At 36.4% G+C, this 72,089-nt stretch overlaps 1 protein-coding gene, 1 non-coding gene and 1 pseudogene across 5 annotated transcripts; 2 read left to right on the forward strand and 1 right to left on the reverse strand.

Moving 5' to 3' along the window:
- The first annotated feature begins 16,995 nt into the window (after window positions 1-16,995).
- LOC120277365 (ABC transporter G family member 28-like) lies at window positions 16,996-30,600 on the forward strand. 4 transcript variants are annotated; one of them, XM_039284182.1, is made up of 14 exons: window positions 16,996-17,331; window positions 17,415-17,491; window positions 18,005-18,262; window positions 18,518-18,581; window positions 18,673-18,819; window positions 18,962-18,996; window positions 20,137-20,210; window positions 20,803-21,662; window positions 22,857-23,153; window positions 23,327-23,809; window positions 23,920-24,068; window positions 24,392-24,681; window positions 24,759-24,883; window positions 30,252-30,600. In XM_039284182.1, the coding sequence occupies exons 1-14, from the start codon at window positions 17,135-17,137 to the stop codon at window positions 30,406-30,408; spliced, it is 3,213 nt and encodes a 1,070-aa protein (XP_039140116.1). In that variant the 5' UTR covers window positions 16,996-17,134; the 3' UTR covers window positions 30,409-30,600. The 4 variants fall into 4 exon arrangements, with proteins under 4 accessions (XP_039140116.1, XP_039140123.1, XP_039140131.1 ...); XM_039284189.1 differs by lacking the exon at window positions 20,137-20,210 and having other exon boundaries at window positions 18,673-18,815; XM_039284197.1 differs by lacking the exon at window positions 30,252-30,600 and having other exon boundaries at window positions 24,778-24,869.
- Window positions 30,601-41,658: 11,058 nt separating this feature from the next.
- Window positions 41,659-45,920, forward strand: LOC120272331 (annotated as a pseudogene).
- An 11,330-nt stretch (window positions 45,921-57,250) lies between these two features.
- Window positions 57,251-57,357, reverse strand: LOC120281908. Its single transcript, XR_005542835.1, has one exon. It is a non-coding gene; the product is annotated as a small nucleolar RNA R71 (small nucleolar RNA).
- Window positions 57,358-72,089: the final 14,732 nt, after the last annotated feature.

The following is a 72,089-nucleotide window of genomic DNA, read 5'->3' on the forward strand; positions in this document are numbered from 1 at the left end:
AATAACCCCCTCCCCACCCCAGAGTCTAGACAACGGCCTCCAATCATTCTCCAAAGAGAATGATGGAGTACTGAAGTTTGAATTCCTGGATACAATCAATGTTTGCTTTAGAAGAAACAAAAAAATCTTTAACCAAATGGCATTTAACTAGTCTACCCAGACCTCTAACATTCTTGGATATGATTTCCTTGTGTGAAGGAAAATTACTGGTTAGCGGACCTCAAAGGGGTATCCGCATTCAATTCAACACAAGAGGCTCTAGAAGTTTCAAGTTTATGGATCACTTCTAAACATTCAAGATTATGATTAGGTGACCCTACAAAATTAACTCCACAAGCTTTGCTATAATTTAAAATTTTAGCATCAGACTAAGAGCAAATGATAGAAGGGTTAAAAGGAATTGTACCTTCTCTCTAGTTTTCTGGTGTTTTCTTCTTAGCAAATCTTGGGGGATGAAGAAGAAACCCTGCCTCTTTGTTCTAGAGAGTGGAAGGTCTCTTGGGGTGGTTGTTGAGATAAATTTGAGTGTTATTGGGTTCTAAGGAGGGTTTAGCGGTAGAGGGTTGGCTTTGGAAACAACGAAGAAGGGCTTCCAATTTTCTTTCATTTTCCTTCGCAAGAGCTTCCAGCTCAGCATCATCGAAGGAATCAAAAATTGCTTCAGCTATTTTATTATGAAGAGAAGCCTAGAGAGCTTCTAAAAGCTTTTTATCACTTTCAGTATCTAACTCCTCATCAATATAATTATCATTGAAGGGGTCTTGTAAGTCATTATCTTCCCAGTCAACCAATTCATCATCCAGAGGATCATCAGGGTTGGATAAGGAAGAAGCCAAAGTAGGAATGGGAGTGATCTGTGAGATTAACTTATCTGAGTTAGTACTCAAGATAAGTGTCCAACTACCATGGAGAAATACCATTCGTATCCTTTAGGAATAACAATGTTAAGTTGTTAAGTGGAAGAGATCTCAATTGTACCCTTTTCAAGAGTTCCGTATTCTCTTGAAGAGTGAAAGGTTGTGGAGATGATGGGAGTGATGTCTAGAGACTTATGAAACAAAGGAGGAATAGGTGGGCCTTCGAAAGAAAAGGAAGTTGGACATTTAGATGGGCCCAAATTGGAATGGGCTTGAGCATTAATAATAGTTGTTGGATCTACACATAAGGATTTTTAAAAATTAGAATGAGCGGTTGATATTGAAACATCAGGTACAGCTTGATCTCGAAGGGCAAGAGTTCTGTTGGTTGAGAGTGAGATTGAGAAGCGACTGCAATATGATCTTATGGCAAAACTTGATCTTGAGAAGCTGAAAAGGTTTTTGTTTGAGTGAGAGCATGAGTTACACAAGGAACAACTGAGATTTTGATCTTGTGATAAATGCCAATCTCGAGGAGATTTCTAAATTAACAAGGAGGGAGCAACTTTTTCACATGCCTTGTACATGAAACTATTCACATCATGCATGTCTCCTTCCTTGGGGAGCTCGCCACCAGCCAAGGAATTCTCTTCAGAAAGAAGAGATGGCCGGGCATTAGCTCGCAGGACTATCTTAGCTTGGAATGCTAAAGAACCTTATATAAATAACTTTGAGGTCGACTTTGCTATCTCCTTGAATGGTTTGCAACGACTAGAGCCAAGCTCAACAACCTTGGTAAAAAATGCCAAGTCGAGGAGCATAAAAAAAAGATGTTTCAAGGAATATTTTACCTTTGTCGTTACTTGGGATCTGGTGGATTATTCTCGGTTGAGATCTGAGAGACTCTTTGGCGATAGGATTTTCTCCGGCATTAGAAGCTTCACCCGGTGGAAAAGAATTTGATGTTCTATCACAGGATTGGGATTCCAGAGTCCTTAAGGTGGACAACAAAGCGACAAACCCCGACACCCACAATAAGCTTCATCGGGAGTTTGATCTTTTTCTTCAAGAGAACAAGTGCTCGTAGGTGTTGTAGAGGGATACTTCTCTTTTTGACATAGACGAGTTCAACAAGTGGACGTAGAACGACAGGAATTGAGTCCCAATTCCAGCAGTGCAGAGGCATATTGGACATCTTAATCCATTGATAGTCGCTAGAGACCAAAGCGTGCTAGCGGTCAAAGGTATTTTTGTGATTTTATTTTATAGGCCAAGATTCTAGATGAATTCAGATTAGGTCAAGATACCCATGCCTCACCCCCTCTCCTTTTTCATAATATTTAGGTTTACCCGAATCAGTCCAATGGGTTTTCCCTGTCAAATTTGGATCCGGTCCGGTCGGCCCAAGTCAGGCTTGATTTGGGGATATTTACCATCTTTACTCACACCCAACAGAACCTACAAAGTTAAATTTCTGTACTAGTTCTTAAATGATGGTGGCCTCCAATGTCAAGTGACTCAAATCATTTTTAAGGGTGATGCTAGGAAAATAAACCTCTTTGTCTAGCTAGCATAGATGAATAAAATTCTCACTCTTGATATTCTCGCCAAATGTAAGTGCAATAGACTTCCAACAACTACTTCCATTCTTTACCACTTTGACCTTGAATTAGTTGAACACCTATTCTGTACATGTCCTTTTGCCACACAAATTTGGAACTACTTTGGACATCTTCCACCTCCCATCTTTACTAAGAAAAGTTAGATTTTTTGGAGATCTCAAATAATTCCCCTTGACAAGAAAATCTGAATCTCATCACATGTGCTATTATATGGTTTATTTTGCTTGAACGTCATGCATGAATTTTTAAAGCTATTATGCTACCACCTCATTCTATTATTTTGAAAAATTGATCATACTTTATTGATGTGGTGAAATGCAGCTCTAGTGACAAAATGGTTAAAGTTGGAAGGTTCGATTTTAACTATCAAGCATAGTCTAGAGTTCCTTAACTCTTGTGTGGAGGGACGACCTGGCCCTCCCAAATGCTAGCTAGATGTAGGAGATGTCCCTTGTCCCCTAGAGGGAGATCCCATGTTTTCTTATGCATTTCTATTTTTAGTTGTTCATTTGTACTTCCATTCCTAATAGAATTTATCATTTCTCACTTTGTTTTGTTTTGTGTTTTATCCCTTTTGCTATGTACCTTTTCATCTTCTAATGCTTTGTGATTTATCCACTTCTTCAAAATAAATAATATAAAATAAAATAAAAATATAATTCAAATAAAAATAAGAAAATGTGATAAAATTACTTTTATCATGTCTTTCTTATAAGCAAATGATACCTATGTATAAAATAGTAAATTATTTATAAAATATTTTGAGCATAAAATTACTTTAATTATTATAATTAAATATTTCACTTTAAATAATATTCCCTTTATTTATTACAATTTAATATCTTTACTTAAAATTAACAAATAATCTCAATGTTATTAGTCATTTTAATTATTATAAGTAAATATTTTCATAAAAAATCAAATTTAATTATTTTTGGGTTTAGATATTATAGTTAATTATTTAGAGTTAATTTTCTATAAATAATTCTTTTGAAGATTGATTTATTATTTAATTACTATTGCAATCCATTTGATACCAGTTCAACCAAGCAAAGGAAAGACCACATATATGTAAAGCATAAGTTTATCATAGGACAAAGAAATTCAAAGATAAGATGATATTATAAATTTTACAACCATATCAAAGTAACGTGTTACAAATGTTTATAACAATCTCAAGAAGATCAATATTCAAATTTAATTTTAAGACAATATTACGTACAACATTGACCACACCGCGAATGGTATAGGTCGTGAAACGCACATTACCTGATTTTGAAAAGTGTTGGACACAATTTTACTAAGAGTCACTTGTTATGGGTGCGGGCTTGCAGCTCAATTTCTATATTAGTCGAGCTAAGCAATGGTATGAACTAGAAACAAATTAAGGAGTGCTAAATTTAATTTTTAAAAATTTATAAATAATAACAAATTATATCAATTCAAACTTGGGGCTATAATAATCAATATTTCAATAATTCTTTTTTTGTGCTGCAGTACTTGCTTAAAAAATGTGTTATTCGTTCATAATTTTTTTGGTTTGAATAATAATATTTTTATAAGATAGGTTTTCCAAATAGCTTTCCTGAATCATGTGGATGCCAAGTTAGCATCTATGTCAACATCCATGTCATTCTCTCATTCTCTCTCTCTCTCTCTCTCTCTCTCTCTCTCTCTCTCTCTTAAAAAAAAACTAAAATTTCTCTTTACCAGCAAATTTTTAAATTTAAACCTTTAATTATTTAGTAAATTGAAATCCCCTCCCTAAATCCTAAGTTGTAAATTGTAGTTTACAGTTTAAGGTTTAGGGCATAGGATTTAGGGTTTAGGGTTTAGTACATAGGCTTGAGTGTTTTTTACAATTTTGGATATAGATTTTATAGTAGTTAGATTTAAGATTTTAGGGTTCTATAATATTTTATAATATTTAGAATTTAGAGATTTATAGGGTAATTTGAAGTTTATAGAAAAAAGAATGACGAAAAGAATGATATGTCGGAAAACCTATTAGGTAAACCTCGTATGAAAATATAGTATCGCTCTTTTGGTTTGGGTGTAAAAACCTCTCCATATCTAGATAATTAAAAATTAGCTCAACTAATAATTAAGAACTAAAGTAACAAATAATGCGATTAAAAAGCAACTTAACACAAATTCATAAACAATTATTCAATACGACAATTATTTAACAAATAATCTAATGAATAATCTAAAACTTTCACGATAATTAATCAAACAAATATCTAAAAAAAATTATAATTAAATTTTATAATAAAATTCCATAACAAATAATCAAACAAATATCTAACAATTATTCAACAAATATCAATTTTTTTCACAATAAATAATAAAATAGATAATTAAATAAATCAAATTAGGTATAAAACAAATAGAAAAAAACAAGATAAGGTCCTAAAATGAAAGATAAAAACACAAACTTGGAAGAGATTGAACAAACAAAGAAAACTCAACAATTGACACAATTTACAAACAATCTAAAGTTGAATTTCACCGTGGCCTACCCCTTGGCTAATAAGAGAGAGAGAGAGAGAGAAAGAAATTGTGTCTTTTATAGGGATTTTGAAAGAGGGGTTATGTTTTTTTAGGGATTGTGAGAGAGAGGTTGCATTTTTTTAGATTTTTAATTTTATTAATTAATACCTTTATTTTTTTATATTGATATTCTAAAAAATTGATAATTATTTGTTAATAAGTTCAATAAAAAATACATCAAAAATATAAAATTTAAAAACAAAAAAAATTATGAAGATCCATGTTTAGTTAGTCATATTATACATTGTTATCACTTAATATCAATTTTATATCATATCATAATTTTATTATTTTTCATTTAATTTATTTTAAATAAAATTGGTAGAATTAGAAAGATATAGTGTTTTACTCTCCATCTCTCTCGTGTGATCATGAGCGTCACTTTTTTTTAATTCCATATGTGAATTATAATTATTAGTATTTTTATTATATTTATATATATATATATATGTATATATATAGCACCTCCTTGCCCTCCCTCTTCACTTACGGGTGAAAATGCATGGGCGGGTTGTCATTGTCTCCTATGTGCACACCCTTGATACTACACACACTTGTCACGTACATCCCCCTTCACTTACGGGTAAAAATGCATGGGCGGGTTGTCAATGTCTTCTATGCGCACACTCTTGATACTACATGCACTTGTCACATACATTTAAAAAAAAACCACTTATTTAACTGAATTGCGCCAAGGTATTTTTATTTTTGAAATTTTTAAGAGGAATATGTGCTGACACTCTCATCTTATATTTGTGTATGATCTTTATAATAAATTTATTATCATGTGAGGAACTATATTTTCAATGGGAAGCAATCTTTTTCAACTTGAGTCCTTTGTGCATGAGTGAGGTCATAATGTTAACTCTCTATTGTTGCAAGGTGAAAATGTACAGTATAATTAAAAAACCCACTCATTTGCTTGATAAGTAGCCTATCCATATTTTCCCAAAATAATAATAATAATAATAATAATAATAATAATAATAATAACTTTTTCAAAGTTTCATTGTCATAAACAAAAAGCATAAGCATCATAATTAACCTTTGCAAAATCCTGAATGTCATGGAGATAAGTTTGAATGGCAAAAGATTTACCAGCTTCTAGCTTGTCAAATAAATCAAGAATCCTTGTCAGTTTAAACAATTTAATTTACATATCAAATGTGCAAAAGTATTGGTGTCAAAACTCTTGTTGCAAGTGTGCCTTAATTGAAGAAATTATGTAAATAATGAGTAGAGGTTGGAAAATATAACCTTTTTTTTAATAGAATGCACTAGTTAAAATTCAAGCTGCATCATAAAACATACACAAACAATCAATAACCTCTAAGTCTATTAACTCTCAATCTATTGTGTATGGTATTTTGTGTCCCGTTGAGGAGACGAGTCTGAACCTCAACTCACTTTAAATTAACACCAGCCCTACTATGTGTACAATGTTTGTGCCTCCCCTGAGAAGATGAGTCCAAACCTCAACTTACGTAAAGTAAAAGCCCAAATGTTTTAAGGGTAGCCCCTAACGTGGCTCGTCCACATTTGTAAAAGAAAATGTATAAACATACATTAATAAATTTTGTTATTGATTAAAACAAATACTATATTTCTTGTATAATCAAGAACACAAGCAAAAACCTAGTTTTTGATTTACTTATCAACACCGAACTTATAAATATGAAAATAATCAAAAACATATAAAAATTTATCTGGTGTCCAACATAATATCAATGATGTTAAATTGAATTCTTTGAAGTTTCAAAATTTTACCATGGTTAATAATTGTCCTAGGTTAATCAATATCAATTTTCCCATATATGCTCATGTTTTGAGATATATGACTAGATAAAAAAATGAAATTACAAAAATTCAAGAGCTTGATTAGGCCTCTAAATATAATTGAAATATTTGAAAGTTCTTTAGATTTTTGTTGTACAGGCCTTGTATGCTCCCACGGTTCACATTGTGAGTATATGGCTGTTGGCCACCACATATTGGGTCTGTCATGTTAGATTCCGAGTGGTATACTTCTTAGTATTTAACAAACTTTGACCAATTTGGTTATTTGAAAAATAAATTTGTTGGCTTAAGCCCATTTGTGGGCTAGAGAATAAAGTTGGGCTTAGCTAACCCCTAAATGAATTTGAAAAAAAAAAAAAACTATGTCAACAATAGAAGCTCTTTGAGGGTAAAACAGAAATGTTTAAGAAGTGATGAAAACCAAGTGAGAGAGAATGAATGAGTGAGGGAAGGTAGAAGGCAAGTGTTAAGTAATATCACAAAAATCAAATAGCATTAAAAGGGCATGCGGAAGCAATAATATATTTATGATATATATTCTAATTGTTTTAATGAGCATCTTAATTTAATTAAAAGGCCTAGAAAATTATCTCTTGATGATTTTCTTTTTTTTTGATGCGCCGAACTTATCTCTCGGATTATCGTAGATCTCCTAGCGCCGAACGAAAGTTTCACGCCTCTAGATCACACACCGGAATTATGAGACAATCTCCTCTTCTTCTCCAAATAGCGGCTAGGGTTAGAGAGGAAGAGAGAGCTAGGGGATTTTCTCACTAGAGAATTAATTGAGTTCCGTCTATAGTTGGAGAGGAGTCATATTTATAGAAACTTCATAAAACATGATAAACATTATTCAATTATGAGTTCTATTCGAAATATGAACCTTCATAATATGATAAACATCATTCAACTATGAAGTCTTATTCAAAATATGAACCTTCATAATATGATAAACATTACCATAGAAGTTCTATTAGAAATATGAGTCCTAATCTAACTAAAACCACTTTTATCTTTGAGTCCTCATAATTTTGATTATCTATTCGACTCCATCGAATTTAAATTAAAATTTAAACTTAAGACAAAAATCCTAGACCAATTTACAATTTCACTCATCCCATGAAGTAAAATTATAAATTGACAATTTTACCCCCGTACTCAAAACGAGACTGATTCTTTATCACTTTAAACGTGACTCCCTAGGTTCGTTCCGATTGGCAATGGGAGGATACCAAAGGACATGGGTGACACCTAGCTAGCCCGTGGCCCCACGTCGTAGCCTAATTGAACACGAATGAGTAGATCATTACGAACCTTTCCGATTATGATTGCCATATGTGTATAAACCTTTCGTTCTTGTATCCCAACCGAGTAAGAGTCATGGTAATTGTCAAACTCACTGAACTCGATCATATGCAAATAACTATAGTAGGGTGAGATTGCCAAACTACCCTTCGTGTTCCACACGATTAGTTTGACTGCCTTGGCCAAGGTCTTCTAATCTCACATACTTACAATCACATAGGATACTGACTCGTTTACTTCCGAGTGAACGAATTCATTCTTGGTGATCACTCACAATTGCTATTTGCCCGACATAGTCACACTTCAAGGTTGGCCCTACTAAAAGATAAATTGAGCCTAACAACTCTAGTAACAGACAAGACGTCACAAGTACATTGTGATCATGATACCTTAGGTCTAAGGTCCACTCATATAATCATAACCAACAATCCCAATCATTGACTGTCAAAGAGTAAAACCCATGTGATTGGATTGTTGCGAGTCATGTTCGAATACACTAATTCCCAATGATGTATTTATGACATATGCTCCCACTATTCTATAGTGTTCAACTATCGCTCTTTGTCAAAGTATATGTCATACAAATCCTTATGAACCTTTAATGCCCAATTAAAGATTCTCTGATTTGCGAACTATTTAAGTGTATAAGTACCAAACCCTTCTAGTGCTCTTATCTTTATCCCACAAAGAGTAGAAGGTTTAACTTAATACACATGGACTATGATATTCAAAACTAATTATAATGCCATCACAAGATTTATATGAACATCAAAATAAATGCCTATTTAATAAGAATAAGAATTTATAATACAAATGAAATACCCAAATATAAGTATCCTCGTTGGCATTCGAGGGCATAATCCTAACAGCAAGAACGAAAAGGAAACCAAGAAAAAGAGGAAGAAAGAAAGGGGATTAGGGCTTGAATTAAGCAAGACAATCGGGCCTGCAAACGGTGCCAAATTTCGTCCAAATTTTGAGTAGTGAATTCTTGTTGGTAGCTCTTATAATCTACTAGGTTAGATTTTTCTTTGATCTTTTCTTGATGTCATATGTTATCCATCCTTATATTGATAATGTGTGTGTTGTTGAGAGTATTCTCTTGACTTGTTGATGTCTTCACGTTGTGAACCTCTAGTTGTATCTAGAGAGAACCATCTTGTTATCCCATTATTAATGCAGTGAAAAGGTTTAAGAAGCTATAATGAGTCCGGTGGCTTTTTCCCTTTGATTTGAAGGAATTTTCAAGTTAAAATTATGTTGTTAGCTTGTCTTATTGATTTATATCCCATTCCAACACTCAAGAGGGGTTTGAAGTGTTTTTGGAGCTTTGTTTGAAGGCATATGGGCTCACACCCACATATGAAGTCGTATATCACGTCCAGAGACCGTAAGAGGAAATATGCACTCGCACAAGAGCCCGCACAGTACGTCTAGAGAATCATGCTGACAGGAATCGCCTGTATAGGTGACGGTATATGTGAACAATAATTTGTTCAATGTATAAGGTAAGTTTGAGCCGCACAACATGTCTAGAAAGCCGTGCGGACTTAGTATGCACTCGTATAGATAACCATATACATAAACAGTAATATGCTACAGTATACATGAACATTAACTGTGAACCATAACTCCACTGAAAATCTCAAGCATTGTACCATAATTCTCATTAGTAGAGTGATCGAATCCCCAACAAGATTCATATTTTATATTTTATTTAATAAATATAAGGATGATGTTGATTTATAATACTTGTGTGATGAATGGGGTTATAGAAAGAAAAATCTAAAGGCTACTGTGGAAGAGAGAAGCTATGGTTCAAGGGTAATGGGAGATCACAAGGGAAATTAAGAAAAATATATTTCATACAAAAAGAAGAGTAACAATAAAGTCGTTATTTTGTAAAAGAAAATTAGCATAAAAATCATAAAAAAGAAATGCAGTTAAGAGTCGATCTATACAGATCTCTTTTCTTTATTTTTATATTATAATACACATGTATGTTCATATTTATATTGAGCTATATATTTAATACAACAACCCAAGCTCGGAAAAAGTGTATATAATTGTATTATGAATATAAAAATTTATGAATTTGAATCAACTTTAATATAGAAAATTAGGAATCTATGTGTGTGTATATATGCAATAAAAACTTGATAAATGAATATGCGATAAATTAATAATCTCAAGTAAATAATATTTTTTTCCAGTCTCGACTAGGATTAATGTGCTAAATTAATAATTTTGCTAAATGCATAAAATAATAATTTTTTTAAAAAAACTCTCTAGGCCCAATGAAAAATATAAATTAATAATTTATTGAATATACAAAAAAAATATCATACAAAATTCATAATGTTGATTTTTTTAGATTACTACTATTTTTAATTTTATTCTTTTTTAATATATGTATCTAAGGGCATTTGTTTCTTTTTTGTCTTTGAACTAAATTAAATTTCATCCTTAACTTTTTACAAAGTAAATAAATCATACTTGGTATATTTTTCTCATGTTGCATGCAATAAGTAATATTTAAGGTTACTATTGCTAGAAAGCTTGTTTCATAAAAACTTTAGATAAAACACAACTATCATTTATATCTTCATCATCATCAACTGACTTATCCATTACCTCTTAAATAATATCTTCATCATCATTTTTATTAGAATAGTTTAAAAGCTACTCAATATCCATTGCTTGTAATTTTATATATTTATCTTTGTTTTCCTAATTATATAAATGCAAAAATCCATTTAAATTAATAAATTATTTATTTATTGATAAATAAATAACGTATATAAAATAATAGGGAAAATTGGTTATATACCCCTCAAACCCAACAAAATTACATATTTTTGGTCCCAAAACATCATAATTGAATGTACACCCCTGAAAAATAAGTTGAATTGCGGATATACCCATGTTGTTAAGTTTTGGGGACAGAAATTACTTATATTATCTTAACTATGGTTAAAACATGGAGTAAATTATGTAAAATGTCAAAAATACCCTTACATACCCTCACCCTCTCTCACCCATCCAACCCTAACTCTCACTCACCCTCCACACTGTCCAAGCTCTAGAGGATTAAACCATCTCCTTCCTCTCTGCCAACAGCCGCTCTTCCTCTTCGCCGACGACCGCACATCCCGGAAATCTCTCTCCGCCGACGGTCGCACATCATGGAAATCTCCATTATTATAAGTATTATAGGTTCTTAAAGTGGCTAAGGTTTGTTGTATAGCAATTTAGCATCCTGATTGTGGTATCTGGCTTCCCTAACATATATTCTATAATTTTCAATTTGTGTGTGTGTGTGTGTGTGTGTGTCCAGGAGGAGTTGATGGGAGTATAGTTAAAGGCAACATTCAGAGTCAAAAGAATTGACAGGGGTGAGAATATGCAACACAATTTCTTCCATTGATTCCATCCTTTTAACTTTTTCACAAGTAGTATGTAGCCTTAATAATTGACGAATGTGAGAGTATGAAACAAAATTTCTTCTATTCTTTGGACAATTCTAAAAATATTATGCACTTTCCAGAGTCTCCCATTTAGACTTCTATTATAAATCATTTTTCTAAAAATATTTTTTAAACTTTGGGCACCATTGCTTTGTGTCTATCACTTAAGGTTTAAAGCTTACCGAATTCAATGGGGGTTTAATTTTTGGATTATAATTTAATTTTCTTCTTGTCTTTTCTTTTTTGAAGGAGAGAAGGTTTTGGAAAGTATATATAAGTTAACATTCAAATATGATGGATACTTCCAGGAAATTAAAGATGGTACAAGAATGAAATATCATTTGGGAAAACAAAAAACAATTATAGTGGATACGAATCTATACAACAAAATGATTATGTCAGAGGATCTCTCGCAATTCTACAAATGGGGCATGAATGAAATACCTATATGTTGGAGTGTCACAAGAAAAAACAATCAGATGTTATTCAATGAAATTAGAAAAGAAGATCTCATGAGCATGTTCAATGAATACAAAGACTTAAAGAAGTGTCAGATTTATGTAACTTTGATGCAAATCATGAATTTAGAATCAAATGATATGAGAGAAACTCCACGAAGTGCTTCAAATGACAACCCTATTTCAACCCTTCCAAGTGTTGATGCAAATGAGGAAAACATCAATATGACAAAAGAAGATTGTGTTGAATATGTTGTCTTAGCTTTGCAAATTGAAAGCGAGACAAGTTATCATTCATTGTATAGTAGTGACTCAAATAACGAATCAGATGTTGATAAAGATGGCATTGACAATGATAGCGATAATCCGAGTATGAAGATTGGTTCCTTGTTTGTAGATTATTATCAATTTCGGAGAGCACATGAACAATATTTGATCAACATGGAGTTTTCTATTAAGTACATCAAAAGTAATAAATCAAGAGTGACGGCAAGGTGTGCTGATCATAATTGCTCATGGAGGACATATGCATCAATTGTTCGAGAGCAAGGTGTATTCCAAGCAAGAACAATTATTCATTTCTTATAATTAATTAATTTTTCATTGGACATTAAGTAACAATTAATATATCTTCAAGTCTTGTAGGTGAAAACAAGAACACTCTTGTTGCTCAGTAAACAAATGTGCGAATAAGATGGCTACCCAACATTGTATTGCAAATAAATTGTTTGATTGGCTTCGAAGGGAAGGTTATTTATCCGCTAAGGAGTTGAAAAGAAGGCTAAATGAAAAATATAATGTGGATTTACCATATCATAGGGTTTGGAGAGGGAAATTGGGAGGAGTCATATATGAAGATCACAGATTTCAAGGATGACTTGATGCAATGGATCCCATTTGAAATGCGATGAGTCATATATGAAGATCACAGATCACAGATTTCTTTTGGGATGTAGACCTTTCTTAGGGAAGAAACCAGAGATATGGATTTTACAATATAGCCATGGAAGACATCAAGTCAATTAGTATTAGAGCTTATAACTTGCTAGCAGACTTAGGGAAGAAACTGGAGATATGGAGTAGATTGCAATTTAGTATTGCTTGCAAATGTAATTACATCACAAATAACATCTCTGATTCTTTCAATGCATGGGTTGCAGAGGCTAGGGAAAGGCCTATTTTGAATCTTCTTGACACAATAAGACTAAAAATAATGGTGAACATGAACAAGAGGAGGAGAATGGCAGCATAATGGAAGGATAGTATTGTGCCACCTATGAAGAAATATGTAAGCAACATGTCCAAGGAATTGGAAGCATATGAGGTGCAATGGTCATTTGATTCAAAGGCTGAGGTCTCTTACAGAGGACAGAGGTGTGAGGTTGTGTTGAATGACCGAACATGTAGTTGTAAAAAATGGCAAGTTTCTGGAATCCCTTGTGTACATGCATTAGCATTCATCCTCAGCATCAGAGGTGTAACATGGGAAGAATATGTTGATTTATATTTTTCATCAGAAAAAAATTAGGGTTGCCTACAGCTTGGAGATTAGTCCTATGACTCGACATCAACTAGTGGACTACTAATAGTCAAGTGGATGCTTTACTTCCTCCATTGTCAAGGAGACCAGCCGGTAGACCCAAGAAAAATAAATACATCAACAAGCAAACTCCAGAGGGAATAAATCCATCAACAAGCAATTATTGAGGAAGGTCCGAAAAATATCATCATTAATCTTTTTTTTTTTCTAATAAGTTATTTGTTGAGTTGCTAATGGAGATTAATCTTAATTTCAGAGGAAGGGGAAAGGGAAGGGGAAGGTGAAGGGGAAGGCCTACAACTACTCCAACAAATGAAGAAATCCATGGTTAAGAGAATATTAAGGTATGAATTGTTCATATTGATAGTTTCTTTTCTTATTATGTTTCTTTTCTTTTGATGCCTAAATTTCTTCATGGTCTTTATATTTGAAATAATATGTTTTTGTAATTTTTGTAGGTTTGGAGATGTTGATGTACTAAACATCATTTTGTGAACATGTGGAGATGTTGATGTACTGAAACATCATTTTATGAACATGTGGAGGTGTTGATGTATTTGCAAATATCATTTTGTGAACATGTAGAGATGTTGATGTATTTGTAAGCATTGTTTTGTGAACATGTCAATGCATTTGTAAACTTTTTGTGGAGATATTGATGTACTAAAATTCATTTTCTAAATATGCTGATTTTATGATAATTAAGGATGCATTTGTATATGTGTTATAGGTGATATGTGGATATTGTATATGTGAATGTGTTATTTAAAGATGCATTCATAATCCACGTTTTTGTAATGATTAAAATTTGTTTAGGTTATTTGGTTAGGTTTGATAAATATCAATAAAACTAAAATTTTGGGGTATATTTGAAAGTGCAAGTAATAGTTTTGAGTTAGAGTACATAATTGTAAATTAAAAGTAATTTTTAGCCATTTTAAATTTTAGATTTTTAAAGGGGTATTTATAAATTTACAATGAAAATTTTTTTCAAGGGTATATATGTAAAGGGTATAACGGTCATTTTACATATTTGTTGTTAGTTAACTGACAGAATTTTAACCTCAGGGAGTGTATATGCAATATACATATCATTCAAGGGTATATATACAGATTATATTTTATTCAGAGGTAAATATACAATTTGAAAAATATTCAAGGGTATATTTTAAAAAAACCCAAAATAATATTTCTTTTAGGTCCCAAAAATTATGAGCAATCTCACGCATGGTAAATTCAGCTCACTCAAGTTACCTCAAATTAAGGTGCTCTGCTGCATGTGTAAACAGGTGAATTTTTGTGAGCTTATCTAGTCGACACTATTCATGATTACTGGAATTCAGATGAGCTCACTGTTTCAGAGAGAAAAAGATGAGAGAGATGATTAGTGTAACTAAAAATATTATAGAATAAAAAAAATAAAGCTTTTAAAATGTGATGATTCACTATCAGGGTATTATAAAAGTGAGGAAAATGTTTTTAGGTGGATGAAAATTTGGGACGGCCTCCTTTCCTATAAAATGAGCAAATAAAACAAACATAAAGACAAATCCTACCGAAGTTCATGAACCATGTAATGATTCTAGATTAACATTTTCCTTTATTTAAACAACCATTAAGTCATCAACAACGAACATAAATAAATTAATTAATTAAACTCATCTTCATTTGTTATATGTGACATTCTTTGAAGAATTATGTCTATTTGCATGAGGAAGAAAACACCAAAATGTTTGATGAGGATATAAATAACTTTTGATTGTGTCCTAATGGTAAATGTCAATGTCTTAAATTCAGTCTTCATGCAAATAAGAAAGGTTCAATCAATTATTTTATTTCTTGATGTTAATCCATTGCAACATGGCAAGCTGTCCTCACATGAGTCCTTAAATTTCTCCATATATGCAATGTGGATGAAAGAGAAGTCATGCTAACCATATGCCAATATGCCATATATTAAAATCAATGCCTTATATATAAAAAGTTAAAATAAAATGATCACAATTAGAGGTTTTTTTAATCTTATAAATACAAAAGAAAACTGAAAAAGGAACAAAAGTACATGTTTGCAATGATAGTAAAGCTTGCAATTGAATTAGTCTCTTGTTATATCTTTGTTCAACTACCCCAATTTGAATATATATATATATATATATAATTATAATAAGATATATATAGTTTTGGCCGGCAATTAGAGGTTGATCATAACTTTGATCACTTATAAAAACTTGTAATTAATATCAATCGAAGGCAATATTAATTTAATCGTTTATGTAATAATAATGGTTCTTATTCAAATAAATAAATAAATAAATAAGATGATAAGCAAGTTTCGTCTTTAATCTCAACCCATATATATATATATATTCAAAAACAAAAAAAAAAAACCATTTCTCCATTTCGTAGTTCTTTCTTTGTTTTGCACAAGCCGTATAATTAATTGTTTAAGTTTATTTTTTTAATATATTTTTCTAATTATTTATGGTCTCATTATTTCAGATAGGGATGACATTTTATATTTAGAGTAAAAAATTAAGAAATCTATCTTTAAAAATTAAATTGACTAATAGATATTAAATACATATAATTTTCATTAAAAAAAATGCACCTAGCAGATTCTTCAAATTATTATTATTATTATTATTATTATTATTATTATTATTATTATTTTTATGATGTGAGATATCGAAAGTCTTATTAAAAAAAAACAGATCTCTCTTATATATGATGTTTTTGTATACAAATTCAAAATCACTTATTTAAGTGATCCAAAACCTTTACCTCTTGGCCCACCTCTATTTATTAAAAGATTTTATTTTGATCATAAACTTAAGGTTAAAAATAAATAAATAAAAAAATGATTTTAAATCATAATTAAACTAATTTTTTTAAAGAAGTATATATGCATACATATATATATATATATATATAGAGAGAGAGAGAGAGAGAGAGAGGAGTTTAATACCATATTTTATTTATTTATTTAAAAAAAACATAAACTGCTTCAGTTGTGAAGAATAGTAAGGTTTTTTTACAAAGTGGGTAAACCTCATTTATTCAAAAATTAAAAATATATAATACGGCTAAAAAGACAAATATGCTCTTTCTCTTTTTTAAGTGAGGATTGTTTTTTATAACAATAGTTGAAGTAGTTGGTCCATTTTATTAAAAAATAAATAAATAATGGTAACACTACAATTATAACAGCTTTGTACTTAATCATTAACAGCTATTGCATTGGGTGCCAGGAAGCATATCAACACCAAAAACATAAATATAAAAATATAAAAAAAAACAAATAATAATAATATTTAAAAAAAAATGAAGAGGAACAAAAGTGTCCAAATAAAAAAAATGGCTCGTATTCACTGAACCGTTACTTACCGTTGACGCTAACACTCTCCGTCCAAACTCTTCAAACCCATTTTTCTTCTTCTTTTTCTACTTCTTCCCTCTCTCTCTCTCTCTCTCTCTCTCAGCTCTCAATTCACCTCTCCTTCCGGCGATCTGGAATCCCTTCCTCTCCGATCTCCGCATGCCGAGAGACTACCTCGCCATCGCCTTCCTCCTTGCTGCTGGCGCCTCATTGAGCTGTCTCCCTGTGGGGCATTGTCAGGATGCTTCTGGGCCGGCTGGGCTGGTGGCGAGGTTGGTCTATGATCGGCTTGCTAATGTCACTGATCGTTTTGTCGAGGATGCTGGGAAGCAGCTTAGCTTCTGTGTCCAGGATGCGTGAGTGGTTCTTTTGGTCATTGGGTTGATGTTTTGGAAGCCTTTGAGGTGTTTGTTTTAATGCTTGTGTGGTTTTGTTTCAGGAAAGCTGATTGGAATGACGCCTTTAATTTCTCTTCGGATTTGGGGTTCTTGGCTAATTGCATTGCTGAAACTAATGGTGCGAAGCTCTAAAGTTTTGTTTTTTATGCGTGTGTGTGATTGTGGTGGATCTGGTTGGTTGAATTGATCGAATTGATTTCTTATGGCTGCATTTTATTTGTGAAATTTTACTTTTCTTTTTTTGAAAGTTCATGCTGAACTCCTGTTGATGGAAACTTTTCCTTGAATATTTTGCCATTGACTTGGTTTGGATCACAGTTGTCAATTATTATTATTATTACGTAGAATATGTTCAGAATGAGAGCAGATATTTTATTTATGTTCATAACTTCTTACTGATTAGTTTGTAGAGATTGTTTGTCATGAAAATGCTGCAATGGATGAATTATGGCAAACAAGGCAATTTATCACATTCTAATGTCTTGATGATCTTATGAATTATGTTTTGCTTAAAAGTATTTTAGAGTAGAGAAATACATTTTTGTTTTGAAAGTAGATTCATGTTCAATGATTTTGTTCTAGTGTGTATGCTTTGTCATTGGTCATTCATTCTCTGAGCTGAATGTAACAGATCTCACAAACCGTATATGCTCAGCAATGGAGCTGAAGTTCTACTTTGACAGTATTTCTAATGGTGGAGGAAGCAATTTTCTAAAACCGAATAAGAACTGCAACTTGACGTCCTGGGTTCCTGGATGCGAACCCGGGTGGGCTTGCGGTCTTAGCCCACATACCGCTCAAGATTCCAAGGATATACCTGAAAGAGACCTTGATTGTCGCCCTTGTTGTGAAGGCTTCTTCTGTCCTCGTGGCCTGACTTGCATGATACGTAAGAATCTTGGTTTCTCTGGTGGTTCTATCTATTTTATGTGAATACCTGGGAGTTGTCTCCATGAATTTGTTTTCTTTTATAGAACTGGATCCTGCATTTGAAATTGCTGTATATTTTACCCTGTCATCCAAAGGATATCATCTGGCACATCTTGTCTCTTTTGCATTTATTATGAAGTTACACAGCATGTTTAACTTCCATCAAGCGAAGCTCTTAACTCTTTTAAATTTCTTGTTTTCTTCTTGATTGAAGCTTGCCCCTTAGGTTCATACTGCCCAACTGCGGAGTTAAATAAAATAAGTGGTGTCTGTGAACCGTAAGTAGCTTCGTTCATTCCAAATTCATCATTCATATGAGACTATTTTCATACATGCAACAGGGATGAAGTATTTTGAGATTATATGCAGGTACGATTATCAGCTACCTCCAGGGAATCCAAACCATACCTGTGGTGGTGCTGATAGGTGGACTGATGTTCAAACCAGTAGTCAAATTTTCTGCCCTGCAGGATTCTATTGCCCGAGCACTATTCAAAAAATTCCTTGCAGTAGTGGGTATTGTTTCTTATACTGATTTGCATCTTCTCTCTTGGCTTAAACTTGTTTATTTCATATATGAAAACAGACATTAATCCTTTCTTATCTTGTAGCCATTAACTTACTGCTCTCTCACCGTCTTCTGCGTTGCACTTTACAGACACTATTGCCGGCTGGGTTCCACTTCTGAATACCGTAAGTGTCTTAACAAATTTAACTCAAATCAAGTTGATGTTTAACTAATTCTGTTTCTATATGGAACTTAGTCCTTGTTTGATATAATAAAACTTATAGATGTATTTCATTGATAACATACTCTAGATGACATAGATATAGATATTGAATGGACATTTATGAGTTCGTTAGAGCAAAATGAATGTTCAACAGATTTGTCGATGTGCTCTTTGCAGTGGTTGTATAGCTGAAATTGAGATTGAAATGGATGTTGGCCAGACTTCTGTGTGCTCTTGGTGCTTGTCTAGTGAACATTTTGATAAGAGAAACCCAAAAGGCAGATTCTAATGAGAAATGTTCAACCTTCAGAAGTTCTTTCAAGTAATTCACTACTCAATGGAGTTTAGCAATTCAACTCAGGCTACACCCTGATCAAGCCTGTGGCAGGCCTAGATCAGTTACATACTGTCTGGGGTAGTCTATGGCCACTATTCCTGTTAATGTTTGTCGTGGTCAATGCATAATGCTTTGTCACATTGACCTAGCAAACTCTTGCATATGAACAGCCTGTTAAATTTGAAGTAGCAAGTCTGTGGCAATTGTGTGGCAGTAACAAACTATTCAGCAAGATAACAAGTTAATTTAACTTTCTCTCACTTTTTGACCAGCTTTACTTCTGAGAGCTAGCAGCTTTATACTGCCCATCCGCCATTGCCCATATAAGAGCCATCACACCAGAAATTACATGCAACTTGATTTTTATCTGCATCTTCTTCATAGTGTCTGCTTACTGGATCTTTTTGTAGTCCAATCCTAGCATGTTAATATCAAAGACTTAAAATCCATGGCTTGAATCATCAAGGGCATGATTGAGGCGCCTGTGCCATTCTCTGAATAAATTTTTTTAAGTAATTCGGTAAGGTGAAATCTTGGGTACTTGGATAGGTTGAATTGTGGAAGGACTAACTATTTTCCACAAAGATAGCTGAAGTTTTAACAAGTCAACCAGAAGTTAGCAGATGGTTGTGCAGATTCTGTTTGCTTACTACATTCATTGATTTTTCAAACTTTGATGCATGATCGAGAACAACTAATTCATTTCTGTTACAAATTGAATATCACTTCAGACACTGAAAGATAAAGTTTTTTATGAATTTTCAGGGTGCTTTCGGAAGAGTGCTTGTGCACCAAATTCTGCTAATCAAAACATTTCAATATTTGGTGCTTTATTGATTGTAAGTGGCCTTTCTTTTTTTATTAAAAAATAAGTAATTAGTATCAAAAGCTAAGTTAATGCACATTTTTAGTGTATTTTGATTAGTAATAATTAGACTATGGTCTATATCCGATCAGAATAGCAATTCGGTTATATAAAGTAACTTCTTATACCTCAACAGTGAACCTGTCAGAAATGGCTTTCTCCTAAAAAGACTTGGAAGAGTCAATGACTCAAAAACGTAATGTAATTCATATCAAAACAAGGTATGGAACAGATAAGAGATCCATTTTCTTACATTTATAGCCCTCTGTGGTTGTAAACCTCAACGAGGCAATTAAAAGTATGTATACCTTCCAGTTAAAGATGTGATGTGCTACTTTGGATCATGGGTCATGTCTCCCTTCACCATTTAATTAATGAAATAATCATAATTCATGTGCTTTAAGGCTATGTAAGAATGTGTGACCCTCATGTGAAATCTCTACATGTATTATACAAACACAATTGGAGAATACTATTTACTTGTAAGCATCCATTTTTTGGGAAAAACTGCAAATGATTTATAATGGCATACAGATTTTCTTGACATTTCCTCTTGTTTTATGTAGGTTGCCTTGAGTTTGTTGCTGCTAGTCATATATAACTTCTCTGGTCATCTTCTCAACCTACGCCAAAGAAGAGAAGCCAAATCAAGGGAAGCAGCAGCAAGGAGTGCAAGAGAGTCTGCACAAGCTCATCAAAAGTGGAAGGCAGCAAAAGATATTGCAAAAAAGCATGCTGCTGGATTTCAGGAACAATTATCTCGTACATTTTCTCGCAAAAAGTCCAACAAGGATACAGAGATGCAAAAGGTTCTTGTTCAACCAAAACATCTACAGTCAAGAAATGGGGAGTTAGGTAATAGTTTCAGTAAACCAATGCCTGAGCTTGTTGAGGATCCTGCTAGCGATGAAGACTTCGGTGTGGAATTTGAAGATGAAATCTCCAAAAAGTACGAACCTGAAGGTAAAGAAATGCATACACGTAGCCAGATCTTCAAGTATGCGTATGGAAAAATTGAGCAAGAAAAAGCTCTAGAGCAGCAAAACAAGAACTTGACATTTTCTGGGATAATCACAATGGCCACTCAACCAGATATCAAAACTAGACCTGTCATCGAGGTGGCCTTTAAAGACTTGACTCTTATGCTGAAAGGAACTAAGAAGCAACTTCTGAGAAGTGTAACCGGGAAGCTTAAGCCTGGCCATGTAACTGCTGTCATGGGCCCTTCTGGGGCCGGGAAGACCACATTTCTTAATGCTTTGGCTGGAAAAGCTACTGGATGTGATGTTACCGGTTTGGTTCTTATAAATGGAAAGGCTGAACCTCTTCGAGCTTACAAAAGAATTATTGGTTTTGTGCCGCAAGATGATATTGTGCATGGAAACTTGACAGTGGAGGAAAATCTCTGGTTCAGCGCAAATTGCAGGTACAGACATATTCTAGTTTCCATCCTTTGTCATTAAACAATATACTGTTAAAATCACAACACCAACACATGATGGGCCTTACGTGACCAAGTCTAGAATTAGTGGCTTTGATGGTTACCAAGTATTCCTATTTACTAGTGATAGTGGAGTTTGTTGCTGAGATGAGTTAAGGGGAAAGAACATGTCTCTGTCCACCTTGTCCTGTATGCCTACATCAGGTTCATTAATTGCACTGAATGGATCATCCCTCTGAAGCATATCTACAGAGTGTTTTGTGCCTTCATTATTGAGTACACTTCTTTTCTCTCAATTATTTTACATCTTCTATTTCTCTTCCTATTGAGCCTGTTGCCACTTTGCAATCCTCTCATGTTCAACATATACTATTAGAGTTAGAGTTGAATCTCTCCTTTTTCTTGAATCGGGTACTCAGGTTCAGAGATATCAAAAACTCATCATAATGTTAAGCAGAAACTCTAAGTTATCTTCTAAATCTTATTATCTTAAATATATCTACGAGAATTTTTTTTGTTGCTGTTTTTTAAATTATATTGATTTCTGTACGGAGGCATTTTTACTTTAAAAAAACTCATAAGAAAATGTCTTTCTAGCTTCTAGGCTTAAAGCGGGACGAAACTTCAAAACTCACTATTTATTTTATTCAAAAAAATATAGTGAACTCGACAACTTGATCAAACAGATTTATAAGATGATGTTATTCATTAGTGATTCATGCCATAAGCTATTTATGCATCTCCCATTTTGTACTTCTGCCATCTTATTTGTCTCTTTTAATATATTCTTAATCTAATTTAGCATCATGATTTGTAAACAAGTCTCCTGTTCTTCTAGTCAACATATGTGTTCGTATTGCACACCAATTCTCTACTTGTCTAACTGCCAGAATCAGTAAAATTTTCGGCTTATTCTCGACACCTTACTAGTGGCTATCCTATCATTTGCCCCCCAACATGCCAAGTGTTATTTTTGTAGTTCTTACTTGCTATGCTGCATGCAATAAAATATTAGTTATCGTCATCGCAGTCATAATCATGTTCAAGATGCATTCAGTGTTCTTCCTTCTTAAATCAAAAGTATCTAAAAATTTAAAATTTTCTAAGTTTGTCTTTGGTTGTGTTCTTTATGCACATTCTCATTAGATTCTGCTAATTCTTTTCTCTTGCACATTATAGGCTTGCTGCAGGCATGTCGAAGGCTGACAAAGTTCTTGTTGTTGAAAGAGTTATTGAATCCTTAGGTTTACAAGCTATACGAGATTCCTTGGTGGGGACAATTGAGAAACGTGGAATCTCTGGGGGACAAAGGAAACGAGTAAATGTTGGATTGGAAATGGTTATGGAACCATCACTGCTAATTCTAGATGAACCGACATCTGGCTTGGATAGCTCCTCATCTCAGCTTCTCCTAAGAGCACTTCGCCATGAAGCCCTTGAAGGAGTAACCATTTGTTTGGTTGTTCACCAACCAAGGTTATTTTGACACTCATGATAGCACTTTAGAAAATTTCTGGTTTTCCTACTTAATTTCTGTTAGACATCATGATCAAGGTTTAATTATGCTGATCTTCAGAATATTACTTACTAACAATGCAGATCTAGAATACCGCTCAATATTGACTGATGCTATTTCATTTGTGTTTCAGTTATTCATTATTCAAGATGTTTGATGATTTAATTCTTTTAGCCAAAGGAGGTCTAATTGCATATCATGGATCAGTGAAAATGGTTGAAGAATACTTTGGGGGCCTTGGGATTGATGTCCCTGAGCGTGTGAATCCTCCAGACTATTACATTGATATTTTAGAAGGCATAGTAAAACCAAGCACCAGTACAGGTGTGAATTATAAGCAGCTTCCAGTTAGATGGATGCTACATAATGGTTACAAGGTGCCCCAGGATATGCAGCAACATGTTGCTATGCTTGGCATACCAGCAAAGGGCGAAGAAGGAAGTAATTCTGGAGTTGGATCTGAAGAACAGTCAATTGCTGGTGAAATGTGGCAGAATGTTAAGGGTGCCATAGGGAAAAGAAAGGACATTTTGCATTACAACTTTTCTCGAACTAAAAATTTGTCAAACCGCCAAACTCCTGGCATGTTGAAACAATACAAGTATTATATAGGGAGGTAAAATCTCCTTTGCTCTTGGATAATCATTTGAGATATCCCTCTTTCTTACATACTGTGATTTTATTTATATATTTTGATGTATATATATGTTCCCTTCGCTTGTGCAGGCTTGGTAAACAACGTCTACGTGAAGCTAGATCGCTAGGAGTTGATTATTTGATTCTATGCCTTGCTGGAGCGTGCTTGGGAATGCTTGCTAAAGTCAATGATGAAAAATTCGGGGTGGATAGTTACATATACACAATCATTGCAGTTTGTAAGTTAAAGTTATTTTAAAATCTTATAATTTTCTTATTCAGATCATGACTACAATTTGATTAACTATTTCAAATGCATTATAAGTACCTCCATAAAGAAGCGGTGTTTGTTATGGATGGCCTTTTTCGGTTGTTGGTAGCTTTATTCTATTAGAATTTGAGAATCTCTTTTTTCCTTTTCTTCTTCTTTGATACACCAATCTGAATGATTTTCTCCAGTATTCTTGCAGTTCTATTTTGAAATTAACTGGTGTCAAAAATAGTGACTTGCTAATTCTTCAGGGCATGTCATATAAACTAATTTCTATACATTGAATTGCAGCTCTCTTATGCAAGATTAGCGCTTTGAGGTCGTTTTCACTAGACAAGTTGCATTACTGGAGAGAAAGAGCCTCCGGCATGAGTTCACTAGCTTATTTTCTAGCCAAAGATACAATAGACCACTTCAACACTATCATCAAACCTATAGTTTATCTCTCGATGTTCTATTTCTTCAACAATCCAAGGTCATCTATTGCAGATAACTATGTTATTTTGCTAGCATTAGTCTATTGTGTGACTGGCATAGGCTACACTTTCGCCATCTGCTTCCAACCAGGATCAGCACAATTGGTTTGTATTGCTGATACTCCTGCTATTTGTAAATTTGCGCTTCTACTATCTAATAAAATTATTAAATGATATTGCAGTGGTCTGCTCTTTTTCCAGTTGTTTTAACGCTTGTAGCGACGAAGAAAAACAGCCCAAAATTACTCGCAAACATATGCTACCCAAAGTGGGCACTAGAAGCATTTGTGATTGTCAACGCCAAAAGGTCAGCTATGCTTTCTATTGTTTTTAATTTTATTTACATCTCATTGATAAATTTTTTTGGGGTTATATAGAGCCTTACACCTCATTCTTATAAAAACAACCCTGGACTATTTCATAGTTACCTATTTGCCCATAGGCTCTTGAAAAACCTGAAAATATATAAACATACAATATATAAACATCCACTAAGCCCATTTTGTCACATCCTCTAGCTAAGTCTAACGAATTGAGCCCTTTCGTTAGACAATCTGCTGCCTGGTCTTTGGTTGAAACATGGCCTAGCTCTAGTAGTCCATTATTCAACTTCTCTTTGATGAAAAACCTATCGATCTCGATATGCTTGGTCCTGTCATGTTGCACTGGGTTGTTGGTAATGCTTATGGCTAACTTGTTGTCACACAACTTCATTTTGACTCCTTGATCCAACTTTAACTCCACCAACATACCTTTTAGCTATAATAACTATGCAACTCCCAAAGCCATAGCTCTGTACTCTACTTCCTCTGTCGATCTTGCCACCAAAGACTGCTTTTTACTCTTCCAAGAGACCAAGTTACCTCTTACAAAGATGCAATAACTCGAGGTGGATCTCTTATCATCGGAACATCTAGCCCAATCAGAATCACAGTAGCTCTCAATGCTCACATGACCATTATTCCTGAATATTAGCCCCTTCCAAGGGCACTTTTTCAAATACCTCAAGATCTGGTACACTGCCTCTATATGACCCTTCCTGGAGTCATGCATTTAGCAACTCACCACGCTCACTGCAAAAGAGATATCAGGACGTGTGTGACTCAGATAGATCAACTTTCCTACCAATCTCTGGTATCTCTTGCGATTAACTGGTTCTCCGGCCTCTGCGCTCAGCTTGAACCCTTGGTTGATCGGTGTAACCGTAGGTTTACACCCCAACATACCTGTCTTCGTGAGAAGATCAATTGCATACTTCCTTTGAGAGAGAACAATTCTCTCCGCTCCTCGAGCTATCTCAATCCGAAGGAAATATCGAAGCAAACCAAGATCCTTCACCTCAAATTCTTTGCATAGTCTCACCTTAAGTTGGGCAATCTCTTTCTCATCATCCCCTGTGATGATCATGTCATCTATATATACTACAAGTATAGTAATACAATCTTGATTTCGTCAAAAGAACACAGTGTAGTCAGCGTTGATATGCTGGTATCTCATACCTATCATAGCTCTCTTGAACCTATTAAACCAAGCGCAAGGGGAGTACTTTAGCCCATAAACGAGATTTCTTCAACTTGGAGACCTTGCCCACTGTCTGGTCTGTGCCAAATCCTAGTAGTATATCCATGTACACCTCCTCCACTAAATCCCCATGAAGAAATGCATTTCTTCATATCTAACTGGTGTAGCTTCTACCCACCATTCACTGCTAGCGAAACCAACATCCGGACGATGCTCATCTTCGCTACAGGTGCAAAGGTTTCATCATAGTTAATGCAATAGGTCTGATTATACCTTTTTGCCATCAAACGTGCCTTGTAGCGCTCAACCTGCCGTCTGGATTCTGCTTCACAATGAAGACTCACTTGTATCCAACTGTCCTTTACCCGGATGGTAGTGACACTAACTCCCATGTGCAATTTTTGTCAAGAGCCCTTAGTTTTTCCTGCATGGTTGCCTTCTACTTTAGGTCCTCCTCCTCCTTTGTTACCTGCCAACACTTGGGTATAGAGACAATGTCCAAAGATGCAATGAATGCTCCATATGTGGATGATAGATTAGAGTATTGAACAGATTGGTCAATATTATGTGGAAACCCAAAATAATCAAGAGGATTCCCGCATTGCTGTGAGAAGTCCTCCTTAATGTCATGGAGGAAAAAGAAAGAGGAATCATATCACCTAGGTTTGTGGTGGATGATGTAGGTGTCTTAGGAGTAGGAGAAGGTCGAGACAAGGAACTTGGCACAAGTGTTACTGTAGGCATATGTATATTCACCTTTCTCCTCCTCTGGTACACTCTCAGCTCCCCATGAGCCTGATTTTCTCCTTCTTCTTCTCTTGTCAACTCTATTTCAGACTCTTCTTCTAGCTTATCCTCAGCCGATTCTTTCCTCAAAACAAGACCCGATCCCATCTCTAACTGAATTAGCCTTTCTCCCTCACTTTTCTCCCCCTCTCGCTCTATTTCTCAACTATCTGGCGAGTCACCAAAGGGTAAGGTTACTCTCAAGAGATAGTATGGCTTAGACTCGCGAAAAGTCACATCTATACTTACAAACAATCACCTTTCTCTTGGGCTCCAACACACATACCTTTTCTGAGTTGCAGAGTAGCCTACGAAAACACATTTAATTGCTCTAGGATCTTGCTTCCCCACTGTTGGTATGTTGTCACTCACAAAACACACACATCCAAACACTTTTAAGGGAAGAACTCCTCCATTATCACCCTTCAACATCTCACAGGGAGACTTCCAATCCAATATTCTCGAGGGCATCCTGTTGATCAGCTGAGCATCTATCAAGAACGCTTACCCCCATTGATAATTTTAGACATTCATCGATATCATCATACACCGGGTTACCTCTAAAAGGTGTCTGTTCTTCCATTTTGTTACCCCATTTTGTGCCGGTGTATATGGGCAAGTAGTCTGATGATGTATCTCCTATGTAGACAAGTACTCCCCAAATGCCTTATTGGTGTACTCTGTCCCATTATTGGATCTCAATACTTTAACAACGACACCATATTGAATTTGTATTACCTTGTGAAAGTCTTTGAAACAAGCAAGTACATCATTCTTATTTTTCATCAAATACAACCAAGTAACACGAGGAAAACAATCAATAAAAATCACAAAATATCTATAACTAATGATTGTAATTGTTGGACAAGGCCCCCACACATCAGAGTGAATAAGATAAAAAACCCCAGAACTCTTATTCCCAGAGCTATGATAAGAGCTTATGGTATTTTTTCCTAACTCACAAGCATCACAAACTAACTTTTTCTTATTTGCGCTTTCATACAATGAAGGGCGCAACCGACTCAAAACAGACAATGAAATGTGTTCTATACGCTGATGATGCCGTAGAAACATCTCCTCTACAGTCATCCCAGACACTCCTACTTTTGCTCCCTTTACCAAAGATGTCAATGCTGAATCCATCCCATCTCTGTGTATGTACCATAATCCTTAATGCCACGTGCCAGTCCCAAGTCTCCGACCTGTCCCTTTCTCTGTGAAGTTCACCTTGGGAATATCAAAAGAAACAACACAATTTAGTTGGAGGATAATAGCACTGATAGACAATAGATTTACTGGAAATGAGGAAGCATGCAATACATTGGACAAGGTCACTAAATTGGTATATTTAATTGTACCCTTACCAACCATAGGCTAGGCTGTGCTATTCGCTGTTTGAATGCTTTCTGTAGGGATCAAGTGAGTGAAAAAAGTGAACTCACTAGACGCCTTTGTCACATATCGAGATGCACAAGAATCTATGATCCATTCTAGTGATCTAGTGGGAGGTATAAAGACAAAAACATGTGCACTACCTGTGGCAGAATGAGTAAAAGTAGAAAGATTACCCCTGGAGTCAGAAGTAGATATCTCATCTATTATGCTCTTCTTTTCCCCATGTCCTGCCATTATCTACTTCTTCTTTAGCATCTCGAAGAGCTTATGCTCCTCAGTAACGACTGACTTCTCCTCTACTTGTGGATCTACCATCAAATGTGCTCGGTAACCTCCACCTCTGCCTCCTCTATGGCCCCCACGTCCACGACTACGACAACGACATCGAGATTGTCCTCACCCACCTGTCTCTCCCTCCTTAGGTGGCTTTGGACAAGCTTTACTCAGGTGGCCCACTTCTCCACAGTTGTAGCACTCGCAGGTCTCCCCTTGTGACATGTCAAACACCTGGAAGTCCACTCGACTCAGAGTGTAGCCTCATGCGACTCTCTTCCTATATCATAGCAGAGACAACCTCATCTAATGAAGGGATCTTTGATTGGGCTAGAAGAACTGATCTCCTTTGATCAAAGGCCAGGTGTAGATGAGCCAAGAACTGTATAGTCCTCATCTGTGCATTGAACTCCCTGCTATTGCACCCTGGATCACTGCAACTTGATGTAGGTGAAAAATGATCAAGATCTTGCCACAACTGTTCCAGCTCCATGGAGTACTCCTAAATAGATCTATTACCCTGCATCACCGCCTCTATGTGGCACTGGTTCTTAAACACCCTCATATGGTTCTCAGCCCCAGTATAGGTCCTCTTCAGCTTCACCCAAATATCCTCTACCTTTCGAATACCATCCACTGATGAAGCAACCTTTAGAACCATTGAGTTCAATAGCTAGGTGTAAAGCAAGGCGTGTGTGGTCCTGCACTCATCCTCCTCACTACTTCTACTCGTTGGCTCAGCCTTGACTCCTGTCAGGTATCCATTTAGCCTCTTCCCCAGTAAAGCAGTCTCAATCCGACGCGACCAACTCAGATATGTGGCTGGTCCATCAAGCTTCAGATCTACAGGAGGGAAATCTAGCCTCATAAGCTGTTGATATACCGGTGTCGACCCCTCACCTTGCTGACCCAACACCAAAAGCAAGGTTTTGAGCTCCGTTTCATTCAGTTTTTTCATAATATCCTCCATTTATCAATCTCAATTATCAAAGTCTAGATCACAAAGATCTCACGTGACTTCCTTCCTCTTCTTAACTTGACCCGATCTTAAATCTTCTTCACCCACAAGATCAAGATCCCTTTCATTCAACCTTTTTTTTTGTTTCTTGACACAATCTTGGTCCTTCAAGATATCAGGATCTAAATCAAACCCATCTCAACCCCTTCTTTGGGATTAGTAGGGTATCGACCCCCTTACCTGGGCAAACTTTAATTGACGGAAAGGGAGAAAGGTGGTGGCCGAGTAGAGAAGAGATGGGCGGCGGTATTCTAGCGGTGGCGGAACTTTCGTTAGGGTTTTGCTAAATCAAACTAAGCTCTGATACCATACTGTTTTTAATTTTGGTTACATCTCATTGATAAACTTTTTTGGACTTATATAGAGCCTTACATCTCACTCTTATAAAAACAACTCTGGACTATTTCATAGTTACCTATTTGCTCATATGCCCTTGGAAATATATAAACATATAATCAAGCCAAGTTCAAGTCGGTTGTGATTTACAATTTGAAACATTAAATGTTGCATACCTAATATTTGGATGATATAACCTGTCAATCATTAACTACTATAGAGCTCATAAATTAATATGTATATGTTGAATTTCAGAAAATAGCATTAAGCATAGTGCACATGAAAACACATGTAAAAGATTATTTTTGATTTACAAAGTGTATTACTAGCTCTTTTTCCCCTGTAGGTACAATGGTGTCTGGCTGATAACCAGGTGTGGTTTGTTAAAGACACTCACTTATAACATCAACCATGTCGGTCTTTGTATTGGAATTCTCATGGCCTACGGAGCGATTTTCCGCTGCATCGCTTTCATCTGCTTATTGACCTTCCAGAAAAAGTGAACTCTATAAAAATTCAGTTTGGTTATTTTTGTGTACATGTGTTGTGTTTATTGGTGTGAGAATTGTTTGAGGTAGAATACGAAAAAGATGAGAGATTAGGAAAGAAATTTACAAAGTTTGGTACATGAATGTAAGATAAATGGCATGAATATTTGGAATTTAGAATGAAATGCATTGCCAATATATTTTTCATGAACAGAATGTTAAGTATGTTAGATCCTTTTGATGCTGAAAATAGACATTGTTTGAATAAAATCTCCCTCTTGCTGTGTTGAGTCATAGCATGGGACAAGCGAAGACTATTAGATTTCGCCTATATGAGTCCATTTACTTGTTGACTCGTTAACTTATTTGACTTTCTTAACTACTCTCTTTTTCTCTTTGACAATCAAAGTCAGATAGTAGGCTTAGAAGGGATTCTGTTGAACCATTGATTAATAACAGCGGGCAATTTGATATATAGATGGGAATCACATATAAGGACAAGAATGCTTCTCCATTATGTATAGCATGGCTGCATGGGCATTATTATTATTATTATTATAAAGACAAGGATACTTCCCCATGATTTCATCTGTTTGACTTTTAAGTTATGAGAATGTAGATTTTGATTTTTGATTTATACTGTGTATAAGCCATCTATATAACATGTTTGTGTGATTTTGATCTCTCAGTTTTACACCAAAAATAATTAAGAATGATAAAGCATAATGACTAGAGAAATACTTTGAGGACATGCTTTCAAAATGTATGAAAAAAACATAAAATAGAGAAAAAAATCAAGAATATGTCTGCAAAATTTGTTTAAAAATGTAGAAAGATCGAGATTATTTGCAAGAATTTATGAAATTGTAAAAATATGAAAGTTCAAGGGCTTAGCTGCAAAATTTATAGGAAAATATAAAAAGTAAAAATTACAGGTTGAATTGCAAAAATTGTGAAAAATGTAAAAATGTGGTATATTTGGGTATATTTGCAAAAATAATGGAATATGGGAAATTTTAAGAATTATTTCCTAAATTGTTTTAAAAATGTAAAAAGTGAAAATTTAGAGAATTTAATTGCATAAATCATGAAAATTTATAAAAAGGGAAAAAAACTTAGGGTCTAACATGCAAAAAAGAGAACTAGAAGGATGAAAATGCAAACAAAGAGAAATAGAGATTTAAATGGGATTTTAGTGGAGACAAGGGGCATTTTGGTAATTTCAACAACTTTACCGGAAGCCTAACTGTGAGGTCCAATGCATGATAGAGGGCCTTATCCATCTCTCTTGTCACTTAAGAGAGTAGATGGGTTTGATGAAAACCTTTGAAACCTCCTTTAAACTTACTGTGAGGTTTTAAGGGGGGCATCGATTGCCTCTTGACTCTAACGGGAGTAGATGGACTTGATAAAGGTTTTGAAGCCCAAAGTGTATTTGGTTTGGAAGTGATTCACCGAAATGAATGAAGTTCGGAAGTGCCACTTTGATTGAAGTGAAAAGTGCAGTTAGAAGTTCCCACTTCATGTTGTTTAGTTGGACCACTTTAGTTGTTTCTTGTTTGGTTGGTGGAAATAAAACTTTGGAAGTGGTAACTACAACAATTCATGGTGTTTGGATGGGTGGAAATGATGTTACACTCACCACTTCCAAGTATGGATGAGATTACCCCCATGATTTTGTTGGGTTAGGTTTAAGAAATTTATAACATGATAATTTTATCAATTAGTGGACTAATTTGTAGATTTTAGCCCAATTAATTTATTTACTACAATACCCAAAATTTGCACTTATATAAACATTATTAAAGATAACTTAGTTAAAAATATAATTAAGAATTTTTTTATGTTATGTAAAATAATCTATTCGTTCTGACTAATGTCTTTTCATCAAATTAAAAAAAAAAAATACAACACAACATATTTTAAGATTGATTATATTATGTAATGTATAATAAGCTTTGAAATGGTCATATTCATTTCAAACATATAAAATTTAAAATTTGTTTTAACCATGGTTGATGAAGATCGGTTTTTGTTTTACTCATCTTAAGTAAAATATGGAATGTCGATAGATGAACAATTTCTTAATTTAAAGAACACAATGAGTTGCTTAATTCATCTACACCACAACACATGTGATAATTTATAAATAGAAATATATTCTTTATTCACATAATTAAAAATATATAATGGTACAACCTTGTAGAAATTTACTAGTATAAAATTTGCATAACTGATTGCGCATAACAAATGTTCACTTGTACAAGAAGAGCCAAAAGTACTTACAACAATTCACTTGTACAAGAATTGCATAACTGATTGTGCATAACAAATGTTCTCTTGTACAAAAAAAAGGCAAAAGTAATTACAACAGCAAAATAACAAAAAATAAATAAATAAATAAACATATCCTCTTGCAAAAAAGAAATCAGTTAACTCCAAGATATCTTCGTAGTGCTAGTCAGTTAACTCCAATGTCATGAGTGAACTCCATCATTGATTGCATGGCTTAGGTTACAAAAACTCAACCACAGCACCTCACTAGTCAAAGTTATGTTCTTTTTTTGCTTCCAATATTGACACACACAAAGAAGCCAATAAATTAAATCATAAATGCCCAAAAATAAAAAAAAGAAGAAGATAAAAGGATCTATAAAATATAAATTGCGAAAAAATATACAATCATCTTAAACTAGAAAACTATTTAAGCAAATAACAATTTGTTGTGAAATCAACGAGAACAAAACTAACCCCAGAAGATTGCATGGGTTGTATTTCATGCATCCCAATTACCTCACTCAAAGTGACTTGGGAAGGGAAATGCCAAGCTCAAAGAGAAGATTTTTGACCCTAAGTTGTTTTAGCTAAAGCACTAGCAATTGCGTGATACTCGGCTTCATGGAAGATTGTACAATAGTAGTTTGCTTTTTTGGAAGACCAACTGATTAGATTATGGCCAAGAAATTATAGATAACTAGTAGTACATGTGAGATCATTGATATTAGTAGCCCAGTCTGCATCAGAGAACATTACTAAGTTCAAGACGTCATTTTTCCTTAAACAGAGACCATGGTGTGTGCTGCCTTAACGATACCAAAAGACTCTTTTAATAGCTTGGCAGTGTAGTGCAGAGGGAGCATGCATATATTGTGAGAGGTTATTTACCGAATATGATATATCTGGCTTGGTGAAACTAAGATATTGAAGTTTACTAACATCTTGTCTATACTTGGTAGCATTTGCAGGTGGAGAGCCCACGATAAATCTTAGAGGGGCTCATGATTATTTTAGTTGGATTACAATTTTGCATATTTGCAGCTTGAAGAAAAGACAATCTGAATGACATAAGACTTCAACACCAAAAAAATTCAAAGGAAAAACGATTGGCAAGTGATGAGATAACCTGTGAAGAGATAACCTGTTGAAGAGATAACCTGTTGAACCACCACGTGATCTTTGCTAGTAACAATGATGTCGTCCACATACACTAAAAGATAGACAGTGATGGCAGAAGCATGTTTGATGATTAAGGAGCTATCATATTCAAATTTGAAGAAACCTATAGAAAGGAGATGGGCCTTGAGTTCATTATACCAGGTATGAGAGGGCCTGTTTTAGAACATATATGGCTTTCCTTAGTTGGCAAATATGAGACAGGTCATTAAGTGAAGCCTTTTGTGACAAGCCGACCCTTGTAGTGGTTAACGGTGCCATCCGGCCTCTTTTTAATCCTGTACAACCATCAGCAAGCAACAATATTGCGAGAGGAATCATGTGGTACAAGCTCACACATTTGATTCCTTAGTAATGCATCATAGAGTAGACTAAAAGTGGTTTGGATTGTGGTGGAGAGGGAAGTCATAGTGGAAGGTGGAGGTGGCGGTAGTTGCAGGGTGGTAGTTGAAAGAGGAAGCAAATGTACGGAAGCTAGGTTGATTGCATTTGGTGAATAACTTGAGTTGTTGCGTATTGGACGAGCAACCAGATTTGGGTATGAAATGGAGGGAAAAGAAGTTGTCATGGGAGGTGGAGTGAGAGAAATTGGATTGGGAAAATCTAAAATTACAGTGGGCAGTTATGGATTGGGCAAATTTGAAATTAGGGTGGTTATTTGTGTATATGGTGATTTTGAAATTGGGGTGGTTATTTGTGGATAGGGTGAATTTAAAATTGGGGTCATTATTTGTGGATATGAGTGATTAGATAGTGATTGAGTCTGATGATGATTTTTGGATGACAAGTGATCCCATGCTAAATTTTTAAATTTTTTTTGAAATATTTGAAGACATGATTTTGAAGGAAACACGTTTTATATAGAAAAATCACATCATGAGACAAATAAAGTTTAGACATAAGAGGATCAAAGCGTTGGTGACAATGATGAGTGATAGGCAAGCCCAAGTGAACAAAGGGATTCGATCTCGGTTCAAGTTGTTTTTAGAATATGCTTGAGCCATGAATAATAAAAGATACCCTAAGATTTTTAAGGAATGATAATCTAGTTTTTCTTGGAATAGGGTTTCAAAAGGATAACGATAGTGTCAAATTGAGGTTTGTAGACAATTGATGAGATATACTGCATAGTGACAAGCAAATGATTAAAAGATTGGATGGAAGAGAATCTTTATATAGTAATGTTCTTGTTGTTTCTATAATGTGTCAATGACGAACAAGAGCAACTCTTTGTGGTGTATAATTGTTATTGGCACAGGTGGTGTAAGAAGGTCCCAGGCTTTCTCAACATTGGATGCGCCAATGAGGGTGGATGCAATAATACTGTTAATAGAGGGTGTCATTGCTTGGTGAATGAGGCAATCCTAATGAACCCAAAGGTAATACACTGGATTGATTTCAGTTGTGTTGTTGTAAGTGATTGATTTTGTTGGGCAAGGTGTAGAACCATCGAGATGCCCAGTGAGTTAGTGGCCATCGAGAAGCAACTTCTATTGGGTCTTCCAAGTAGAAAAATTAGAGCTACCTTGCAATTTAATAAGAAACTGTGAGGAAGGTTTGAATTGGTGTTGTATTATCAACATTGAGAATAGAAGTTTGCTTAGCAGAGGAGGCCATTGGATGTGTGGGATGATTGGTGCGTAAGACAGGTAAGAAAAAAAAAATGGATCAAACTAGTATGAGATAAAGATCTTTGATACCAAAAAGGATTATGAGAATGTGATACTCTATTGATTGCAAAGATAAAGCTTAAAACACATGAAGACACCTAACAAGACTCCTTTATTATAGGAGTATTATCACAACTAACTCAGAAATAAAGCAAAGAATAAATCGAAGTGAGAAATGGTAAGCACTAACTACAAGAGATACGTGTACTAATGCCATGTACTACCATAGTCTATGATCACTTCCCTCACTTACAATGAACTTAGTGTCCGTTTGGCTCACGGATTGGGAATGAGAGGGGAATGGGAATGTGAATGGAGATAAGAATGAAAGGATGGGAATGGAAGTGGAAACTTTGTTTGGATGGGAGGGTAATGAAATAGGAGTTTATCGGGAATGGGAAACTTGAAAATATAAGATAGTATAAAATTACTTTGATGCCCTTATTATAAAATAATAGATATTTTAAGTATGTTTAAGTGATAAATATGTATTTATGTATACTTATAAAATAATTTAATTAATTATTATTTTAAATATTATAATTAATTACTTAAACTAACAGCCATAAGGTTCAATTCATCATGATATGGCCTTTGAATCAAATAAATTATTTTTAACATATTTTTGACTTATTTCAATTAAACTTGTAAAATTAGAAATCTAAGTTAATTACTTTATTTATATTCTTACACAAATAATTTATTAGTTAATTTAAAAAAATCACTATGTGATTACATAGTATACTAAAAACATTACTTAAGAAGTGAATCAAATATACAATTTGACAACTTAGAAAATGAATGAAAATAAACAATTTGATAATAAATGAATGAAAAAAGCATGCATCCGGTTTAACTATTGTAAAATGAATGAAACAATGAGCATAAAAATAAATCAATCTTGAAGACATGCAAATTGAAGAAAAAAAAACAGTGAGTGTCAAATTGTGCCTAATAGCCTGACAATAGATATTTGAGAATATTAAACAAGCTTGGATAATAAAGTTCACAAGCTAAAGTATTTTCTTTAGAAAAAAGACACACCATAATGTATAGAATCATATGCTTTATGATACAGAAAGGTTTCTCATAAAATTCTACACCGATATTTGTCACCAAAATTGAGTCAAGTAGTTGTCGTTAAAAGCATGGGTTAAGCCTCGGCAAGCATCATATCCTATAAAACACTAAATAAAAGTGAATCATGGATTACTAACATGAATTATATATTTACAAAAGTAATAAATATCATCCTTACCAAGAAAGTTTACACATTTGGTGGGAAAAAAGACATTCGTGTCATGAGTATTCAACAAAACCCTAGCTTCTTGTCGTTTGGAAGATCCCAAAATACTTTGAGTTGATCTTCATCTTTTTCCAAGACCCGTATTATAAATAATGCTTCATCATCAGTAAGTCCATCAATTGTGAAAAGTACTTCACCTAGTAATTTCTTTTTGTCTTCAATTTTTGCACCAGCTGCTTCATTGTGGGATGCAATCTCAACATTGCGAGCAGTAGATTCAGCTTTGTGATTTCCATCATTTGCTAGTGCTTTGAACTATGGACCAACTACATCAACAAAACTACAAAAATTTGATGAAATTTGCTCCATTGTTGGATCCAGAGTAAGCCTTTTCCTTTTACGGCGCCTTGATGTCTTTGAGGTGCTACTATCAGATGGAATAGGGGATGGGGATTCAGTTGGCTCTTGCGATGGCTCTTGCATGTGCATGAAGAAATGATCCATGGGCATTTGAGATAGGCCTGCACCCTTCTCCAATATAATGTTAACTTCATTTTCATATTGGCTTGAATAGTCTCCAATATCACGCGCACTACTACCAAATGCCGTATCCTTGGTGGAGACTGGGGCAAGGTCATTAAAAAATGGAAAAGATTTGTTATATAATCCAGCTGCTTCCTTATGAGCCTGTAGTGCATTCCAAAAGAAAATCAGACATATTAACAATAAGTATATCTTGTTAAAGAAAATTTACCAAATATCATTATCCCTACCCTCACATATTCATCATAAGCACCTTTGTCACACATGATAGTGTTATTTTCATAATTCCAATCAAAACAACTCATGCATAGAGTACCACATATGGCAGTAGTTTTAGTTCTCAAAGGCTTCACGGGAGATGCAATATTCTATGTAGCTTTTAGCATGGTTTGTAGGATTTTTTTTCTTTTATCATCTTTTCTAATTGAAAGAGATACCCACCGTGAAACCCATTTTCAGTCCGCTACAATGGGTCCATAGAAAGCTTAACCAATGCATCATTTAGAGCTTTATCTTCATCAGGGGTCCAATAATGTTTATTTTGTCCTCTATCCCCTTTGTTGTGACTTTGTGTCCATACTAAAAGGAAAACAATGATAAGAAATAACAATAATAATAAAACACAACACTATCATATATAAGAATTCAAGGCATAGCTATAAAGTAATTCAAGTATATTTATAAATGTATGATATTAATATTAAAATGTATTAATGCAAAAAGACATAGCCAAAAAAAAATCAATACATATAGGTGTCCATAGCAATAGAGATCTAATAACAAAGTCAACTTAAGTGTGACAAGTTAAACATGTCAATAGCCATATCAAGTCTATATTGAGTCCATTCATCTGATGGCTCAATAGCTGTAATGTTATCAATATCATCTTGGATGCTGTGTCTCCAAGGGCAAAGCATCAATTTCATCCTTAGTAGGATCTTTTATCATCTCTCTTCTAATAAAATTGTGTCATAAGAAACATGTATGAATAATATGTCGTTGGGTGGTTATGTTGTAGAAACTTGGACTTGCTAGAATTTTTCCAACAATTTTTTCAAAGACCAAAGGTCCTCTCAATTATGTTTCTAGCACTAGCATGTTTCATGTTGAAAAACTCTTCAGGCGTTGATGGTCAATGTCTATCAGTCGAAGAACTCAAGTGGTATTGTTGACCTTGAAAAGGTGCAAGAAATCTAGGACAATTTTCATACCCGGCATCAACCAAATAATAGTGACCTAATTAACAAACACACATGTATTTATTGTTAGGTATAATTTTTTTAAACAATAAAAAATTTAAGAGTAATGATGATATATTGCATTTACCACTTGGAACCTTTAATCCATTTGGCCTTGTAACAACATCCTTAAGAACTTGGCCATCATGCGCAGAACCCTCCCGAGCCCGTCAAAATATATGTAAATTGCATGTCTTGGCTAGAAACCCAAGTACATTTGTAGCGATTTCAGCTTTTCTTGATCTATATCTTGGTCAATTAACTTTAGGTACTTGTACTCGAATATATGTCTCATCTAATGCTCCAACGCAATTCTAGGTTGTGAGCAAAACAATTGGTACTTTAGGCACATGTACAAAGAAACAAAGAAAAATTTACAAACTTAGGTATTACCTTAAACCATTTCCACCTAGGATTATTTGAATTTGCAGGGACTGGTTCAAGTTTCTTTAGCAAAACACCATGGCATCGAATAATTGACTTCAAGATAGCATGAAAATGATAACTAACTGTCTCCTCAAATCATACGAAGTCAAATTTAACTATTCTATTTTTGACATGTGTGCTATAATGTTTAAAAACATTGCCACATCTCCTCAACCATGATATTTCTCATGCCTTGTAACCCGCTAATAGTGATGAGCAATTGGTCTAAACTATGAAAACAACGAAGATCCATGCGTAGTTTATCAATGCATTTGATGTCGCTTTCATAAACCACCCATTTCAAGTACTCATATTGCCGGCGACGCCTATCTAATGTTGACTCAATCTCATGTTGAATCATTCTATTTTAATTATCACGTTGTTTTTTGTCACATACGGCAATCATGATATTTAGAATGTAAAAATAGCACGTGCACATTAAGAAATACATGTGAATTTCATCAATCTTGTCCATATATAAAATGACAATTAAATATTTCAATTTCAACAAGATTATTACAACACTCAAAAGATTAAAACCTCTGAAAAGCAACCCAATGATAAATACCACAAAGCAACATTTCATGAAATCATTTTTAAGCTAAAGGTCATCAATCATATATAAATATCACCCTTAAAATAACTCAAGCAAGATTCTAGAGCTTATGTACTGATTTGTCACACTCAAAAAAATAGAAAAAAAATAACAAATCTATTTAAAAAAATTATTGCTTATCTACATGCATTCATTAACTAACAACCAACATAATAGACTAGCTAGAAATCTAAAAGTTTCCTTGTTTATATCAACTTAAAATAATTTCAATTATTTCTTATATTCTCAAGTAACTAATAATTATGGCTTATAATTAATGGAAAATGTACATGTAACAGCTTATATTTTCGAAGGGTGAATTATGGATTTCTCATGCTGTAAAAAACTTTGACATAACTGATACATGTATGCCCTATAAACCAATGAAAGTTTAGATATATAAGAATATGTAATGTTATTTATACTAAAACATGCTTTATACAATAACAAGATCATTAAGTCTCATAAAGGCCATGGAGAACCTTTCTTGCAGCATAAACAAAGAACATCACACCATTTGCATGTCCTTTTGGAAAGTGATGTGATGGATGGATTACTAATTGAGCAACTAGTATTAGATTGAAATACATTAATTTCATAATAACAAAAATCCAAAGGAATCCAAGAACTAACTTCATACACTAAACAATAATAATGGAGCATCCAAGATTTGGTTATGCCTCACTTTAGACGTATGTTTCACTTGTTCTTATTCAAGGGATGGAGACAACAAATGAACATTTTAATTATGCTATTTCCTTCTAAAGTTGCATGCACTCCCCAAAAGGAAAACCATAAATATTGAATACAATGAGTTTCAAGTATAAGAAATAAATACAAAACCACTACAAGCAACACACACAACAAATCAATGAAATTGTTAGAACAACCAAATTTGTTTTAAGGATACAAATAAAATGCATAAAAACTGATATCAACATTCAACAACCAAATTCCATCTGAAAAATTTCCGGCTATAGCTAAAAAAACAACATATGGATGGAGAAAGAAAGAATCTATACATGCTCTAGAACTAAGAAATATTCAGAATCATGAAGAGACTCACTATAAAAATATCTATGCATTCTTGGAACAAAAACAAGCCAAAACATAAAAGAAGGCTCAAACTTTAACCATCCAATCAATCAAATGCACAAAAAGCACAAACATTTGGAAATAAAATATATATATTCAGAAAACCAAACTGCAAGACAATAGTTCTTTCGATTGAAAAATATTTTTCATACCTAGCTATGTATCTTACCTTGGAACCAAAGATCTTTCTTTTATTTGAAAAAAAAAATATCACCTAAAGTGTCAAACTTCAATAAAACCAACACAACAATCATGGTTTAAAAAAAAAAAAAATTCTTAAACCAAATCCAAAATAAAATAAATGGCACCTAATTGTATTTGAGTAGAGGAGAGGAAATGCCATAAACCTGATATTCCAATGAACAATTTGCTGGACGATCATGAGAAAAAATGACCACATCTGGCCATTAGGTTTAGCAGTAAGGGAAACATGAAGATGAACATTATGCAGCCTTTTTAGATGAGAAAAGATAGACTTGAAGAATTTTGGCATTTGTTGTTGGGTATATATGTAATTTTAGGTGAAGGGAATGGTTAATCACACCACTTTGGAAGGAATGCTTATTCAGCTGGAGAGGGGAACCATGCCTTCCCTCTTGGTTCCCAAACAAATCAATGGTTTTATGTCAGTAATGGTTCTCCTAGGGAGAACCATTACTTGCATCCAAACGGACACTTAGAATGAATGGCATGTACACCCTCTTTTCTTCTCAAATGTACCACTATTTTCCCAATGTACCTTTTTAAAAATTTATTGTTAGAAAATTTATCACTTGACTTTAAATCATAGAAACAAGCAAATAAATATATTTTATAAGATTATATTAAAATATATATATAATTTTTATAAATACATATCAATAATCACCGACTTTTCCAAGGGGTAATCAAATATTCTCCCACCACTTCGTTTTGGCTCCACAAATGCGCCTCCATCACCATCTTCATCTCCATCTCCACTTTGAATCAAAAGGAAGAGCTGGTGCCAAAGCATCGGAGATGCAACATGACGATATGATATGGCAGATCATCAGGACAATCACTGTAGTTTCATGGCCAAGTACCACCCATCAACTCTCATCCCTTGCTTCTTCTCTTCAAATACATGGTTTGTTTTCCTAATTGCGTGAAAGATTGATGCTTTTATACTCTTTTTGTGAGATCATGATAGGAAATTTTTGTAAGAATCCCTACAATGCAATGGGCATTTGCAATCGAATCTCTTGCCCACGTGCCAATAGCCACTACGCCACCATCCGTGACCACGAAGGTCTTCAACCCCTTTTTGTTGCTTTTTTGAGCTTGATGTTGCTATTTTGTTTAATTGGAGATCCTTGATAAGAGTTTAGCATCATTGGCACTGGAGATTTGATTTTCATATGCTTTTGCATGATGTGAATGTGTTATAATTAGGGTCATTACTCAATAAAGAGGATAGTGAGGATGTTATTTGTTGCATTAGAGTTGAGGATGATTTGTGTGGTTAGAAATACTATACATATTTGCTAAATTGGTTTGTGTGAAAAATTCAAATCACAGAAGCATGTTTCTGAGTGCTGTGAGAGATGTGAATGGTAATGAGGTAGATAAGAGGTGGAAGTTAGAGAGTTAGAGAAAGAAGTAATAGTGTATGTCGTATGAAACTTCTAACAAAGGCAAGTGGAGAGTGTAGAAGGTTAAGTTACTGAAGTGCTTGTATTTGGTTGTCAAACATAGCATCAACATGGATTAGTTGTATTCCTTGATACATGGTAGAATTTTAGGCTCATTTATTAGTTTGGTCATTGTTGATATTTTCAGGATTGAAGAATGTAGAATTCTTCTTTTACCAGCCTTTGCTATTCATTGAAATATGATAACATGGCATATTCCATCTTGGTACTTTTTGTAGCGGTGTTTTACTTATACATGAAAACTATTGAAATGGCACATATGCCAAATAAATTGTGGCAAAGAGTTAAACTACCTAGGAACTATGAGAAGGCACTAGAAACTATTGACAAGCATCTGGTATACTACTATTCCTTACCTTGTTACTTTGTGGTTTATGTGTGTTCTTTTACTTTGGAAATCAAATATTTTGTGTATTGTATTCAACAGGAATACTAGCCTAAATTGCTTGTGCAGAAAATCAAGCAGCGGCTAACCAAAATGACACAGTATCACATTCGGATGAGGAAACTTGAATTGAAGGTGAGGCATGTGATGCTGCTTTTAGAACCCCATTTATGAATACAATTATGATAGCGATGATATATGGAGTTCATTTCATGTGAATACTTGGAACATGCTACCCATTAAAATTGTATATTGTATAATTTCTAGCATTCTGATTAAATTAAAACAAAAGTAGGCTATAATGGTTAACACTCTAACTAGATTATAACAATAATCCACTATTATCATCTAATAATGTGTCAACCTTTTCACACTAGTAGAGTTTGATTGCACATATCTTCATAGACTAGGTATACATTCTTATTATTATTAAATAGCCATTTATTTTGATGTTCATATAAATCTTGTGATGGCATTATAATTAGTTTTTAATATCATAGTCCATGTGTACTAAGTTAAATCTTCTACTCTTTGTGGGATAAAGAGGAGACCACTAGAAAGGTTTGGTACTTATACACTTAAATAGTTCACAATCATAGAATCTTTAATTGGGCGATAAAGGTTCGTAAGGATTTGTATGGCATATACTTTGACAAAGAGTGCTAGTTGAACACTATAGAATAGTGGGGGCATATGTCATAAATGCATAACTGGGATTGGCGTATTCGAACATGACTCACAATAATCCAATCACATGGATTTTACTCTTTGACAATCAATGATTGGGATTGTTGGTTATGATCATATGAGTGGACCTTAGACCTGAGGTATCATGATCACAATGTATTTGTGACGTCTAGTCTATTACTTGAATTGTTAGGCTCAGTTTACCTTTCGGTAGGGTCAACCTCGAAGTGCGACTACGTCGGGTAAGTAGCAGTTGTGAGTGATCACTAAGAAGAAATTCATTCTCTCGAAAGTAAACAAGTCAGTATCCTATGTGATTTTTAAGTATGTGAGATTAGAAGACCTTGGCCAAGCTAGTCAAACTAATCTTATGGGACACTAAGGGTAGTTTGGTAATCTCACCCCACTATAGTTATTTGCATATAATTAAGTTCAGTGAGTTTGACAATTACCATGGCTCTCACTCGGTTGGGATACAAAAATGAAAGGTTTATACACATATGGTAATCATAATCAAAAAGGTTCGTAATGATCTACTCATTCGTGTTCAATTAGGTTACGACATGGGGACACGGGCTATCTAGGTCTTGCACACGTTCTTTGGTATCCTCCCATTGCCAATCAGAATGAACCTAGGGAATCACACTTAAAGGGATAAAGAATCAATCTCGTTTTGCGTAGAGGGGTAAAATTGTCAATTTACAGTTTTACTTTATGGGATGAGTGAAATTGTAAATTGGTCTAGGGTTTTTGTCTTAAGTTTAAATTTTGATTTAAATTTTGGTTGAGTTCAATAGATAATAAAAATTATAAGGACTCAAGGACAAAAGTGGTTTTAGTTAGATTAGGACTCATATTTCTAATAGAACTTATATGGTAATGTTTATCATATTTTGAATATGACTTCATAATTGAATGATGTTTATCATATTATGATGGTTCATATTTCAAATAGAACTTATAATTGAATAATGTTTATCATGTTTTATAAAGTCTCTATAAATATGACTCTCTAACCATAGAATCAATCAATTAATTCTCTAGTGAGAAAAATCACCAAGCTCTCTCTTCCTCTCTAACCCTAGCCGCTATTTGGAGAAGAAGAGGGATTGTCTCATAATTCTGGCGTGCGATCTAGAGGCGTGGGACTATCGTTCGGCGCTAGGAGATCTACAATAATCCAAGAGACAAATTCAGCACATCAAAAGAAAATCATTAAGAGGTAATTTTCTAGGACTTTTAAATTAAATTTCGGTGTTCATTAAAACAATTAGAATATATCACAAATTTATTATTGCTTCCGCATGCCCTTTTGATGTTATTTGATTTTTGCGATATTACCTAACATTCACATGTTAAATGGTTGAATAATCTGTTAGATTATTTCATATATCCAAGTTAGAGTCAGATTATGTTTATGTGCCTCATCACTTGGTTGTGGATCTTTGATCAATTTTATATGAGTTCAATTCTTGATATTATTTTGTTTGTAGGTATTAATATTGAACTTTACAATGATATGGTTTGGTACTGATTCTTGCTTTTATATTCTACTGGTTACTATGATTAAAATTTTCTGATTGCTAAATGCTAATATGAATAATGTTCTATTATAGGGAGAAGATCATGACGGTGCCTCGGAAAGTGAAGAAGAGAGAGGCTAGGAGGAAGGACAATTCTGAAAATGTTAGCAGAATTAGCTAATTTCTAATTGATTACTAATTTTATGTCTATTAGCAGAATTGGCTAATTTCTAATTGATTGTTGATTTTATGCTTGATTTTAGGCATGCATGATATTAGGCATTGCAATTAGCCATTTATAACCAGCAGATTTTGTGTTGTAAAATTATACTTTTCATAATTACAATGTGAACGGAATCAATTTTTAATTTGTATATAAGTGGAGTTCTCCACCAAGAAATGACACACCATTTTTCTCCAAGGTTTTCTTGAGTTAATCAAAGTTTATTAGAAAAGGCTGTAATTTTAGATAAGGTTGCACTTTAAGCCTTAAACATAGATTAGCATTTTGTTTTGGTTTTCCTCTTTGAGCAATAAACAATGAACACTAATCGATATTTTGTAGAGCATTAAGAAAGAATTGTTAGAATGGCTAAAGAAAGGTGTTTATTTTGACATTTACAATTATCCTGTTCAAGCATACAATAATGTCCTTGAAATGGAGGGGCTACAACCATCTGCTGAAGAAGAAAAGGAAGATGAAGAAGTAGGGGTTTGGAGGGTAAATCTATTTTTAGTGATTCAGTTTCCCTAATATAGAGCGGGGATTAATTTTTCCTTTCTTGAGGAACCTAAGATAAAAGTATGTAGAAGGTTATGATGAGCTTAAAGAGGAAGAGGACATGGAAGATTTCAGTCATTTTGTAGAGGTTAGTGATTATGGTAAATCTATCTAAATTGTTCTGAGATATTTATTACCTTTTAGTTTGTTATTAAATGTTCTCTCCATTTGGCATAGACATGAATGAGGATGAGGTTGATGCCGATGGCTGATAATGAGATGGATAAATTAGACCAGCCCATTGTGAAGCAAATCTGAAAATAGGCAATGATAGTGACACTAGCAAAAAATCAAAAAGAAAGGGGAAAGTACTCATTAAGGCAAAGCTTGGCTTAATTTTAATTCCTTATGGTTCTATGTTTTGTATCTTCAAATACTTTTCTTATATTTCTCGTTGTCATGGTGATTGGTTGAGCATGATGATGATAAGGCATATCGACAAAAATTCATATGTAAGGCTGAGGTGAAGCCTTTGATCCATCCATTTCTGACATAAGACTGATTTGTTTCAACTGAAGCTTACCTTCTTTAGAGAGTGTATGTGCTCCGGCACCCTTCAACATAGCACCCTTTAACAGTTTCAAAACTTTTTTTGTTTTAGATATTAATATTAATGGTTTATATCTTGTGCCTCTTTTATCAGCAGATGTCTCAGCTACTATCTATAGGGATGGGCAAATGGTTGGGCTATTGTTTTTTTTGAAATAAAGAGCTTCTAGTTCCTGGATGAACAAAAAATAATCGGTAGACTAAGGAAGAATAAAAGTGGTGTTTGGAAGCCCTTTTGGTGTTTGTTTCAATGCTTGTGTGGTTGTGCTTCACGAAAGCTTATTGGAATGGGGCCTTTAATTTCACTTTGGATTTGGGAGTTCTTGGTTAATTGCATTGCTGAATCTAATGGTGTGTAGCTCTAAAGTTTTTGTTTTTCATGCGTGTTCTTGTGGTGGATCTAGTTGGTTGAATTGATTACTTATGGCTGCATTTTATTTATGAAAGATTACTTTCTTTTCTTGAAAATTCATGTTGAACTCCTCATTGATGGAAAATTTTACTGAAAATTTTGACTTTGACTTTGTTTGGATCACAATTGTCATTGTTATGAATCTAGGACGGAGTTCTGGTTCTAGAAAAAATGTTCAAGCAAGTGCAGATTTTTTTTAATGTTCATAACTTTTAATGGTTTAGTTTGTAGAAATTGTTTGTCATGAAAATACTGCAGTGGATGATTATGACAAACATAGCATTTCATCATATTTTAATGTCTTGAAGATCTTATGGATTATGTTCTACTTAAATGTTTCTTAGTGTAGAGAAATACATGTTTGTTTTGAAAGTGGATTCATGTTCAATGATTTTGATTATTGTGAATGCTTTTTCATTGTTCATTCATTCTTTAAGTTGAATGCAACAAATCTCACAAACCGTCTATGCTCAACAATGAAGCTGAAGTTCTACTTCGACAGTATTTTTGAGGATGGAGGAAGCAATTATCTAAAAACCAAATGAGAACTATAACTTGATGTCCTGGGTTCCTGGAAGCGAACCTGGGTGGGCTTGCGGTCTTAGCCCACATACTGCTCAAGATTACAACGACATAGCTGAAAGAGACCTTGATTGTCATCCTTGTTGTGAAGGCATTTTCTATCCTTGTTGCCTAACTTGCATGATATGTAAAACTCTCAGTTAGCTCTGGTGTTTCTGATGGGATCGTGATCTCTTTCAATTAACAAACAATCACTTGAACAAAGAAGCAAAATCACTTTAGCATTCACAGAAGAAGATAATATATTCACTAGAAACTCAAACTTGCTTTGATTTCTTTCTAAAGAGAGTTCAAACATTTAAACAAACAGGTGATATGCATGCCAACTAGAAAGCTCACAAACATACATTCTAAAGTAGACAAAGTACCAATACAGAGAAAGTAACTAAAGGATCTAGACAAACTGGAAAAACTTATATAACATGTTAAGTAGCTTTGAGTCACATTAGCTTCCCAATTCCAAAGATCTTACACAGTTGAATTGCCCTATTACTGGATACCTACTGCTTCTGGTTGCTATAGTGAAGGCTCTGATCAAGTCCTAACTCCAACATGCTCCCCTTGATTAGAGAATTCACCAACTCCTAGTCTTTCACAAAATGAATCAAATTTGACTCTTGGCATTATTTTAGTGAAGATATCAGCCAACTGTGTCTCAATGCTGCAATATTTCACTTGTATTATCTCATCTCTCATCAGGTCATGGATGAAATGAAATCTAGTATCAATATGTTTTGTTCGACCGTGTGGGATCGGATTCTTCGCAATGGATAATGCCGATTGATTATCACAATAGATAACACTTGAATCCTTTTCTTTCTCATTCAAATCTTCCAACAACCATCGCATCCACACTGCTTCGCAGGCATCCATTGTCAAAGAGATGTACTCCTCTTCGGTGCTCGACAATGCTGTAATTAGTTGCTTCTTTAAACACCAAGCAACCACGCTAGAGCCCAGAGAGAACACCCATCCTGTGGTGCTTTTCTAGTCATCTTGAGAACCTCCCTAGTCGCTGTCTGAGTAACCAACTAGATTAAATCTTCAGTCCTGCTATAATGAATCCCATAATTAATTATTCCACTAATGTAACGAAGGATTCTTTTGGCAACTCCAAGGTGATTTAAACTTGGTGATTGCATAAAACGAGAGATCACAGACATAGCATACATACTGTCTAGATGTGTGTGAGTGGGGTATAATAGTCCACCAACTAGCTTTTTGTATCTCAAGGGATTTGTATCACCAAAATTGTCATGTGACTTGAGTTTTTCATTTGAATTCAATGGTGTGCCAATTGAGTTGCAATTTGACATCCCTGCTCTGTGTAGAAGATTTGAAGCATATTTACATTGGGATACAAACACAGAGCCTCTCTTTTATGCTACCTCCAGATCAAGAAAATACCTCATTAATCCCAAATTTGACATCTCGAATGTATTCATCATGGTGTCTTTGAATTCCATGATCATTTCCTCTGAGGATCCCATATAGAGTATATTATCTACATATAAATAGAGTAAGAGAACATCAATATTGCCTCTCATCTTAGTGTAGATTGTTCGTTCGTTGTTACTATGAATAAAATCCATCTGGATGAATTGAGTGTCGATATGGCTATACCATCCTCTGGCTATGAGAGCTTTGTGAAGACGATACACCCATTCTTCTTTACCATTAGTAGTGAATCCTTCTGGCTATGAGACAAAGACTTCCTCCTTGAGTTCTCCATTCAGAAATGAGGATTTCACGTTCAACTGGTAGATACTCCACTCGTTTTGAGCAACAATAGTCATGAACAGGTGTATAGTTTCCATTCGAGTGGCGGGGAGAAAAACTTCTTCAAAATCATCTCCTTCTCGTTGTAAAATCCCTTTGCAACTAGACGAGCTTTCTTCTTTAACAAACTTCCGTCGGGATTGAATTTTGGATTTGAAAACCCATTTCAAACCTATTGTATTCTTTTTCTCCGGCAAGTCAGTTAAGTTCCCAAGTTTTTATTTCTTTGGATTGTTTCTATTTCTTCATTCATAGCTTTTACCCAATCTGGGTCCTTCACTGCTTCTTCATGTGTGATAGGATCAGCTGTAGTCAAAGCAAACAAACAGGAGCTGTAAATATCTTTAAGTTTTTGAAACCTTACCCGAGCAGCATCATCTTCTCCGGTCAAGAGATATAGATCAACTGAAGAGTTATCCTTGTCTTGCTGTGTGAAATCTGGCCGATGAATAATTTAATCAGATGGTGAAGATTTTTCAAGAGTATCTCTGCTTTGCCCCGTCTCCTTCTCACTTGCCAGCTCACAGACTGAGGCATTTCGAGTCAGCTGAATTTGGCCAATCCCAACTCTTGTTTTCAAAAAAGTACAAGTCTCGGTTGATGTAGACTCAATGAGAACCGGGCTCAATCACCTTGTACTACTCCTTTAACCTATCACAATAGCCCATGAATACACCTGCATGAGATTTGGAGTCGAATTTTACTTGTTGCTACGAGTTAATATGCCTGTGGACCAAACACCCAAAGGTTTTAAGATGGTCAACACAGGGTCATGATCTGGTCAATGCCTCATACAAGGTTTGGAAATCTAGTGCTCTCGTTGGTGACCGATTGAGGAGGGAGATGGCGATGGCGACAACCTTGGCCCAATATTCCAGTGGCAATTTCTTTGTGTGCATCATCGTTTTCGCCATCTCGGTCACCATCCTGTTCTTGCCCTTGGTCACCCCATTCTGTTGGGGTGTTCTTGGCACCGTGAGTTGATGAAGAAGGCCGGTGGTTCTGCAGAATGATTTAAATTCATGTAAAGTGAACTTGCCTCCTCGATCTGTGCGTAAAGCTTTTACTGATCATGAGAATTGGGCCTCCATCATCTGCTTGAATTGCTTGAATAGTTGGAAGACCTCTGACTTCCTTTGCATAAAGTATTTCCAGGAATACCTTGAACAATTGTCAATGAATAATAGGAAATATGAGTTACCTCTGATGGAGGTTGTCTTTACTGGACCAACAACATTAGCATGCACTTGCTAGCCTGGACATTCCTGCAGGAAATTTGGCACAAGTTTGTTAACCCAAAGAATAGGCTTCACATCTACTTGTTTCAATGATAGATGAAAGACCTGACACCATTTGATGATTTGGTTAATTTCTTCAAACTCTTCATGTTCAAGTGCCCGAATCTTTTGTGTCAAAGTTCTAATATATCACTTGCATCTTGCACTGCATTTACATAGTAAACGTCATCTCCATCAAGTGGAAACAACCTGTGTAGTCATCGACACCTGAGCAACAATTGTTTGTGAATTTTCTTCTTTGATAACACATTCACCTTATGTGAATTCAACTACATATCTTGATGTCATCAGTTTTCCAACAATTAGCAGGCTGTGAGCTAAGTGTAGCACAAACTGGACATCATTCAAACTTGTAATCTTCCCATTACTTAATCAAAGAGAAACTTTGCCTATCCCTTCCACTTGGAGAGCCTTACCATCGCCATGTTTAATTGAATGTTTTGAAGTGGCTTCAATGCTTTGGAACAACATTCTGTTTCTTAACATGTGGTTGGAGCATCGACTATCAATAAGCCAAGTACCTCCATTTTCTTTTATATCATCATCTGCTGCCATGAATGTAACCTCTTCATCATCTTCTTCTTTTGTTTCTTTTACAACATTTGCTTTTTTATTTCTATACCAACACTGGGCTTTAACATGCCCATACTTTTTACATACATAGCATTGTATTCCTTTGTGTTGCTTGCTGTTGTCCACCTGATGAGATGATTCAACTCGGCCGGACTCTGTGCTTCTTCCACGCCTACATCTGCCACCTCTATCCCTGGGAAAATGGCGACCTCGACCTCTTCCACCTCACTAAGGATATTTACTGAATTGTGTTGAACCTCTACCAGCATGCAAGGCCTTTTCTCCTTTATTATAACTGCTTTCAAAGTTGAGAATTGATTCATAATTCTCAGTGAGCTACTGAGTTTCTCAACTGCCAATGTGTTTAGATCCTTTGCCTCAATGATGGAATGAACAACTAAGGAAAATCTAGGAGTGAGGCTTCTCAGGATTTTAGAAACTAAATACTTTTGGGGAATCTCTTCCTTCATCATACGGATTTGATAAACTATATCCAAGACCCTTGTCACAAAGTCTTGAACACACTCACCTTGTTTCATCTTAACTGGATCTAATTCCCACTGAAGAGAATGTAATTGAATTGTGGTGTTGTCTGAATCTCCATAAAAATTCAATCCTAATGATGTCCCAAGCTTCCTTAGCAGCTTTGGCTTCAAATATCTTCACAAGTATTCTTGGATCGACAGCTTGCTGAATCAGGTACAAAGATTTTGCATCCATTTTTAAACTTTCATTAATTCTAGTTGTATCTTCTTCCTCACTAAAGCCTTTCTCAACAAGCTTCCACAAATCTTTCAAGCGAAACATTGTCTTCATCATCAAGCTCCAAAGATTGTAGCTATCACCTTTGAAGAAGGGAACATTAGCATCCTTAGCACTTGAAGAACTTGACATTTCCAATATCTCTGATACCATTGATGGGATCGTGATCTCTTTTAATTGAAAAACAATTACCTGAACAAAGAAGCAAAATCAATTTAGCATTCACAGAAGAAGATAATGTATTCACTGAAAACTTAAACTTGCTCTAATTTCCTTCTAAAGAGAGTTTAAACATTTAAACAAATAGATGATATGCATGCCAATGAAGCAGCTCACAAACACACATTCTAAAGTAGATAAAACACCAATACAGAGAAAGTATCTAAAGCATCTAGACAAATTGGAAAAACAAGCATAGCATGTTAAGTAGCTTTGAGTCTCATCAGCTTCCAATTCCAAAGCTCTTACACAGTCGAATTGCCCTATTTCTAGATACCTGCTGCTTCTAGTTACTATAGTGAAGGCTCTGATCAAGTCCTAACTCCAACGGTTTCAATCTATTTTATAATAAATATTGATGAGTTTGCTTGATCAACTTGTTTTCTTTTATTTGAGTGGATGCTACGTTTGAAATTGGCATACATTTTACCCTCTTATTAGAAGGATATCATCTGGCACATCTTCTCTCTTTTGCATTTATTGTGAAGTTACATAGCATGTTTAGATTCCACCAGGGGAAGCTCCCGACTCTTTTCAATTCTTATATTCTTCTTCGGTAAAGCTTGCCCCTTAGGTTCACATTGCCCAACTGGGGAGTTAAACAAAATAAGTAGTGTTTGTGAACTCTAAGTATCTTCATTTGTTCCAAATTCATCATTCATCTAAGTCTATTTTCATACATGTAACAGGGATGAAGTATTTTAAGATTATATGATGGTAGAATTATCAGCTACCTCCAGGGAATCCAAACCATATTTGTGGTGGTGCTGATCTGTGGACTGATGTTCAAACCAGCAGTCAAATTTTCTACCAGGTGGGATTCTATTTCGCAAGCACTATACGAAATATTCCTTGCAGTAGTTGGCATTATTTCTTATACTAACTTGCATCATTTCTGTTTGCTTAAACTTGTTTTATTTCATTATATGAAAAATGATAGTAATCCTATGTTATCTTATAATTGTCAATTTACTGCTTTCTCACTATCTTTCGCATTGCACTTTACAAACACTATTGCTGGCTAGCTCCCACTTCTGAATACCGTAAGTGTCTTTGGCAAATTTAACTCAAATCAATATCGTGTTGAACTAATTCTGTTTCTAGATGGAACATAGTTCTTTTTTGATATAATGAGCTTTCTAAAAGTATTTCACTAATAAACGTACTCTAGATGACATAGAAACAGATGTGGAATGGACATTAATGAGTTCTTTAGAGGAAAATGAATGTTCAACAGACTTGTCTATATGCTCTTTATAGTTGTTGTCTAGCTAAAATTTAGATTGAAATGGATGTTGGCTAGACTTCTGTGTGCTCTTTAGTGCTTATCTAGCTAAATTTTGGGATAAGAGAAGCCCTAAGGTAAATTCTAACTAGAAATGTCCATCCTTTAGAAGTTCTTTTGAGTAATTCACTACTCAATAGGGTTTTAACAATTTGACTCAGGCTTGATCAAGCCTATGGCTGGCCCAGATTAGTTACATTTTGTCTGGGGTTGTCTATAGGCCAACTCTATTCCTATGCATGTTTGCTGTGGTGGATAAATGGTACTCTGTCACAATGACCTGGCAAACTCTTGCAGAGGAACAGCCTGTTAAATTTTAACTAGCAAGCTTATGGCAATTGTGTGACAATAACAAGCTACTCAGTAAGATAATAAGTTAGTTTGACTCTCTCACTTTTTGACCAGGTTTTGCTTCTGGAGAGCTAGCATTACCTACAGCTTTATTTTTATCATTTTGTTAACAGTGTCTGTTTACTGGATCTTTTTTGTAGTCCAATCTGAACATGTTAATATCAAGACTTAAAAAGAATTTATGACTTCAATTAATGAGGGCAGGATTGAGATGCCTGTGCCATTCTCTGAATAAGTTCTTTGAAGTAATTAGAATTACTATTTTCCTCTAAGAGAGCTAGAAGGACTAGCTATAACAGAACTGAAAAATTAACAAGGCAACCAGAATTTATCTGATGGTGTTGAAAATTTTATTTACCACATTCATTCTTTCTTTCGATTTTGATGTGTGATTGCAAACTACTTATTTAGTTCAGTTCCAAATTGAATATTACTTAAAAGGACACTGAATGCTAAAGTTTCTGATGAACTTTCAATGTGCTTTAGGAAGAGTGCTTGTGCACCAAATTTTGCAAATTAAAACATTTCAATATCTGGCGCTTTATTAATTGTAAGTGACCTTTCCTTTTTTTTGTTTTTTAAACTAAACAGTTAGCATCAAAAGCTAAGTTAATGGACATCTTTAGTGCAATTTGATTAGTAACAGTTGGCCTATAGTCTATATCCGTTCAGAATAGTAATTTAGTTATACAAAGTAACATGACCTTGCTTTTTTATTTTTAAATAAATAATTAGTATCAAAAGCTAAGTTGATGGACATTTTTGGTGCATTTTGATTAAAAATAGTTAGCCTATTCTCTATATCCATTCAAAATAGCAATTCAGTTGTATAAAATAATGCCTTATACCTCAGTAGCGAACCTATTAGAAATGGCTTGCTACTAAACATACTTTGAAGAGTCAGTTACTCAAAAACATAATGTAATTCATATCAAAACATGCTATGCAATAGATAAGAGATTCATTTTCACACATTTATAGTCCCCTGTGGTTGTATACTTAAAAGAGGTAATTAAAAGTGTTAGAAGAGGAAGAAAGAGAGAGTTGAACAAGTGTACATGCCTTGAACAACTATTATTGAAGATCTATGTGTTTACATATAGGAACAAATATATACCATATACATACAAGTATACATATATATATCTAACATATACATATACATACAAGAATACATATATATTGATAAGTGCTTGTGCGATAAGAATACGAAGTGTTCTTTCCTTGTGTTGAGCATTACCTTTCTCAGGTTTTAACGCTAATATGTGTGTATTTATGTTACTTTCATGTAGGTAGGGTTGTGAGACCGATTATGAGAGAAAGAAGCCAATGTGGGTCGTAATGCACCAATTTAGAGGAAATCTTGCTAAGGTTCAAATGCAAAGACATAGGTCAGGTTTGAGATGCGGGAATGTATGCCAACCTCCTCGTATTCGAGTTACCACAACTATTTGGAGGGGTACAAGGGCAATCACATTCAAGCATTCTGACTTGTGCATATAGAACAAGATCTCCACCAACATTTCCGTTATTGAAGAAGCAAAGCGATCCACGACGTAAACGTGTGCCCGTTTCTGTTACCTCGATGAAAGCATGGATTCCGGAGTATTTCGGGCAGATACTGTAGTAAAGTACTATAGCAAAACTGTAGCAAGAATACTGTACCAGCACTGTTCATAGCAGGCCGAGAAAACAGGAAAATAGAGAATCCACACAGGCGTATGGACACGGCCGTGTGAAAAATCCACAGGGGCGCTCACACGGGCGTGTGGATTCTCGATTCTAGCCCTTTAAAAGCCGATTTCAGCCCCGATTTCACCATTCTTTTCTCCATCTTTTCCCCAACTTGAGAGAGAGCCGTGGCTAGGGTTTTGATAGGTATTGGCTAGGGTTTTTGAGAGGTTCTACGGCTCTGACATCGCGCACCGTTTGGAAGAAGGTTAGTGGGAGAGCTTTCATCGACATCGATCCGGCGAAGTGTATCCTAGGCCGGACAAAGGGACCCTTACGATGAATAGAGGACTCTCCATAAGACCATCGCCACGACTAACGAGGGGGTTTTCTATGGATACTTTGTTTTACATTCGATTTCATTGATTGTATCTAGCTCCATGGAGAGCTAAACCCTTAGTGGGTACTTGGGTATTTGTGAACCCTAAGATGTATTCGGTTCATTGAACCTCTCTATTATGCTTTCAATTAATTGATGTTTATTTTGAGTTCCAATCTTGGAGACTTGATTGTATGAATGCTTCCCTAGAGTGACACTAGGGTTGAGAGTTCTTCTTGGCAACTCTTGTGAGTAAGTGATACACCATGAGAGTTAGACAAAGCTAGATTGGAGAGGGTTGAGAGGGTGAGTCGAGAGGTAGTGGAGCGTCCCTTTTCCCCTCCGGTGTGATCTATCCTACCTCCACGTTCTAAGAGTTCTTTGCGGCCATAGTAGAGTGAATGGGCTAAGGGATGACCTTCCACTGGGGCTTTGTTGCGAGTGCAACGGAGTGAAGCGTTGAAGTGATTTTAGCATCTAGATCTTAATTGTGGCTAGTGATCTTTCACCTGGACCAAAGGGTTAGGTCTATACATAGGAATAGGGTTTATCACTTGGAATCCCTAGAGCTCATTGCAATTCTATGCGAGTGCGAGGTTGAGAGGTTATTCAATCTTTCCTCCGGAATATGTATAGAGTTAGGCATGGTTGACCTTAGATTTGGGATCATGTAATTAAGGATTTCCACGACTCATTGTTGCATCAATTAGGAAGTATAATAGAGGGTTCTTACACTTGAAACGATTATCCTATGCGGATCAATATCAAGGTACCCCATCTTTATCGATTGCCTTACCTTCTCCTTTACTTGTGCCTTCTATCTTGTTGTTTTTATTTTCGTTATTTCATATTTTATCACTCTTATCACTATTCATCTTCCACATTAGTAAAGAAACAACTCAAGTGTCTTTATTCCCTACTCTCCGTGGATACGATACCCACTCATCTGGGATTATCACTTCGACACCCGTGCACTTGCGGTTTACACGCATATGCGGGCGTGTCAAGTTTTTGGCGTCGTTGCCGGGGAGTAGGCATTTAGAGATACTTTGCACTTTTTTTTCTTAGCTATTCATTTATTCATTCTATTCCATATTTTCTTATTCTATCATCGTTTGATTTCTTTTTCTTTTTTTTTTGTTTTTGTGCGGCTCCGGGGTTATGACCCGAGGGAACCCCTCCATACTGATTGAAGGAGATCCCGAGCTTGAACGTACACTTAGAAGAAAAGGAAAAGAACTTGTGCAAGAACAGTCTAATCTACCTAATTTTGAAGTAGAAGAATCTGAAAACATGGCATAATAGAATGAGCAGCAGCGGACATTGTCCGATTATGCAGACCTTGATGATTGGGGACATAATCGAGCATTGTCGTCCCCGATTACTGACTCGAACTTGAGTTTAGGGCGGCATTCATCCACATGTTGCGACAATCCATGCAGTTTCAATGGTTTGGCCGATGAGGATCCAAAGCAGGTCATATAGAGAACTTTCTTGAGGTGTGTGATATGCTGAAGATAAATGGGGTAACGGATGATGCCATCAAGTTGAGAGCCTTCCCATTTTCCTTGAAAGGAAGAGCGAAGCAGTGGCTACACTCATTACCTAGAGCATCAATTACCACATGGGAGGAGAGGGTAGAAGCTTTTCTTGGCTATTATTTCCCTCTCGGAAAATCTGCAAAGCTTAGGAATGAGATCTCATCCTTTGTACAGTTGGAATTGGAGTCTCTATTTGAGACGTGGGAAAGGTTCAGGGAGCTCCTGAGAAAGTGCCCGCAACATGGATTCCCGGAGTGAATGATTGTTCAGACCTTTTACAACGGTTTGAATCCGAGTACAAGGCAACTCTTGGATGCGGCAGTAGGAGGTACCTTAGGTAGCAAGATCCCCAGTGAGGCCCGTCAATTAATTGAAGAAATGGAGTTAAACAACTACCAATGGAATGCCAGGGAGAAGAAAAAGTGGCCAGTCTCCATGAGATAGATGCAGTGACTTCGTTGGCGGCTCAAGTGGAATCATTGAGTAAGAAGTTAGATCTTCTAACTTCGAACAGAGTAGGGGACATGATTACTTGCACCGGGTGTGGTAGAGGACATGCTCCCTCCGATTGCCCGATGTCTATTGGTGATGTATCTTCGATTGAAAACGTCGATTTTGTGGGTAATAGCATGAGGAATCAAGGAAATCCATACAGCAATACCTACAATCCGGGTTGGAAGAGTCATCCCAATTTCTCGTGGAGCAAACAAGGTCCACAAAAGACCATAGGGCCACCGGGTTTCCAACAACGACAGCAAGCCCCAAACATGGAAAACAGAGTCTCAGGTTTGGAGACCCGAATGAACGATTTGGAGAAGGCCTTAACTAGGTTTGTGCAATTGTCAGATACAAGATTTCAATCATTTGTGGCTACACTTCGCAACCATATCGCCTCTTTGCATAATCTTGAAAATCAAGTGGGGAAGATTGCGAAGTCTCTATCGGAAAGGCCACATGGAAGCTTACCGAGTAATACCAAGACCAACCCTAGAGAGCATGTGAAGGCAATCACTTTGAGAAGTGGTTGTGAGGTTGAGAGTAAGTTTCCGAGTGAGAAGCCAAATGAACACGCACCTGAGGTTATAGAGGTTGAGAAGGAAGCAAGCAAAGAGAAGGAGGTGGCACCCCCACCTTTGAAGCCAAGAATCCCTTATTCCTCTAGATTAAAGAATGACCAAGGGAATGAACAGTACAAGAAGTTCTTGAGTTTGTTCAAACAACTCCACATTAATATTCCTTTTGTTGAGGCATTGGCCCAAATGCCTAAGTATGCGAAATTCTTGAAAGACTTGTTGACCAACAAAAGGAAGTTAGAGGAGAGTGCTTCAGTGATTTTAGATGCATCTTGCTCAGCGGTTTTGCAAAAGAACATGCCGAACAAGAAGAAAGACCCAAGAAGCTTCATCATTCCGTGTAATATTGGCAATCTAGGTAAAGAAATGGCATTGGCGGACTCAGGGGCCAGTATCAACATCATGCCATACACCTTCTTTCAAAAGCTAGGCTTGGGCGAGCCTAGGCCTACCCGGATGACTTTGCAATTGGCAGATCGAATGGTGAGACATCCGAGGGGTATCATCGAAGATGTGCTTGTCAAGGTAGACAAGTATATATTTCCAGTAGACTTCATAGTTCTAGATGCCGATGAGGATGCAGATGTACCCTTGATACTTGGGAGGCCATTTTTGCGGACTTCCAAGGCATTGATTGACATGGACGACGAAGAGCTAACTTTGAGAGTTGGAGATGACAAGCTCACATACTGCCTTGCTGAAGCCATGCGACATTCTCTTGATTTCGATGATACTTTATATTTTCTAAACACTACTGATGAGATTGTTGGTGAATACATGCAGGAAATGTTCAATCCGGATCCATACGAAGGCTTGTTCGACCAAGAGGAGGACAATAAAAAAGTAATGATGCTTGGTTCGACGGAAGAAGTACCATCTACCCCGGGGATATTGAAGAAGGTGCTCAGAAATTGAAGAGGGGCTAGGGAGGCGCCACGAAAGCGCTCCAAGGTTGTTGGAGACGATGCGTGAACCGAACAAGCTGGGTGAATCATTGCTAGGCAGTCCCAAAGCCCGAAAAATTCACCCTCTACCCTCAAGAGATTTTTGCTCATCATGTTTCCAAGCCATGGGTAAGAGGGCAACTTTCATCTATGAGCCCCGTTAGGTAAGACAAAGATACGTTAAGCTAAGTGACATTTAAACAAAAGCGCTTCTTGGGAGGCAACCCAAGTGTTTACTGTTTTTTTAATTTGGTAGTTTAGTGTTGCTTGAATAAATTGTTGAGTGTTGGTGTCTTGATGTTTTATATTTATGCTGTGATTTTATCATGGGTTTTCAAGTTCATCGTGTGTTTTCATGTGAATTTGGCAAAGTTTTGGTCATTTGGGCTATTTCTCATGCTTTTCACTGGTATAAATTGCATATTAGGGTAGGCTCTGAGTGTGTAAACATGTTCAGAAATTTTCTGCAGAGCTTGCAGAATTTTCTAAGGCATCCAGAGAAAATACACGGGCATGTGGAATTAACACACGCCCGTTGTTTTGTATTGCGAGCTCATCCAGAGAAGGCACAGGGGCGTGAACTCGCCCCTGTGAATGACCATGTAATTCTCGCACGCCCGTAAGTAATTTCCGCACAAGAGTGTGAATTCCTGTAGAGATTGGCAGATTTTTTCGAAAGCACACAAGGGCGTGGACTCGCCCCTGTGGGCAACCTTGTGAAAATCGCACGGGCGTGGGTAATTTCCGCACGTCCGTGCGAATCTCTGCAGAGGAGCTCTCTTCATCCTTAGAAGTCACAGGGGCGTGCGCTTGCCCCTGTGAGTTGGGCTTGTGAATGTTCACGTCCGTGCGGAATTTCCACACAAGCGTGCAGAACACTTAGGAATTTTTCTCGGATGTCCAGAGCAGCCACAGGGACGTGCGGCTGCCCCTGTGGGTCGGGCGCACGGGTGTGGGTATTTCTCACACGCCCGTGTATTTGCGTTCAGAGGCAGTGAGTGTTTTCTGAGAGCACACAGGGGCGTGCACTTGGCCCTGTGAAGCTTTCCTGTGGAGGTACACGGGCGTGTGTAATTTTCGCATTCCCGTGTGGATGGACAGAACTCCAAGAGGCGAGTCCTTTTAAAAGGATTATCGTTTCTCTTCACCCTAATATCCTCCAATTGTCTAAGAGCACTCCTACATTGTTTCCCGACCTCATATCGCCAATTTGGAAGGATTTTTCTTGGTTTTCCGGCGACTTTCAAAGCTTTCTCATCTCAACACAACGGTAAGCCCTATCTTTGATTTCCTTCGCAAATTCATGATTTTCATCGATGAAACTAGTCAATAATACTTCGTTTCTTCAATTAGAATGATTATTTATATTTAGAACAAAGTAAAAGCGTTGTAATGGTGAATTTGTGAAGTTTGAAGCGTGGCCATGCGTTTGTTCACTGCCCATGAATCCACATTGGCATGCGGAAATTCCGCAAGACCGTGTGGATTTCTACAGCTATGTTTAATTAACTGGTTTGATCAATTTTCTTTCAATTTTTGCAGACTATGGCACCCAGGTCAAAGAAACAAGCTGATAAGTGTCTGCGAGAGTCATCTCCTGAGTCCGAGAGCATAAGATTCACTATCCCAGAGCATCAGGTTAATTTTGAGCGTCTGTCGAGACTTTGGTTCGGACAAGCTCGGTTATTGGACACGAGTATATTGAGAGATTTGCAGCAGGGGGATGAGTTCGCTGATGAGGTCGAGGATCTCATTTCAGTGAATGGTTGGAGGCAGTTATTGTCAATTAGAGAACCAGCCATCCGGGAGCTTATACTGAAGGTTCTGTCATCATTCGAGTTTGACAGATCCTATGCGAGATTCGACGACCTCAACGTAGTTCAGTTCAGAGCACTTGGACATTACTATGAGTGCGAGTATCACTCGGTTTTCGAGTTCAACTCGGCTATGCGAGGAGACATTCTGAGACACTAAGGAGTACTCTCGATTCTGAAGCAGTTATCCTGGAGCTCTAATCCTACAGAGAGCTTACAGAGCATTATATGGTCAGGGCCAATATGAGCCGGGGGTATCCAAGGCCACGTGCCTTTCCCGACCTGCGTACCGATATCTACATGCCATCATGAGCAGGTAGGTGAATGGTCATGGTGATAGCACTGGTATTTTGATCCGGCAGGAGCTTCTGTACTTGTATTCGATGATGCAGCGCACACCGATCCATCTAGGGCACATCGTCGCTGAGTACATTCGATATCAGGGCTAGTATACCAGATTGGGAGCGATTTTCTTGTGTCCATACATTACGAGATTAGCTCTGGGTATGGGTCGTTGGGCGCGATTCATGGGGCCGAGAAAATGAGTATACCTGCGCCCCTGAGGCTGGAGATGATGAGATTGATGGGCATGGTCCGTACGGTTCAGACGGGGGTTTATGCTCTGGTTCTACCGGTCCCAGATATAACCGAGGAGGAGGGAGGTGATGCCGAGGCTTCCTAGCCTGCCCCCGAGCCTCAGTCAGCACCTATGGAGACCGAGGCACCTCCGATGACAGAGGACCCACTCCCCGTGCGCATGTTTTCACCATCTCAAGCCCAGGATCACTTTGAGAGGCTCGAGAGCGCTATGGAGGTGATACGGACAGAGGTAGCAGAGTCCCGAGCAAAGATTGCCGATATTAAGGCTGCGCAGCCCATATAGTATACGGAGTTCATGGCACGTTTTGACACATTAAAGAAGATCTTAGAGCGAGATGTTGGCTCGTCATTTGTCCTCCGGCCGAGGACTCCTCAGGCCCCCTCAGCTTCTCTGGTACCTCCATCCCCTATTCCGGTACCAGTTGAACCACCATGTACTTCATCACCAGCAGCAGCAGCAGTAGAGCCAGAGTACGACATCGACACTTGATTTTATTTTCCTCGTCTTTTACTTCCGCATTTTATTTTGGACTTGTATACTCATAAAGGACTTTCCTTCTAAGTTTATTTTCATTTTGTATCTCGAGTTGTATTCATTGTCTTATCTTTTATATACTTGAGTTATTTTTGTTTTTATTGAGCTTCACTGAACCCCCTCGTGTATGCGTACAGATGGTTTTGTCATCATGGGAATTGAGACTTTGTCATGGGCACGGCCAAGGTGTTTCGGCACTTGGCCGTATGAGCTTCACAACCCGTTGGAACAACACTCCCAAGGACTTAACCCCATCGAATGCTACAGTAGGAGTCAGGGGAGTATTGTTTTGAGTGCTTCTCCCACATCTGAATTTAATTGATTTACATTATGAATGAGCTTGCATGTGTACATTGAGGCAATGTACAACTTAAGTGTGGGGGAGGGTGGAGTTTCATAGTGCACGCATCTCTTTTATACTATTTTTGATTGATATACATGCTCACATAGCCAATGGCAGTTCACCTTAGTTGCAATGATTGTATTCTTGAGTTTATGAGAATTTTTAACATTGAATGTTTTCATGCTCTAGTTTTTCCTTGAATTTCTAGGAATTTTTGCCCGATCGACACTTGTTACACTACTCACTCTTTGAACTCTTTTGGAAACTCATGTTTGATGTATAAGGGACTAGTTATAGTTGTTTTTTGTGTTAATTCTGAAAAAAAAATGGAAAAATGAAAAGAAAAAACAAAATAGGTTTGTTGTTTAGTTGTGCTTGTTGGGTGGAAAGAGCTACCACCTATGATGTATAAAGCTACTCTCATAAGTCCGATACTAGCTATTCACTAATGAGAGAAAGAGCTATCTCATGGGATGTGTGAAAGCTACCACCCCGATAGAAAGAGCTACCACTTCGAAAGTGTGAAAGCCACTTTAGTGGCCGCTTTGGAAAGGGCTACCTTAGAGGATGTGTGAAGCTACTACTCGTTTTGAATTTTTGTTACCTTTTGTAGATAAATAAGTCCCTTATACGTAGAACTTTGAGGAGTATACTTTAGGTTGACTTGAGTGAGTTCACACACTTACACGATTTTGGGTTTGTTGTCCTTTTTGGTTCAAGTTTTTAGCTAGAGCATTCATTTTTCATATTTAGTGTTGAAATTTCCCTTACTTGTAGAATGCTCTCTTTGTATGCTTTGGTGAACCTAAGGCCAAGCATTTCCAATATTTCCTTCGTTTATGCTTTAATGTTTTAATTTTTGCTTGAGGACAAGAAAAAGCTTAAGTGTGGGGGTGTTTGATAAGTGCTTGTGCGATAAGGATACGAAGTGTTCTTTCCTTGTGTTGAGCATTACTTTTCTCGGGTTTTAACGCTAATATGTGTGTATTTATGTTACTTTCATGCAGGTAGGGTTGTGAGACCGATTATGAGAGAAAAGAAGCCAATGTGGGTCGTAATGCACCAATTTGGAGGAAATCTTGCTAAGGTTCAAACGCGAAGACATAAGTCGGGTTCGAGATGCGGGAATGTGTGCCAACCTCCTCGTATTCGAGTTAGCACAACTATTTGGAGGAACACAAGGGCAGCTACATTCAAGCATTCCGACTTGTGCATATAGAACAAGATCTCTACCAATATGTCCGTTATTGAAGAAGCAAAGCGATCCACGACGTAAACGTGTGCCCATTTGCGTTACCTCAATGAAAGCAAGGATTCGGGAGTATTTCAGGCTGGTACTGCAGTAGGCACTGTAGCAAAAACTGTAGCAAGAATATTGTACCAGCACTGTTCACAGCCGGCCGAGAAAACCAGAAAACAGAGAATTTATACGGACGTGTGGAAATTCCACATGCCCATATGAAAAATCCACAGGGGCTCTCACACGAGTTTGTGGATTCCCGATTATAGTCCTTTAAAAGCCGATTTCAGCCCCGATTTCACCATTCTTTTCTCCATCTTTTCCCCAACTTGAGAGAGGGCGGCGGTTAGGGTTTTGAGAGGTATTGGCTAGGGCTTTGGAGAGGTTCTACGGCTTCGACATCGCGCGCCATTTGGAACAAGGGTGTGTCAGTTTTATGCCACAAGATGATATTGTGCATAGAAACTTGATAATCGAGGAAAATCTCTGGTTCAGCACAAATTGCAGGTATGAACATATTCTATTTTCCCATCCTTTGTCATTAAACAATATATTGTTAAAATCACGACACCAACATCTTATGGGTCTTGCTTGACCGAGTCTAGAATTGGTGGCTCTGGTGGTTATGGAGTATTCATATTTACTAGTGATAGTGGAGTTTATTGTGGAGTTATCAGGTTAAGGTTGAAGAACTTGTCTTTGTTTCCTTATCTTTTTTGCCCATATAAGGCTCATTAATTGCACTGAACGAGTCATCCTGCTAAAGCATATCTATAGATGTTGTAAGCCTTTATTATAGTCTTAATTATATTACATCTTCTACTTATCTTCTTATTGAGTCTGTTTCCACTTTGCAACTCTCTCAAGTTTAATATATACTATTAGAGTTAGAGTTGAATCTCTCCTTTTCCTTGAATTGGCTTTCAGTTTTGGAGATATCAAAGCCCCATGGCAGAAACTCTAAGTTATCTTCTGAATCTTACTATCTTAAATATATTTACTAGAAAATTCTTTTATTGTTTTTTTTTTAATTAAATTGATTCCCACTCTGAGGCGTTTTTCCTTATGCACTCTTAAAACCTCAAGAGAAAATTTCCTTCTAGCTTCTAAGCTTATGGTTGGACCAAACTTTGCCACTTGATGTTTATTTTTTATCCAAATAATTTAGTGAACTCGAGGAATTGATTAAACAAATTTGTAAGATGTTGTTCATTAGTGATTCATACCATAAGCCATTCTATGCATCTACCATTGTGTCCTTCTGGCATCATTTTTTTACTTTGTTAATATATCCTCAATCTAATTAAGCATTATCTTTTTATAAAGAAGTCTCATGTTCTTCTAGTCAATGTATGTTCTCTTATTGCTCACCATTCATCTATTTGTCTATCATAATCAGTAAAAGTTCCAGTTTATGCTTGACACATTGCTAGTGGCTATCCTACCATTGGCCCCAATATCTTAAGTGCTCTTTTTTGAGTTCTTACTTGTTATGCCATCTCACTCATGATCATGCTCAAGATGCATTCACTAATCTTCCTAAAGGCAAAACCATATAAAATATTAAAATTTTCCAAGCTTGTCTTTGGCTGTGTTTTTTATGTACATGCTCATCAAATTCTGCTAATTATTTTTACTCGCACATTATAGGTTTGTTGTAGGCATGTCGAAGGCTAACAAAGTTCTTGTTATTGAAAGAGTTATTGAATCCTTAGGTTTACTAGCTATACGAAATTCTTTGGTGTGGACAGTTGAGAAACGTGGAATCTCTGGGGCACAAAAGGAATGGATAAATACTGGATTGGAAATGGTTACGAAAACATCATTGCTCATTCTAGACTCATCAACATCTGGCTTGGATAGTTCTAACAACGCCCCTTGCGTGTGACCCACAAGTGCACGGTAATAAATCTTAGGTGAGTGGGGTATCATATCCACAGGGAATAAGGAATAGAAACACCAAGATTGCTACTTAACTAAGTGGAAATGAAACAATGATGGTATGGATAAAGATCAATGCAAACAAACTAAAGAAAATAAGAAAGAGAGGCACAAATAAATGAGAGGAAAGGCAATTGATAAAAGTGGGGTACTCGGATATTGTTCCTCCTAGGATTATCGTTTCAAGTACAAAACCAACTATTATGCTTCCTAACTAATGCTTAATGAGTCGTGGACATCCTTAAATACATTGTCCCAAAACTAAGGTCAACCGTGACTAACTCTACACTATGTCCCAGTGGAGAAATCAACCAATCTCAATACCTCACATTGTGTAAAGTTGCAAGAAGCTCTAGGGATTCCAAGTGATAAACCCTATTCCTATATGTAGATCTAACCCTTTGGTCCAAGCGAAATACCCCTAGTCACAATTAAGCCCCAGGTGTTAAAGTCACTTCAACGCTTCACTCTATTGCTCGCGCAACTAAGCCCCAATGGAGTTTATCCCTTAGCCCTTAATTCTATTGTGACCGCAAAGAACTCTTGGAATGTGGAGTTAGGATAAATCACACCGGAGAGGAAAGGGGATGCTCCGCTACCTCTCGACTCACTGATAAGTGCTTGAGTAGACATATTTTTATATATGTTTTATATGCATTGAGCATCATTTTTACTATGGTTTATGTCTTATATTGTGTATTTGGTGTTCTTTTATGCATATAGGTTGTGAATGCCTTGAAGAGTAAAAAGGAAGCAAAGATAGGCTATAAAGACACAATGTTGGGAGTTCTTGTTCAATTCAAGGACCAAGACACGAGAGGAGTTCATAAACGTGGAGATGTGTGTCAACTTCCAAGAAGATTCAAGTCAATTCACTAGTTGGAAAGGCACAAAGGCAGCCACATCTTCATGTTCCTTCTCTTTGTGAAGATTACAAGACCTCTCAAAGATACGTCGATGAAGAAAAGTTTTATAGCCTACCACATGGACGTGTGCCCGGACATGTGGCCTCAAGAGAAGAGTGTTTGGACCGCGTTTTGTGAAAAGTACCGTAGCAATTTTACTGTAATAAGTTCACTGTAGTAGTACTGTAGCAAAATTACTGATCATGATAATTCCTGCAGCCCACGCGGCCACGTGGAAAATCCACACGGGCGCGTGAGGGCACGTGACAGGCGCGATTTTGGGCTTTAAATAGGCCGTTTGCCTTATTTTTAAGAGACTTTTGGCAAGGGTTTGAGAGAACACTTTGAAGGCAAGGCGGCTAGGGCTTTGGAGGAGGTCGTTGGAGATATTGGGGGGCGTCCATCACCAACTTTGATCGATCTTCTCTCCGTCATAGCATAGAGGGAGCCTTCCACGACCTAGCTTCGGAGAAGGATTCTTCAAGACGTTGGGCGACCCATCAAGGCCATCATCACGAATTTAAGGGGGTTTTACTTCATGGTTTTCATTGTTTTTCATTGTATTCATCATTGTTTTGTAACTTACTCCATGGATGGCTAAACCCTAGTAGGTATTTGGGCATGTGAACCCTAGGATCTATGTTTTTGTAATGATTTGCTTTATGTTTTTATTAAATCCGAGTTGATTTGAGTTTTAATCTTGTGTTCCCATTGCTTGCTTGTTTAATTAATCCTTGTGGTTGATTGGATTCGCATGAATTGTTACTTTGATGTGAGAGAGATCTCCGTTAGAGTTAGAACTTCAAGGTTAAAAAGGGTTGAGAGGGTGAGTCATGAGATAGTGGAGTGTCCCCTTTCCCTTCCGATTAAGTGGTTCCTATCTCCGTATTCCCTAAACTCTATGCAACCATATTTGGTGTGAGGCGTGAGATTGAGAGATTTCTCCACCGGGACCTTGTAGAGGGTTAGAGATCCTTTACCGGGAATTAGGGTTGGATTCATCTTTAGGAATCAGTTTCACTCTTAGGTGTCCCAAGAGTGTATTGCGGTCATATGTGGTGTGAGGTGTTGAGATTGAGCGATTTCTCCGCCGGGACCTTGTAGGGGACTAGTACCAGTGGTTTGGAGGCAAGGGCCGGTAGTTTTTGGATTACCTCAACTCATTAGACTCGTTTTAGAAGCATATAGTGAATTATGAGCTTCATGTTGATCCTACGGGGAGCATTGCCCGGGTACCTCATCTTTATTGATTGAGATCTCCTTTACTTGTTTTCTCGCTCGTTTGCTTGCTTATTAATTCTCTTGCAATTAGTTCATTTCATCACATCCATTGATTTTGACTAGATAACTAAGAATTGGTTAATACTAATACTTCTATTCCCTTTGGATTCAACTACCCACTCACCGGGGTAATTATTACTTCGACACCCGTGCACTTGCGGTTTACACGCATATTCGGACGTGTCACTCACCCTCTCGACCCTCTCCAATCTTTCTTTATCTAACCTTCATGGTGTGTCACTCACTCATAAGGATTACCAATGTAGAGTCTCAAACCTAGTGTTACTCTAAGGAAGAAATCATTCAACAAGCATTCAAGATTGAAACTCAATTAAAGACATCAATTAAGGAAAGCATAATAAAAGGTTAATGAAACAAATACATCCTAGGGTCCACAAATCTAAGTACCCACTAGGGGTTTTAGCTCTCCATGGAGCAAGATACAATCAATAATGAAATTTAAAGTAAAAACATGCAACCCATAGTAAAACCCCCTAGGTATTCATGTCGATGGTCTTGTGGAGTGGCCTCGTCCTCTCCAAAGGTCCCCTTGTCAAGCCTAGGGCACACCTCGCAGGATCGGTGCCAACGAAAGCTCTCCCAATAACTATCTTCCAAGAGAAACGCGGTGTCAAAGTCGTAGAACCACTCCAAAAGCCTTGCCAAAGCCTCTCTAAACCCTAGCCACCGACCTCTTAAAAGTTGGAGAAAAGATAGGAAAAAGGATGCTGAAATCGGGCTGAAAAATGACTTTAAATAGGCTAGAATCGGGCATCCACACGGGCATGTGGATGTTCCACACGCCCGTGTGGATTCTCTAGAATTCTGATTTTTGGCCGGCTGTGAATAGTAACTACTAGAGTATCCCCTCCAAAAACACTCCCAAATCCACTTTTCATTGGTGAAGATCTTGCTATCATTGCACAAGTTGGGATACGCAAATGTGACTACCTTTGTGCCCCTCCAACTCATTGTAATGGCTTGAATACATGGAAGTTGGCACACATTCACGTATCTTAGACCACTTGTGTTTTCGCGTTTGTTCCTTCCAACATTCCACCAAATAGTGCGTTCACGATCTACTTTTGGCTTCTTTTCTTAATACTTAGCTTCACAACCCTACGTGCGCAAAAGAACACAAATACACACGTATTAGCGCTTAAACCTGATAAAAGTAATGCTCATCATAAGGAAAGAATACTTCGCATTCTTAACACACAAGCACTTATCAAGTTCCTCACCCCAACTTCTACTGAGAGCACTTCACCATGAAACCCTTGAAGGACTAACCATTTGTTTGGTTGTTCCCCAACCAAGGTTATTTTGACAATCACGATAGCATGAATTTATAAAAACAAATTGTCATCTTTATCTATTTTTGTTTTTCCTACTAAATTTTTTTTAGACATCATGATCAAGGTTTCATTATGCTAATCGTCAAAATATTACTTCCTAACATCGTAGATCTAGAATATTGATCCCCAACCTCTTTCCTCAATACGCTGTGGATGCTATTTTATTTGTTTTTCAGTTATACATTATTCAAGATGTTAGATGATTTAATTCTTTTAGCCAAAGGAAGCCTAATTACATATCATGGATCAATGAAAATGGTTAAAGAATACTTTGGGGGCCTTGGGAACAATGTCCTTGAGCATGTGAATCCTCCAGACTACTAAATTAATATATACTACTCAATCGTTGGTTGTGTCCTGTGACTTTCTTTCTTCTTCTGCTCCTATTCTCTTCTCTCCTCCTCTCCTTCCCTCTTGCTATGGCAAGTGGGGGACATGTTCCCCCTTCGCCTCTCTCATGGGCAGAGATAGCTCAGCGGTTCATCATCGTCCTAACATTGTCCCCTCCATGATGGTCCCTGATATGTGCTTGTGCAATATGAATGCGAAACGTTCATTCTTTATGTTGAGCATTACTTTTCTCAGTTTTTTACATTAACATGTGTGTTTTTATGTTACTTTTATGCAGGTAGGGTTGTGAGGCTGAGTATGAAGGAAATGGGATAATGTGGATCATAATGCACCTATTTTGGAGGAGATCCTGCTAAGGTTCAAACGCGAAGACATAGGACAGGTGTGAGATGCTAGAGTGTGTGCCAACCTCCTCGCATTCAAGTGAGTACATCCATTTGGAGGGGCACAAAGGCAGGCACACTCGAGCATTCCGTCTTATGCATACAAGAACAAGAACCCCACCAACATATATATCATTGAAAAAGCAAGTGATTCACGACGTGAACGTGTGCCCGTTTGCGTTACCCCGATGAAAGTATGGAATTGGGAAGTTATTCAGGTCAAAGACTATAGCAGAGCATTGCAGCAACACTGTAGCGAGCACTTTGTTCATGCCGGCGAGAAATCGGAGAAGCAGAGAATCCACACGGGCGTGGAAATTATCCACGCCCGTGTGGAAATTCCGCGCGGGCGCGTGTACCGATCACGCCCATGGAGTTGCCCGATTCGACCCTATTTAAAAGCCGATTCAGCCCCGATTTTTGGTATTCTTTTCTCCATCTTTTCCCCAACTTGAGAGAGGGCTTGGCTAGGGTTTCGAGGGGTATTGGCCAAGGTTTTGGAGAGGTTCTATGGCTCCGACATCGTGATTCCATTAGGAAGAAAGTTGGTAGGGGAGCTTCGATCGAGGCGTATCCTATACCGGACGAAGGAATCCTTGGACGACGAGTAGAGGACTTTCCACAAGACCATCGACACGACCATCGAGGGGGTTTCTTTATGGATTTATTGCTTTTACATTTGATTTCTTTGATTGTACTTAGCTCCATGGAGAGCTAAACCCCTAGTGGGTACTTGGGTGATTGTGAACCCTAGGATGTATTAGTTTCATTGAACTTCTTTATTATGCTTTCAATAAATTGATGTTTATTGTGAGTTCCAACCTTGAATGCTTGATTGTATGAACATTTCCCCTAGAGTGACACTAGGGTTGAGAGTTCTTGTTGGTAACCTTGTGAGTGAGTGACACACCACGAGCGTTAGACAAAAGCTAGGTTGGAGAGGGTTGAGAGGGTGAGTCGAGAGGTGCAGGGAGCGTCCCCTTTCCCCTCGGCGTGATAGATTCTACCTCCGTTCCTCGAGTTCTTTCGCTGCCATAATAGAGTGAATGGTCTAAGGGATGAACCTCCGTTGGAGCCTAGTTGCGCGTGCAATGGAGTAAAGCGTTGAGGTGATCTTAGTATCTAGGGGCTTAATTATGGCTAGGGACCTTCCGCTTTCGGACCAAAGGGTTAGGGTCTAAATCTAGGGAAGAGATTTATCACTTGGAATCCCTAGAGCTCATTGCAACTCTATGAGAGTGCGAGGTGTTGAGATTGTTCGATTTCTCCTCCGGGACATGTATAGAGTTAGGCATAGTTGACCTTAGATTTGGGACTATGTATGTAAGGATTTCCACGACTCACCATTGCATTGATTAGGAAGCATAATAGAGAGTTCTTGCACTTGAAGCGATTATCCTAGGTGAAACATCATCCGAGTAGCCCATCTTTATCGATTGCCTTGCCTCCTCCTTACTTTTGCTCTCTTACTTGTTGCTTTTAATCTCTGAGAATTGAATCATTACCACACTTATCATTGTTGATACTCCACATAGCTAAGAATCGAATTAAGTGTCTTTACTCCCTACTCCCTGTGGATTCGACCCCGCTCATCCGGGATTATTACTTCGACAAACCCGTGCACTTGCGGGATATAAGCAAGGGGACCTTGTCAGTCCCATCCATGAGAAACTTAAGGCTTCCACAACTAAGTTCATTTGCATAGAAGATGATGCATTGGCTAGAGCTCGTATGCATTTTCAACATGCTCTATATGGCAAGTTCTTTGGTAAACAGCCTCCTTTTGAGCAAACTAAATTGATTCTTCAATCGAAACGGAGTGACTTTGGTGTAGTTCATATCTCTAATCTCCCTAATGGTTATCTTCTCTTTCACTGTGAAACTAATGATATTATGTAGAAAATCTTGTTTGATGACCCTTGACTATTAATGGTATTGTTTTACAGCTTGCACCTTGGCAGCCTTTCTTTGAATCGGCCTTTACCAAACTCTCTACTACTGCAATTTGGATTTAATTACACAACTTGCAAGTTGATTTTTGGGATGGAGATACATTAGAGACAATTGCGTCTCGCATGGGTCACCTCCAAAAAATTGATGAGTATACCTCTTCTTTGTCTAGATGTAAATTTTCTTCTTTATGTGTTGAAATTGACTTATCAAAACCTCTAAAGCAAGGAATCTGGATTGGTGATGAGTTTAACAAGGTTTTTGT

The sequence above is a fragment of the Dioscorea cayenensis genome, chromosome 2 (genome assembly GCF_009730915.1).
Source record: "Dioscorea cayenensis subsp. rotundata cultivar TDr96_F1 chromosome 2, TDr96_F1_v2_PseudoChromosome.rev07_lg8_w22 25.fasta, whole genome shotgun sequence".
NCBI lineage: Eukaryota > Viridiplantae > Streptophyta > Magnoliopsida > Dioscoreales > Dioscoreaceae > Dioscorea > Dioscorea cayenensis.

Coding starts and splice junctions, on each gene's coding strand:
- LOC120277365 (XM_039284182.1), top strand. CDS start 17,135: ATGCCGAGAGACTACCTCGCCATCGCCTTCCTCCTTGCTGCTGGCGCC. Junction 23,810..23,919: donor TACAAGTATTATATAGGGAG/GTAAAATCTCCT, acceptor TCGCTTGTGCAG/GCTTGGTAAACAACGTCTAC. Junction 24,682..24,758: donor AACCAGGATCAGCACAATTG/GTTTGTATTGCT, acceptor ATGATATTGCAG/TGGTCTGCTCTTTTTCCAGT.